Below are 72,089 nucleotides of genomic sequence, written 5' to 3'. Positions count from 1 at the left end.
ATGAGAATAATACTGACTCAGGATGATTTGGGAAACTTTCCATTAATATAACTAGTTCTGTTATAGCCCTACCAGTTGTGAGAGGAGTGGCAAGGATGAAAGACACAAATTTATTTTATCAAAAAAATTACATAGTAAATTTAACTTTTAAAAAATAACCCTGAAATTTTGATCTTGATCTTTTTAGCACAAATACAAGCTAACAATCCCTAAGTCATGACCTTCCAGCATAATGATTGCCATGCAAAGGATTTTCTGCTATTACTGAAAGCAAATCTCCAGATATTGAAGAAACTTGTTGAAAAACACAGGAGAGACTAGGAACCTTTGTATTTGAAACTAAGATATTTTAGACTTCAAGAACATGTTTTATATTGTGCTATTTCTGTAGTGGGAATTTTTCATTTGTTCCATTCAGATTTACTTTCTATGGAGGAACCTGATCTATATGTACTCCACTGACATGCTTTCTTGCTGTCTTATGTGTGGTTAACTTTAGCCAAATTAATACCAGCAAGAGATCTGACATCTACTATTTGGAAGCTGCATCAGTCATCATTCATTCAAATCTCTCATCCTGTCTGTACATGTAAATTTTATTTCCTCGGATGAAGTGATGAGATGAGAGCTCTACCCAAACTGTGTGATTACATGGCTTGGGCTTAGCCCGTAGTGTTTCCTTTTCTGTTCTAGCTATCCTTAGGTGTAGGCCTGGAAGCTTTTAGCCTCTGGACAATTTAATCTTTCAAGATGCTCTATTCAGTTCAGCTTCTCTTGTCTTCTGCCTGAAATTCTCTGCCTGACCTTATGTTAACTTTGCCAGTATATTCTAATGTTCTGGCTCCTTCTCATTCTTTTAATAGTCACTTGTGACTTGTGTCTAGCTTGTTTTCTCTGCCAGCTGTATTTGCAAAACTATCCCACTAAAACTAACTCTCTCTGTCTCTCTCTCTCTCTCTCTCTCTCTCTCTCATGCGTGTGCGAGTGCACACACACACACACACACACACACACACACACACATACACACACACACTTTTTCCCTGACCTACTTTAAAATATTTTTTCCTTCCAGGGAGGTTCTTATGAGAGTTGGGTGTTTCCCTATCTCTGACTCATGCTGTAAATTCTTTCTGATTCATATATTTGTCTGCCCCTCAATTAGATGGCACCTTGAAACATGGCTGTTTCTTTCTACAAACTAATTTTACCTTAAATGTATGTACTAAGGGTATGTCTGTATTCTAGCCAGAGGGATTAAAAGTGTGTGGCATGTCTACATTCTAGCCAGATCACACAGACTTTGGATGTGATTCCTTGCCAGAGCAGCCATGCTACTGGAATAAATTCCTCTACACCTGTCTGTATTTTCCCCTCTTGTTATCTGAGTTAAATCTCACTCTCTTTGTTCATTTACCACTTGATGACAAGTTCTCCATATGTACTTTCCTGGTAACTACTAACTATGCCAATGCCAAGAAAGTAGAAACATCTCATTAATCATTGCACTTAACCATTTATGAAAGCTCCAATTCCTGTGACACCAATAATTCCTACTAGACTCCACCTTCTGCAATTGTTACACCAAATGCTAAGGTTCTAGCCCATAAACTTCTTGGACATACACAAAATCATACCACTTCCTCTAGTGGTTTAAATGAGAAATGTCTCCAATAGACTTATGTATTTGAACATTTGGTCCACAGCTGGTGGTGTTATTTTGAGAGATTTACTTTCATTTTGAGAGATTTACTTTCATTTAGGAAGTACAGCCTCACTAGAGGAATTATGTCTGTAGGCCTGGGTTTTGAGGGTATAAAGCCCCACTATACTTCATGTTATTCTTTCTCTCTCTCTCTCTCTCTCTCTCTCTCTCTCTCTCTCTCTCTCTCTCTTTCTCTCCCTTCCCCCCTCTCTCCCTCTTCCTCTCCCCCTCCCCCCTCCCTTTTGGTTGGATAAAATATGACTCTTTGCTTTTGACTTCTGTTGCCATAACTTCCTCACTATAGTGTTAGTTGGAGGAGGAGATGAGGGATGAATATATTTCATCTTATAAATATCTGAAATTTGTAAAAATAAAGAAAAATTTAAAATGAAAGAAGCAGGAAGAGAAAGGGCTAAGGAAATAAGTGCATGCTTAGAAAAAATGGCAAGCAGCTGAAAGAACAAGAAGATGGGAAGTTCGAAGGAAAAGCAGGAGGGAAGAAGAGTAAAGCTCATGAGACATTAAAGAAATTGAAGACCCAAAAGTATCTATGAAAAAGAGAAATTTCTTTGTATGGGATCTGCAACCCTATAGGTGGAACAACAATATGAACTACCCAGTACACCCTGGAGCTCATGTCTCTAGCTGCATATGAATCAAAAGTTGGCCTAGTCGGCCATCACTGGAAAGAGAGGCCCATTGGTCATGCAAACGTTATCTGCCTCAGTACAGGGGAAAGCCAGGGCCAAGAAGTGAGAGTGGGTGGGTGGGGGAGTGGGTGGGGGAGTGGGTGGAGGACTTTTGGGATAGCATTGGAAATGTAAATGAAATAAATACCTAATAAAAAATTTTTTAAAAAAGATAATCTTTTTTAAAACTGTAGTTCAGATATCTTATTAAATTATAACATTCTAGAAAAATTCTTCTTATGGTTTGGTTTTATTTTTGCAGACAGGATTTCTCTGTGTAGTTCTTGTTGTCCTGCAACTTGCTCTGTGCTCCAGGCTGACCTTTAACTCACAGAGACCCACATGCCTCTACATCCTCACTGTTGGGCTTAAAGGTGTGTGCCACCACACCCTAGCACTAGAAGAATTCTTTACTATAAAGAAGTTAAGGAATGTTGAACATTTCTTTAAGTGCTTCTCAGCCATTTGAGATTCCTCTGCTGAGAATTCTCAACATCCTTAAAAATGCAAATCAAAATAACTTTGATATTTCATCTTATACATTTCAGAATGGATATGATCAAAAGCTCAAGTGACAGCACATGCTGGCAAAGATGTGGAGCAAGGGAAGCACTCCTCTTTTGCTGGTGGGAATGCAAACTCTTAAAACTACTTTGGAATTTGGTTTGGAATTTCTCCAAAAATTGAGAATAGTTTTACCCCAGGACCCAGCTATACCACTCTTGGGTTTATATCCAAAAAGATTCCCTACAATATCACAGGGACACTTGCTCAACTATGTTCATAGCAGCTTTATTTGTAATAGCCCAAAACTGGAAACAACCTAGATGTCAACTGAAGAATGGTTAGAAAAAAATGTGGTACATCTACACAATGGCATATTATTCAGCTATTAGAAATAAAGATATAGACATCATGAATTATGCAGGAAAATGGATAGAACTTGAGAATATTATCCTAATTGAGATAACCCAGACCTAGAAAGACACATATATTATGCACTCACTTTTAAGTGGCCATAAAGTGCTGGATAACCATGCTACAGTCCACAGATCCAAAGAAACTTGGCAATAAGGAGCTCCCAGGGAGGATGTGTGAATCTTACTCAGAAGGAGAAACAAAATAGGCACCTTAACTGAACAAAGAGAGGGAACTGGGTAGGAGATTGGTTGAGGAGGGGAACAGGGTGGTGATCAGGAGAGGGTTGAAAGTGAGAATCTAAATCAGTAGGGAGTGGGGTGTCTCTGGGACAAGCTGGAGCCCTAGGACAGAAGAAGGTACTGGGAGTCTATAAGGGTGACTCTATCTGAGATTCCTACCAGAGGGGGATATAGAGACTGAAGGTGCCACCTCCTATAGCCAGGTAGGACTCCCAGAGGGTGGAGGGGTCATCAATCTACTCACAAAACCTTCAACCCAAAATGTGTCTTGCCTACAAGATGAGCAGGGAAAAAGGTGGAGCAGAGATTGGGGGAACAGCCAACCAATGACTGCCCAACTTGAGACCCATCCCATGTGAAAGAGCTAGCCCCTGACACTATAAAAGATACTCTGCTATGCTTGCAGATAACAACTTAGCATGACTGTCTTCTGAGAGGCTTCATCCAGGAGTGCATGGAGGCATTTTCATAGAGCCAAAACCAAACATCAGGCAGAGCCCTGGAGTCTTATGGAAGAGTTGGGGATTTGGGCCTGAGGGTGTTTGATGCCCCAGTGTAGGGGAATGCCAGAGCAGGAAGATGGGAGTTGGGGGGGGGAGCACCCTCATAGAGGCAGGAGGAGGAGGGGACCGGATAGGGAGTTTCTGGAGGGGAGACCTGGAAAGAGGAAAACATTTGAAATGTAAATAAAAATATCCAATAAAAAGAAAGAAAGAAGAAAAAGAAAGTAGAAGGGGTCAAGGACAGAGTCAACTAACCTGGGACCACAGGGCCTCACACAGCCTGAGTGAACTAGCATGGCTGTCCTCTGAGAGGCTCTACCAGCATCTGACTGAGAAACATGTAAATACTTACAGCCAGCCAACGATAAGACTGAAGTCAGGGACTCCTATGGAAGAGTTTGGGGAAGGATTGAAGCAGCTGAAGGGGATGGCAACCCCATAGGAAGACCAACAGTCTTAACTAACCCAGACCCCTGGTAGCTCCCAGAGACTAAGCCACCAACCAAAGCGCATACACCGGCTGGTCTGAGGCTCCTGGCACATATGTAGCAGAGGACTGACTGCCTTGTCTGGCCTCAGTGGGAGAGGATGTGCCTAATCCTGTAAAAACTTGATCCCCCAGAGAAGGAGGATGGTCAAGGGGGCACCCTCTCAGAGGAGAAGGGGAGGGGAGTTGGGTCAGGAACTCTGGGACAAGGGCACTAAAAGGGGGGATAACATTTGGGATGTAAGTAAAAAAAAAAAAAATTAAAAAAACCTATCACACCATGTAACCAAAATGTCAGTTTTGGATGCTAAATTCACCAGGTAGGAAGATACTCATTCATAGATTCATTCTTTTTGTTTTCACTTATGGGATGATTCACATATACAATGATAGTTCAATGATTTTTGAAGAATTTGAAATTAATTTTGGAAGATATAATATGCTAAGTGTTAATAACTAAGGAGGAGACATGACAGAATGAACCACTGAATGGGGGTGGGTGGGTGTTTCAGGAAGAGTTCACAGAGCAAGCCCACTGCCACATGTTCTATACAACTGAAGATGAGAATATAAAAAAGGGTGACACGAGTCTCTAGGAGATGTTCGGAAAAAAAACCTCCAGTCTGTATCCAGCCACAATTGCCTTCATAGGATCTCTGTCAACCAGAGTGATCTCCACCCTAGTGCCTGCTCCCATCAGGCAACAAGGTGCTTTGTGATGTTAAAACAGGTCCTCAGCCATTATTAGCTGAGAAGGACCTTGCTAACCAATCAGGATTCAGGGGTGTGGCCTCACATTGTTCAGGGTGGGTTCATAAGACGGTGCCTCTGAGAGCTCTGGACTAGAAGACCACAAGACATCAGGATGATGAAAGTGACTAAGAAGATGCACAATCTGTTACAGATGTTGAGCCATCAACCACAACATCCAAACCCAAGAGAGGGACGATCTGCCTCATACCCAGATGCTGTGCCATCACCTTCAACTGCTGAACCCAAGACAGTGAAGAATTGCCTCACACCAGATCTTGAGCCATCAACCTCAACTGCTGAACCAAAGACAGTGATTTGCTGTCATAAGTCCCGGTCCAAATGTAGCAAGAAGTTAAGAAGGCCCAAGGTAAGCATATCCCTTTCTCAGGTGATTTCCTCTTCCCCAGCATTCCTAACCCTTTCTTGGCCTGACATTTACTCCTTTCTCAACCCATAGCCCTTCTCCTACAATCCCCTTCATGTATTCCAGCTTTTCGAAGACTCATATGCCCTTATCATCTTATTCTATTGAACTTCAAGGTGCCTACCAAGAACAACAAGAAAACTCTGGGAAGGATGCTGAAAAAAAAATACATCTAAGAACAATACAGCACCTAAAAAAGGCGCTGTGAAACGTGATTGAGAATGCCAGTAGACTCAGCATGCCAACCAAATAAGTTCTGGCAGCTGGCAAATGGCAAACTGTGTAGAGACTAAATATATAGTTACTACACAGTGCTTTGACTCTGAAAATAAAATTAATCTGATATGAAAACTGTCTCTGAGAATCTCTGATGGAGCAAAGAAGGAAGGAATGGGAGGCAAAAGGGGATGGGAAAGAAGGAGGGAGTGGGAGGGAAGAAGGAAGAAACACCGGTATACAAGAAACAGGAAGTATTGGCTCCTACAGGGGTGGAATCCAGACAAGAAAATCTAATGTCCAGCAGACAATGAGGGATTATGATGGAGCTAGCATGGAGTTGCCTTGGTCCTGGTGTCTGTTCACAGCAGTAAAACCCTAATTAAGACAATGTTTTTATGGGAATCCTGAGTGTGTGAATGAGTGTGTCTCTGATTCATGTGTGTTCTCTTGAGTCTCTTTTCCTTTTGGTTTATCCTGTCCAAATTTAATGTGAGGGTTTTTGTTTTCTTATTATATTCTGGTTTTTTAAATGTTTTTTGTTATCTCTTAAAAGTCTTTTCTTGTCTAATGTGATACAAAAAACGGGAGTGGATCTGGATTCAGATGGGAGGAGAAGATGGGGGAGGGGGAAACAGAAACTTAGAGAGGGGGAAATATATTTAGGATATACTAGTGGGAAAAAATCTATTTTCAATAAAAGAGAGGGGAAAGAAAATTAAAGGATGAGAAAAATACCTAATCATGTATAAGGAAGTCACATTTTATTATCAGGAGTAACTTTTCAGTTGATGAAATGAAAACTTCATAGGGTTAAAGAAAAGAAATAGTTAACCAAGGATATAATATCCAGAAAAGGAGGTCTCCAAAAACGAGATCCTTTTATTTCTCATAAAATAGAGGAGGGTTATCACAGTTAGACATACATTACAAAATCAATGTTAAAAGATGTCCTCATTTGAAACAAAGTGATAACTGAAAGCAACAGAAAAACAAAACAAAATTGGAATAATATTTTAATGCTGAAAAGGTGGTGCTTCAATCACTTTTAATTCATGTTTCATTCCAGAATGCCTTAAACAAAAGTATAAAATAATTATAACTATAAAATATGTCAGGCTGGAGAGATGGCTCAGCAGTTAAGAGCACTGACTGTTCTTCCAGAGGTCCTGAGTTCAATTCCCAGCAACCACATGATGGCTCACAACCATCTGTAATGAAATCTGATGCCCTCTTCTGGTGTGTCTGAAGACAGCTACAGTGTACTCATATACATAAAATAAATAAATAAATCTTAAAACCATGCCATTACAAACATAATATAAAGTATATAATTTGTATTACCAATAATATATAAATTATTAGAAATCAAAGTATAGAGAATTTGTATACATCCGAAAATAAGTTAATGTAACCTTAAAATATACTTCTATAATTACAAGATGTTTTATGGAAGCCCTATACAAACCAAAAAATTATATATGTATGTATTTAAGCATTTATGTATATATATGAAAGGCACACCAAAGAAAATGAAAAAGAAATCAAAATACCTCTGCCAAAAATGAATGAAATATGAAAGAAAATAATAAGAGACTGTCTATAAGACAGAATGAAAACAACCAAATAGTAATACTTTGTCCTACCTTTCAATAATTTCATTAAATGAAAACGGATTAAGATTCTTAATCAAAATGTATACAAAGACTGAATGAATAACCAAATCACAAAATAAGGTTGAACAATATATTAAATAAGACATACCCACCAAATGGTTATCAAAGATGAATAGGAGTGATCACACTTCATATAAAATAATCTTTAAGGTCAAAAAAGTCAGAAGAGAAAAGAACATTCTAGACTAACAAAAACTAGGTCAGTTCTAAAGGAATAAATAATAATTATAAATATATATGCACCTAAGAATGGAGTATAAAATATATAAAGCAAATGAAAGAATTAAAGGGAAAATACACTATAATATCAGAAAGGGAAATTCACAACCACTCTTCAAAGGGATTATATAAACTAATGGTAAACTAAAAAGAGAAGAGAGGGTTTGAATAGCACTTTGAACTAACGGAAACTAAAAGAAGTACACATATAACGCCTGTAGTAAGATATTTATTCTCGTAAGGAACAAACACAGACAGAGTCCTTGAGTAATAGCATAAACCATTTGAAATTAATAAATATGTATACAATATTCCACCCAAAATCAGAGTACACATTCTTCTAAAATATACTTAGAACAGCCTCTAGATAAATCTTACTGAATCATAAGGGTATTAATAAAGAAGAAGAAAATGTAAAGAGAATAAAATCATATCAACTTATCTTTCCAAGTATAATACTTTAGAGAGTTTTTATTGTTGTTCATTTGTTTATTTTGTTTTTGCTTTGTTTTGAGACAAAATCTTGCTATGTGTCTCATGCTGGTTTCAAATTCACGGCATAGCCCAGGCTAGCCTCAAGTTCTTGTGTCATTCTCCAGATTGCAGATTTATAGGTATGCACCACCACATCTAGCTTCCAACAGCAACACAGTAACATTAGAAATCCCCTGAAGAAAAATTAGAAAATTCAAAATATGTGAATTATACAATATATTTTTGTTTTGTTTTAAACAGGGTCTAATTCTATAGCCCAAGCAAATATCACGTTCACAGTAATCATTCTTCCGGCTTCCTGAGTGATGGGAGTACAGAGCTGCACAACATGCTTTTGAACAAACAAAAAGTCAAAGAATAAATCAAACAAAAAATAAAAATATCTTGGGGATAGCAAAATACATCATGCCAAAATTAGGGGTTTCAGAAAAATGAGAATCAAGCGGGAAGTTTGTAGTGATAAATAGCTAATTATTTTTTAAAACAAAAGAATATTCTTAACAACCTAATTTTAAACCCTCTGGGAACTAGATAAAAGAAGAATTGAAAGTAGCAAAAGGGAAACAAAATAAAAGATTAGACACCATCAACAAAACATAGAGTTGGTTTCTTGAAAGATTGACAAGAAATACTGAAAAGGATTTGGAGAAAGGGAACCATCAGTTACTTGACAGTGGAACTGCAGACTGCTGCAGGCACTCTGGAAATGAGCATGGAGAATCCTCAAACAGTTAATAAATGTACCATATGACCCAGCTATGCCACTTCAGCACATAGCCAAAAGAACAGACATCCTACTTCCACAGATCCTTGCTCAGCCATGTTCACTAATCACAAGTTCTCCAGTCACAAGAGCTAAGAAGTGGAAAGAATTTCAATGTTGTTCAGTTGACTAACATATAATGACAATGCAGACCACAAACAGTATAGAATACTATTCATCTGTAAAGAAAACAAATTCATGAAATTTCCTGGTAAAGAGGTGGAACAACAATAACAAAAGAGCATACTGAGTGAGGTAATCCAGAATTAGAAAGAAACATGTCAAATGTTCACTCTCATCTGCAGTTATTAGTTCCGTGTCTTCAGATATGTGTGTATACAAGCTGGAGTAACTGCAGAAAGCAAAAGAGTAAAAACGAGGGTCCACTTCAAAGCAGGGAGCAACAAAATGGAAAATACCAGGGTACAAGTGATCTTTAAGGGAGAAGTTGGAAAATGGGAGGGAGATAAATACTGAAGAAGGGAGTAAAATAAGAGTAACTACCTAAATAAACCTATAACACTATATATATATATAAAACTATATATATACACACATATATATAGTTATATGTGATATATTAAATATATATTTAAGAGCTGGGCTGCATTTGTATATTTTTGGCTTGTTTTTAAGTTTCAGCTTCTTTTATTATAAAATATATACTGGATACCTCACTTTATTCCTGAGCACAGCCTCATAGTTTATTAACAATATATCCCATGTCCTCATCCCAGCCTTAAGAGCCCAACAGAAATATAAAGAATTCATCATGTGCAATTTCAACTTTTAGAATTTCTTGATTTTATTTGTTTGCCCATTAATATGTTGGTACACAGCATATAATATATCCTATAATTTTATTTATTTTAACAAAAGACATTAAAGAATTCAAAGGTATGAAACACTCTTAAAGATGGTGTAGGTAATTGACTATATTTAACAGAAACCCTTGTCTGGTAGTTTCACAAATAACAGATCTAAAGAAATCAAAATGGCCAAATCCTGGACCCTAGTTTTAGTTTGTAGGCCAGAGGTAAAGACTAGGTTGGCTATGATTTGGTCCACACATTCAACTACTTTAACAATGAAAGCATTTTATCAAATTATTTTCACAACAGCTGAATTTCACAGAAGATTAAGCATCTGGCAGGAAATTTATTAGATTTAGCATCTAGTGCATGGCTTTTAAATATTGTGCACAATTTGTCTATAGTAAATACAGGTTTAAAAACAATGTACTATACTTCAAGGTTGACAGGTTAAAATCATGTCGAAATGTACTAGTAAATGTAGAAAGATGGTGAATTTGATCTAACAGCAAGGTGCTATAGTCTCTCTCTCTCTCTCTCTCTCTCTCTCTCTCTCTCTTTTCAAATTCTGAACATATATACTTTAAATTAAAGTGTTTTTTTTCTATTTTGAATTAAAAGAAAGAACTCCAGTATAGCAGCCAGGGATATGTATTGATTGCTAATACCCTTCTTCTGAATCTTTGGAGAAAATATAACAGATAACAAATCCTTGTACAGGTAAATGCTAAGATCAAGAACATACCATTGCATAACTATAGTCCAATTAAATTGGGAACAATTTTACTACATTCTAGTTTTAATGTGGAATCTGTTCCTGAATTTTGCCATGTGCCCCTATTACTCTCCACTGTGTTTAAGAAACGAATTTTAGATTCTGAATCTTTTCTGGGCAAGCTTTTAGACAAACAGGCAGATACTTATAATTTGTTTTTAATGTTTCCTATATCCATGCTTACTTTGACCTTTGTTTTTACATTACAACAGATGCTAGAAACCACATATTAATAGTTCACAAACATGGATGTTTTATTTTCCCCATATCACTACAACTTTAAAACAAGTACTGAGAGAGAAAGAACAAACAAATTGCTTTGTCTAAGTTCAACAATTTAATATAGCTTTTTTTTTTTTAAGTAGCACAATGGACTAGTGAAGTGTGTGAGTTCACCAAGTATGCACTATCTAACTGTGCCAATCCTAAAAGAACTAAGTATAAACTGTGGAAATTATTGTATTTGAGAATTTTTTAAACAACCAGGAGAAACAAGTTTATATTTGTTGAATTTAACAATGAAAATATTTGGATTGTATTTCTCTGTGTTATTTCACTTTCCCTCTCTTATCTCTTTTTCCTTATTTTTGTGTTTTATATCCTTATTATTTAAAATTTGAGATTATAATATAATTATATCACTTCTCCATTTTTTCCTTCCTCCATGCCCCCATGCACTCTCTTGCTGTCTTTCTAATATGACACTTTTTAAAAAAATTGTTGTTACATACATATATATTCCTAAATAATTAAATATATCCTTCTCATTCCATAGAGTATGCATATATTTATTTGTTTGTGTATATGTTTTCAGCACTCACCATTTGCTCTGGGATAACCAATTAGTGTACTCTTTTCAAAATGTTATATCTACAGTGGCTACAAAATTTCAAAATGTGTGTGTGTGTGTGTGTGTGTGTGTGTATGTATGTATGTGTGTTTGCTACTGTTCATAAGAAGCACCACTGAATTTTTTCAAGTTCAAAATTATAATCATGAGTAGTCTTAGTATAAAGTAACAAAATAACTGACTTGGGACAAAGCATAAATGGTAAAAATGTTAGCATTTAACTCAACTTAATAAACACTTGCTATATATTTTCTGCCTACAAAACAAAGTATGCAGGGGCTGAAAATATGACTCAGTATTTAACAGTATTGGCTGCTTATCCCAGTGGACCTGTGTTTGTTTCCCAGTACCCACCTCATGGTTAACAACCATCTATAACTCAAATTCTAAGGGATTTCACACCCTCTCTGGCCTCCGGGGGCATTGTGTACACATGTTGCACAGACATGCATGCACACAAAACACCCATATAGATAAATTAAAATCTTAAAAAAGACATGATAAAAAAGTTTAAGGTGGGACATGAGGCCTAGAGTGCTTCCTCCATGGTTTAGAGCACTGGCTGCTAGGTTTGACTCTTACCCATACATTACTTCATAGTTGTCTGTAACGCTAGTCCCAGGAGATCTGGTGCCCTCTTTGGAATCCATTGGCACCAGACATATACATGCATCCAGATATACATGCAGGTAAAATATTTATATACATTTTATGTTGGTTTTTAAAGGGGAAGTAGGAAAAGGCAGTGAAAAGGCTATGGGTTCTCTACTCTGAAAGGGAGTTACATGTTTGAATTTCAGCAATACCATTCATTCTATTACCTGAGAGGTCACATTTTGAGGTGTTCATTTTCTTGAATACATCAAGAAAAATATGATTCAGTTTTGAGTTTTAAAGATTATAACTTTAATATTAGTATTAATATTAGTAGTTCCACATATTACTGTTAACACAGTTTTCATGTTTTGTCTAATTAAATGTCTTTAGAAAAGATAGATTCTACTTAGTGTAGGCAATCAGTTTTCACTAAAGTATATCCTACTCACAAAACATATTATTTTTAAGGTCTAGTTGTAAAACATATATTAATGCCTAAGCATTAAGGGGTTTAGCTTCAGTAAGTGTCAAATGAAAGACTGAATCTAAATATGCATTAAAGACATTGTATCAAGTAGGTAATTACTTTTCAGACAAATGAAGTGATTATATGTGTCTAAAGATCTATTTTAAGAGTGACCTGAAGACTTTTTAATCAGATCTTGTAAGTTATCTAGAGATAAAGAATATATTGTAGTAGCAGAAAAAGGACACCCTAGAAGAAAAGTCACTCTGGAAATTCTTATTACAGTTTCTCAATCTGCCCATTTTTTAAAATGTAAACATAATGCCTTCCTTTTCTTGCCTCTTCAAAAAGTGCTTTTCTGGCACCAAAACTGATTTTAAGATTGAGTTTCCATTTAAAACGCCTAAATTGGAAGCTAACACTGAAGCAAAGCACAAATAGAAACAAAGACTTGAAAGCAGCCTGGGAACCCTGTTGAACAGCTACTGCAGCAAGGTTGGCGAGGCAATTTGGTATGCTGCTCTTTTCCAGCAGTGTTTCATTGCTCTGGCTGCTGTGTTCAGCACTTCTATGTTGATGTCTAGTCCACAGTCAGTTTTTGTTTGCTTTCAAAAGCTAATTTAAGGATTTTATTTTTGATAGCAATCTACTTGTATAGTCTCCAAATCCCACCTATAGATGTATCAAAGAATCAGAGTGGGACAAAAATGAAAATTCTTGCCTTTGTTCTGAAGCATACTACTGGCCTGACTGTTCTCCATGACGAATATTGACAGAAGACAGTAGTGTGTGTGTGTGTGTGTGTGTGTGTGTGCGCGCGTGCGTGCGCGCGCGCACGCTGATAAAGGAGGGAGGGAGAGGAGGGAGAGAAGGAGAGAGGAGAGACAATGAGCTGTGAAATAGTTTGATGAGATAGACAAGCTGTTAATTCAAGGACTTGGGAAAATTTTAGAAAATGAAATATTGTTGAAAGGAAAACATATCTCTCAAAATAGACTATTACAGTGATGGCCCATAATTTGCTTACATGTGCTTTTCTTTCAGTTTGATGGGACATCATTTAATACATGTATTTCTAACAGTTTGGGGGATTACATTTAAGTAAGAAGATCATTTTAATTCAGAAAAAAATGATTTTTTTATTTTGAATGATTTAACTCAGTTGTTTAAAAATTCTTTGAGATGAGATTCAAGCCAAAGATAGATGCCACTGAATTCCCTCTATCTGTGATCTCTGTTTCAGGCAGGCCCAGGTTTGAGTGAGGAACTACTTTCTGGCAAGTACACTGCCTTACAAGAGAGTTACACCCCCTAAAAGTCCCTGGTAATTTTTCTACCCATTCCAAAATGGGTAGAAATTCCAAATTCCATTTGTTTCTTTTACTCTGTAAATATGTTGGATTTAAGTATGCTGGTTAGGTAACTTTTCTTTATTTTTTAAATAGATTCTTTTCCCATACAATACATCCCAAACAGAGCTTTACTCCTATCCATTCCTCCTAACTTCCCCCATCTCCCCTCTCGCCCTGATCCAATCCTCCTTTGTTTCTTCTTCAGAAAATAGCAAGCCTCAAAGATAAGGCAGCAAGATGTCACAAAACAAGATACAATAGGACAAAACAAAAGCCCTCCTATCAAGACTGGACAAGGCCATACAATAAGAGGAAAAGAGTCCCAAGAGCAGGCTAAAGAGTCAGAGATGTACCCACACCCACTTTAGGAGTCCCACAAAAACATCAAGCTAAGAGCCATAACATATACAAGTTAAACCAAACATTGATTGGTCCTTCACACAAATTCTGTACCACAATTGCCCCAGCATATCTTGCAGGCAGGACAGCTTGTAGGTTTTGGTGATGTTGGTACCCAGGTTTCTCTTTCTACCTATAGATTATTTTCCTGCACCAATGAGACTAGAACAGAGGAATGAAGACTCCATGTAGACAGCAGTCTTACCTATGTTCAATGATCTGTGTTGATGATGTTTTCCTCAACAACAAGGTCCCACTGTCAGTTTTTAGAGAATGATCTTCTATCCTAGCATCAGCTTGGGTTTAGGGAATCTCTACAGGACCCCCCTCAGCTATCAACTCAACAAGTGTAACCCTCAACAAGTCTCAACATTAGTAGCCTTCCCTGGCTACAAAAGATGGCCAGTTCAGACTCAGTATACTCCATTACTAGGAGTCCTCCCTAGGGTCACCACAGATTCCAGGAAGTTTCCAACTGCACTAGGTTTCTATACCCCTCTCCAATCCCTCTCAATCCTTATCTCTGGGAAGTCTTCTCCTTTATCCACTCAAAACTTGTTTTGGTGCTTGTGAGATTTTAAAACACTCAGGATTTAAGACTCCCTTCTTTTAGAAACTTCTATCACATGAAATAGCCCAGAATAGTTGACTAAAGCCCACTTATCTTCTATCATTGTAGTTGACAACCTGTAAACCCTAAACACAGGGCCAATTTGTTACCCAGCATCTTAATAATGATGTAATGAAGTAAACAAAGCTAAGAAACACACATATACCTCAAAAAAAGAACAAAACAAAAACAAAAACAAAAACCAACTAATCCTTGCCCGAATTGCCAAGCTACAGAATCTTGAATCTTTTTTATTTTTTGGAGGGGGATTCAAGATGGTGTTTCTCTGTGTAGCTGTAGATGTCCTGAAACTAACTCTGTAGACCAGGCTGGCCTTGAACTCAGACATCCACCTACTTCTGCCTCACAAGTGCTGGTATTAAAGGTGTGTAACACCATTGCCCAGCTCAGAAATTTGAGTCCTAAGCCACTTAATTTGAGGATGGTTTGTAATATAGAAAAGGTAACTTATACAAACACATTGAAATTTTGTTGGTTAAAATGTTATAAATACAAGTGATAATATTCTTCTCAAGTTTCAAATTTTAGTATTATTAACTATAGTAGCTGTGCTAAAAAGAAAACACTTCCCTGTATATATCAAGTAAAAGTTATTGCCACCTATTTTATTTCTGTGAAGATTTTAATAGCTTACTATCTTAAAGGTTGGGAGTGTTGAATATATAATTTTATCCTGAGATGACTCATGAAAAATACTTAGCATACAGCCTACAAGACGTTAAAATCTTAGATTAAAAGAAAAACATGAACAATGACAGTAAAATAAATGGGCTACTCAAAAATTAACTATCAAAATAACTCTAGGAGAAAACTTTCAAATATAAAATTTCATATTGAAGAAAATGTACTGATTTCAATCAAAATGTCTAGCCTTCAGTCATATGCAGCATACAAGGGAGATACTAAAGGAAAAAAAATGGTTGTTGATATATAGAGAGTTGGCTATTGAGCCTAGGTTCTCTCAACTCCTGCAATCTTGCTAGGCAAGCACTCTACCCCTGAACCATATCCCCCAGCTTAAAAAACCTGATGTAAAGAACCAATAGGAAAAGTCTTGGAAAGGAATATCAAGAAACCAAGAGGCCCTTGACTCACTCCTTACCTAGCAACAGATCTTCCTGTAAGCATTTTAATCATATTCAGTACAAGATTTTTGTGTACACACAAACATGCAATTTGTATTTTTGTTAGATATGACTTCCTGAAAGTGAAGTATGATTAAGTAAACTAATGAAATAACATTTCTTTTTTTTTTATTGTACCCTATTGTTTTTCTTTTTTCTTTTTCCTTTTTTATTAGGTATTTTCTTTTTTTTTTTAAGATTTATTTATTATATGTGAGTACACTGTAGCTGTCTTCAGACACTCCAGAAGAGGTAGTCAGATCTCATTACAGATGGTTGTGAGCCACCATGTGGTTGCTGGGATTTGAACTCTGGACCTTTGGAAGAGCAGTCGGGTGCTCTTACCCACTGAGCCATCTCACCAGCCCAGGTATTTTCTTCATTTACATTTCCAATGCTATCCCAAAAGTCCCCCAAGCCCTCCCCCCCACTCTCCTCCCCTGGCTGCATTCTTTCTGTGGGCTATGTTGGCCTGTACACCCATTTGCTTGAAATTACAAACTGGTTAAACAGAGGAGAAAAGAACATGTTTTGATATCCCACAAAGCTAAAAAGCATTATTTTTGAGTGATGCTGGCCTGTTTCCTATGAATTATTTAGTTTAGTGGTGGATAAGATTGATTATGTTATGATTTTGTGGTATCATGAGCATATTTTAACCTTTGTGACAGACTTTTTCATATGCTATCAATTAATAATTGTGGTTACTGTACATTTTCAAAACACTTGAGAGTATTAGTGTTCTCACCATGAAGAATGATAAATGTCAGGTAATATGGATTTTGAACAATGCATATTCAAAAACATTATGCTATATAAAACATATTCATAATTTGAATTAAATTAATTAATTGTAATTCATTATTGACTAAACTTTTCTTTTGGACATCTAGCAAAATTATGTTCAAATTCTGTGATCTCTTAGCATTTCTATTGTTGCCAAATTTGAGGGCCACAGTTTGTGCTCTGACAAGCCATCCTCAATAAGCCAATGATCACCAATGCTTCAATCACATTTTCAAGCAGCAATATATATAATGTAATATGAGTGGAGGAGGCATTCTGGTGGCTTGACTATGCTTGGCCCACAAGAAATGGCACTACTAGTAGGTGGGGACTTATTAGAGAAGGTATGGCCTTATTAGAGGAAGCATGTCATTGTTGAGGCAGGGTTTTGAAGTCTCATATGTATGCTCAAGTCTGGGCAGTGGAATCAGAGTCTTCCCCCGGCTGCTTGTAGATCAAGATGTAGAACTCTTAGCTCCTCCAGCACCATGTCTGACTTCATGCTGCCATGCTTACCACCAAGATAATAATGGAATGAACCTTTGAAATTATAAGCCAGCCCCAATTAGATGTCCTTATAAGAGATGCCTTAGTTATGGTGTCTGTTCACAGCAGTAAAACTCTGCCTAAGGCAGGCATCTAGGAAGGTTCTACTTTACAGTTTAGGATTTCACTATGTACATCAGTTTCCCTTTGTGTCTCAGAAATAGCACAAAGGACATCAGAAGAAATAAAAAGATTACTAGTATAACAGTTTTAATGTTATTTGCAAGATAGTATAATATTGATGCAAAGCAGACTATGAAAAATGTGTAATTGAAAATAAATACTACTTGACATAGGTCATGTCTGAGGAAGAAACTAAATAGTTATAGCATAAAATACACATAGAGGAAACACAATTTAAAGGCATATGTTCAAATTGTTTAAATGAAAATAGAATGAGTAGACAATACAAGACTAAGACCATATGGGAAAGATAGATGCATAAAAAAGGGGCATAAACTTGATAATTCTACAATCAGGTTTCAAAAAAATGATCTAATTATTCCAATCAAAAGACACAGATTATCAGAATAGATTAAAATGCAACCATCAGTGCTGCACTTTCTATAAAAATCAACTTTTAAACACAGATATTTAAGTGAAAATTTTTTTAAATGTCATACAAGTATAGGTAGAGAGATACCCAGAAAATGTAAGCATAATCCTTCCAAAGATTTGTAAGTACATAAAAGCTTTATTCATTTTTTCAATGCATTCTTTCTAAAGATATATTTCTTCATGTTTCCCCTCTATCAACTCACTCCACATTCTCCCCACAGCCTTACCCATCCAACTTTGTTTTCCTTGTCTCTGTGTGTGTTTGTGTCTCTCTCAAAACAACAAAACACAAAAAATCAAAACAAACAAAAGAGCAACAACACAAAACCCACCAAAACCACACAAGACAAAGCAAAAAGTCCACACCCACACCCACCCACAACAGATAAGCAAGCAAAAACAAAACAAGCAAACAAATAAAAATCCTTTATTTGTGTTGTGTTGGCCAACTACTGCTGGACGTAGGACTACCGTGGAGTGTAGTTGTGTATCCAGTGATACTCCATTGGAGATAAATGAGTTTCGCTTTGTCAGCAGATGTTAATTGCAAATTAGAAGCTTCATTCATTTTCCCCATTTTTATTGGTTATTTTATTTATTTACATTTCAAATCTTATCCCCTTTCCCAATTTCCCCCTGCAAACCCCCTATCCCCTCCCCCTGCCTCTATGAGAATGTTGCCCTACCTGCCCACCCACTTCTGCCTCAGCACCCTAGCGTTTCCCTACTCTGGGTCATTGAGCCTCCACAGGACCAAGGGTACTCCCCTCCCAGTGATGCCCAATAAGGCCATCCTTCATTTATAATGATCAAAACTATGATAATGGGTATTTTATCAACAATTGAATGTAGAGCTTGTAATATGTCTACATGATGGAGTCTACTAACAAAGTGAACTATGGATACATGATTGTCATTCATTACACTGAGGAAAGAATTTAAACAATGAAGAGTACCCACCATATGACTAAAGTGACACAAGATGCTACGAAGGTGTCTTTAAGTTTTCATTTATAGACTTGATTTCACAGCTCCAAATGGATCACTGATTATTACACTTGCCCCACAAGGCTTATAGATCATCATGAAAGAGGGGCTAAAAGTTTGTAAGACCCAGAGTTAATGAAGGACTTCTGCATAGTAGTGTTTCCTGGACATGACATGCCCATTATATGCATGCGATTAGAGTGGCTTGACTGCATACACAAGACTTGTGCAAAATTCATACTGGACAAAATCTCAGCATGGAATGAGGAAGGGCTCATGAAGTCCCACCCCCTAAGTGAAAGCTATTGGTAATTAATGACTGCGAAGAAGAATTAGTTTTCTTCAGGGATTTAGCCCATCTGTGGCTACTACCTGTAGATGGCTACTGCAGTAGATGGCTCTACACCCATGCACATACTGGGAGCACTAAATGAACTCAGTGGGTTTTAAAAAAAGAATATACAAAGTTGGGGGAGAAAAGTGGTGGGCATAGATATGGAAAGAATTACGTGAGAGGCAGTACAGGGTAGATTTGGTCAAAACACATTATATTATATATGAAATTCCCAAGTAATAAATTAAGAGTAAATACTTCCTAAGCTTCATGTCATTATAAAACTTTGTCTCTCTATTCCCATTCATTTATTTCTGACTCTAACTTTCCTAAACTCCTAGTAACAGCCAAAAATAAAAAGTTCTTTGATTTGCAGAAGTCTACCCTGAAATGTCCTTTCCTCTTGGTGTACTTGAAAACTCAGAACTTTGCTCAAGTGAAATACAATCATTTTATTGAAAAATATTGAGATAGAGACAATTATTCAGCTGTATTTTTCATTCTGTCACATAGAAAAAAATTAACTGATGATCTTTAATCTAAAATCTGCATTGTAATCTTAGTGTATAAATTCCTCCTTTACATGAAAATTTAAAGGACCAAACCAAGTAAGATACATAACAAGTACTTAAGACACATGGGGCACATTATAAAGGTTCATTTTCATGCCTTATCCCAGCATTCATTACAACCTAATATAATTACTTCCAATATTTACCAGAGTGTTGGATAAATACAAATATAGGTGGCTATATTGAAATGAATGGACACTGGTATTCAAGAAGGCTTGATGGCTAGATTTTAATTAAAATTTGCTTACAGTTTTCACTTCTTTCCTTATTTTTAGGAAGTCCTGAATTCCCTTCATTCAATTTATGGCCTCAAATTATTTAGCAGAAAAAATATTTGGGAAAGTTTATTAATATATTACATACAAATATGTATAACTGATATTTATATCAGATATCTTCATATAATTGTATGACTTTATAACATGTTGCTAGTATAATAAAATGAGTATAATATTTTTTAGTTCAAAATAACACCGAGGATAGTATTTATTGTCTTTCCTTTAGGTCTAAAGTGTGATATTTTATATGGATAAACCACTCTTCTTTTACAGATGTTGGCCAGATCTCTTATCTTTCTACAACATAAAATATTCAGATTTCTTTAGCTTCTGAAGAATGACTAAAACCATTAGACTTTTTTCCCCAGCACCTCAATGCTAATGTCAACAACCTTTTCTTTTCATTCCCCCATCTTCTTTAAAAGCAGCCTATTTTGATTGTGATAAAACACCAAATCGCTGTATTCAAAGCTGACACCCTAAAATGGTGGCAAAAACATCTGGTGGGTGTGGAATGGCGTCGTCATTCTGTGTGGGACGATGGCAGTTGTAAGGGAGAGGCAAAACGACAGCTGTGAGGAGGTTCTGAGCAGTTCCTATTTTCAGGATGTGCTGAACTCATAATTCAGGCCTAATGAATGTGTCTTTGAAATGTAACAGCCTGTTTAGATTCCTTCTTCCGCTATGGAAAAAGAACTGAATACAAAAATGGTAATGATTTCATGTAAAATTCATAAATAAAATGCAAAGACAAGGGAAATGGTTTGTCCCAGTGCTACACAATGAACTGTCATGCAATGTGAAGGATACATAAATGGAGCTGTTATTAAAGTCTTAACTGCAGTTCATTATATTTCAGATAGAATACAAGTAGAGCCAAAATATTTGTTAGACCCTCTGACTCTATGCTGCACAATAAACAGATATGCCCTATTCTTCCTACAAAATAACTGGAGTGATGTAATCATCTGTGTGAGAACCAGAGGCCAGTAATCAATGTTCCTGTTGTAGGGCAGGATGGAGACAGCACTACTAAAATGTTTACTTGGGCAAAACTTTTTGGGCTTGGATCATCAACAAACATATGCACATCACAAGTCAGATGCCTAAATTGTTTTTCTGATACCTGCTAGTGCTTTATTTTAAGAATTATTAGTACTTTAGATTTTGGAGGGGGAATATTTTGGTCTTGATTTCACTATGTAGCTGAGCATGACCTTGATTTCTGTTCCTCTTGCCTCCCATTTCCCAAGTACTATGATGGTTTTGAACTCTGCCTCCTCCTACCTCCTGCCTTGCAAGTGCTAAGATTACAGGAAATGCAGAAGCAGACCCAGCTTACTCCAAGATGTTGGCTGATAAGTTTGAGCAAGCAAAAACAAAGAAAACATATTTAAAAATTCTGCTAGTTCTTACAAGTTGAACCATCTAACTTGATAGAAATAGATAGTGATTTAAAGGTACAAATATAGACATAATATAGACATAAAGAGAGTCAAATACATAGAATCCTCATATATATTTTTTGTTTATTCTAATATTTCATGCAAATAAGATGAAGAAAAAGTAGGTGAAGAACATAGTGACAACAAGAAAGTTGATCATTTGAATTTTAAATCACAAAATGAAGCAATCTTTGACCTTTCTCATTTCTTGAAAATGAAAATTAGACAGACCAAGGCAATATACAGCACCTCTCTGGATATTGTCATAGAATTGCTGTATTATATACTATTTTTTATATTACAGCAGGCACTATCAATGAGAAAAAGTCATTTTCAGATGCAAATAACAGAATAAACACATTTATGCAAAGTAGAACATAACTTTATTCAAGGTAATGAAATCAAGATAGCTAACAAGCTCCATACAAAATTTGTCACTTTAAAATCCACACATTCAGAATGTTGCCTAGTTTAATAAAAATTTATACACCCACAGCAAAATTAATCCTAAACTACGTCTTTTTTCCTCCAATTTTGAGTGAGCAAATATGACAGGAAAGTCAATGGTGAAAGGGAAATAGGTGACCTGACATAAAGCAAACGTTGATATATGGTTAAAAGTAGTCCTCCTTAGAAAAATATCAGTAATTCAGTCCTAATGGCAGGGTCACAGATATTTACACTGTAGTGAATTGTTGCCGCAAAGAAATCCTTCAGTAAATTAGTTTCCTCCTGAATGCTCCAATCCCTTCCAAACACATACAAACTAATAAATTGCTACAGGAATTCAGGAAAGTCATTTTTAGGACTTGGAGTTAATACACTTATAGAGCCAGTCTTTTATATTGACAATTTACCATAGGTGCTGAGAAAACTAATTATAAAATTTTCCATGAAGGCTTTAAACAGCTTTAGGACTCAAGAGCTAAACAATGACAATAGTCAAGATGTGTGTATTTTAACATGGTTCCCAAAATGTGGCTTCTAAATGTTGCTTTTGATTTAAAAGTTCTAGGGAGTCCTTGGAGTAATGGCTGTGCCAAACAGCAAGGAAGCTAGCTATTATGCAACAGTCAATAATGGAAAAAGTTTTACACTGAGGTATTAAAGGGGTGAAATGATGCAAATGCTGAAACTTAAAGTAGCAAAGAAAAGGAGGGAATATATAAAAAGTAGACAACAAGTAGGACCTGGTTAAGCCATAGACTGGATTTTTATTACATTATTTTCTCTCCTTTTGAGAAGGCTTTAAAAATTCTACAACAAATATTTTTTAAAAACTATTCTTTAAAATTATTATGATATTTACTTATATATCTACAATAAAATAATAATAAAACAAGCAAACAACAAGCCAAATATAATCTTATCCAAGTAGATCAAATGAAAATAATAAAATATCTTAAGTACCTAAAAGACTCATTTAAAAATTTGTCTTCTGTTTCATTATATGTTCACTAATCTTAATGAGTTCTTATCTGCTTTATATAGAGAGAAGGTTAATTATTTTATATTATAGAAAGGTATCATAGTTTCTATAATATAAAATTATAGTTCACTGAGTCTACTTCTTCTGTAATAGTTTAGCTACATTAATATAAAAAAAACAATATTTTTAGCTAGCTCTCCAAATCTCCATTATGTTAAACTTAGTCTTAAAGAAGAAGGAAGAGGCTAGTCAGTAGTGGTAGATATCTTTAATCCCAGCACAGAAGAGAAAGAAGCAGGCAGATCTCTGAATTTGAGGACAGCTTGTTCTACAGAGCAAGTCCAGGATAGCCAGGGCTATTAAGAGAAACCCTTTAAATTATTTAATTTTTTCGTAAAAAGAAGGAGGAGGAGGAAGTGAAAAAGAAGGAAAGGAGAAGGAGAAAAAGAAAAAAGGAAAGAAAGAAAGAGAAAGAAAGAAAGAAAGAAAGAAAGAAAGAAAGAAAGAAAGAAAGAAAGAAAGAAAGAAAGAAAACAGCAGAGAAAACAGCAGAAATATACCTCTTTGAGTTTAAGATCAGTTTGTACTACAGGACATCTAGGCCTACATAGTGAAATCCTGTCTCAAAGGTGGAGGAAGAAAAAAAAGGAGAAAAAGGAGGAAGAGGAGGAAATGAAAATTAAAGGCTCTTCCTTTATTTCCCCTATTAATATTGTCCGCTTGATGGGCATGGTAGTACAAGTAATTCTAGCACACCTGAGGCTGTGAGGCAGGGGCACTGTAAGCTCAAGGCTATCCTTAAACAGAGAGACTCTCTCAAAGAAAGGTCAGAAAAAGAAAGAATTTGCACAAATAATCACATATGATATGTATCTATTAAGTTACATAAGCCCAAGTGCTTCTCAGTATGAATGGTACTTATAGCTTAACATAATCATGAAGAGATAACAATAATCAAGAGCTGTTTCTCACCTGTGGAGTCTGAAATTGAATGAGCATAAACAAAACAGCACAAATGCAAAAAAAAACCCACACTAATGATAGAGAATGGGGAATAGTTAAGTTCATTTTCTTTTGTTTCTAAATGGATGTAGGATAGACTATAAATTGAGCGTGAGAGGAAACTTGAAATAACTTACATAAGCATAATTACAGAAATATAGGGTGCTCTAGGCCATAGAATTGGTTAACACATAATTTCCTAGTTAAAATTAGAACTTCATTGCAACACTAGTCCCAATGGCCAAGATATAGAATCAACTTAACGTAGGTGTGTCCATTAACAGAGGAATAAGTGTGTGTGTGTGTGTGTGTGTGTGTATAATATTATATAACACATTCAAAGTATTATATGTTATACTTTGTTTGTGTTATGTAACATACACACACACACACACACACACACACACACACACACATTAACCATAATGAAGAGCGACATTTTATCATTTACTGGGAAATAAAATACATCTGGAGATTACCACATTAAGTTAAATAAAGCAGGTCCAGAAAGTCATATTTCCTCCCATGTGCAGATTCTGGATTTCATGTTGAGCTATAAAACCACTTTTATATACATGACATGAATATAGAAAAAAATGGGAAAAGGAAAAGACATTACAATGTAGAAGAAGATGGAAGGAGGATAAAGAGAGGATATATGAAGTGAAACTGTTCAAAGTACTTAGTTGATTTTGAAAGATATTATTCTTAAGAAAACTATATATATATATATATATATATACACATGCATGTGTATATACATATGTGCATATACATATGTGTATATACATATGCATATAATGAATATATTCCAATAAGTAATACAAACTTTAAAGTTTAATTTTCCTGATAATAAATGCAACATTTAATGTAAAAATTAGTTCAGAATGTGTTCAATGACATCTGAAAGGTAAGAAAAATAAGGTTCATTGAAAGTTCAATAAATGAGCTCACCCAGTTTTCACCTACTGTCCTTATCATTCTTACTGAACTGCACCAATTTTTGTGCCTAACTCAAAGAAATTAGTATGACAGTGAGATGCTTCAGTTAAAGCAGAATATTAGAAATTCAACATATTTATGTGGAAGTAATTTTTGGCCTCATACAAACAATTTGTTCTCTCTCCCTCTCCCTCTCTCCCTTGTTCTTGCTTTTGCTCTCTCACTCTTAAAGGAGAATAAGAAGTCAGAAAATACGATTATGATGTGAGGTAACTATCTCCTGTCTATGGCCTAGGACCATATTTCTGAAATTAAAACATTTTTATGGACACAGAGGTGTCCTTGAACTCAACTAAATTTTTGGAAGTTTTTATGAATGTATTTTTTCATTAAAGAAAATCAACTTTCATTAGATTGTCAAAGAAAAAGTTGGTGTGAAATTTAAAATAAGTGAAAAATCGCTGATTCAAATACAATTGTGTACTCAGTAGCAGGGAGTGTTAGAAATCTTAAATATAATTTTGCCATCTATGCTCTTTAAAGGAACAATTCCTCAAAAACCAATTGCATAGGAAGACTGTACAAATACAAAGATGTAAGAAATAGTGATTTATCAATTATATTATAAGCTTATGGTTAATAAAGTCCAAATAATGACAAACATTTGAATATGAAATGGATTTAATGAAGTGATCATGAATAAGGGTTAAAGTATTAAAGATGGCTTACTGTGTAAAGAAAAGAAGAAAGGATTGGTATGGTGAAACTGAACTACCTTTAGAACTGTATAGTGTACCAATTTAATCACAGCATTCATATATGTTCCTTCATGTGTTGTAATATTTACTATTCAGTTGCTGTGATGGAACACCATGACCATGGCAACTTGTAAAAGAAAACGTTGAACTCATCTTATGGTTCCAGAGAGTTAGAATCCATGATAGAAAAGCAAAGGCATGGCAGCAGAAAGAGCTGAGAGTTCACATCTCAACTATAAGCAGGGAGCAGAGAGCACAATGAGAGGGGCATGAGGCTTTTGAAACCTCCAAGTCCAGTCACAGTGACACACCTCTTCCAACAAGACCACAACTTCTAATCACTCCCAAACAGTTCAATACATTAGGAACCAAGTATTCAAATAAAATGAGCCTATGGAGGCTGTTCTAATTCAAACTACCACAGATATCCACAAATATTTTAATCTAAGGGAACATTTGAAAAAAAATGAATTGTACTGTGCATATCTAAAAGCTTACAACATGATTCTATGAACCACAAACATACAAGTAAAACAGTTACTGACTTTATTTGTGGCAGGAATATCTATAATCTATGCATATAGGTGAAATCCCCAAAGCAGCATCATTTTATGAATTCCTGAGGTATCTTTTGGCATACATGTCCTCATTTTCTCCCCTACTCCCCTACCTTTGGCAACCACTATTTTAAAACCTACCTGTATTCATTTGAAGTTTTTAGATTGGCAACAAATATTAACAATATGTACAAAATGGAATATCAGTTACATTTTTGTTGAACCACTGCAGTGAACATTATAAAAGTTCCCCTCAAAAAATTGAAATCCAGAACTACCAAATGGCCTTGCAATCAGTATTAATCAGGTAAATAATTAAAAAGAAATGAAGCTCTGTCCTATAAACACATCTGCACTCCCATATCCTTTGTAGTAAGTACTATTCACAACAGCCAAATATGAAAAACAACTATTAAGGGTCAAATTAATAAATATCCAGAATGGGATATTCTTCAGCCACAACATGGCTGAATTGTGCAACTGGGACATTTTTGAGAAATAAAACAAGCCATAATCCAGGATATACCAGCAACTCAATGTTGTTGAATACATTTAAGATATTAACTTCAGATTTTGTTATTGCTGTGCTAGCTATCCCTGCTTCATCTACCTTCCAAACATATATAAACCAAATATATACCATACATAGGCATATATATATATATATATATATATGACTTGTACAACGCTGAAAATGTAATATCCATAACATTGTTTTTATTTAAAAGTAGCCATTTGCCAATGCTATTTTCTCTTGAACAAAATAATCTAACCAATATAATATAATTACCCCCCAAAATACAGGATCTGATATACCAGATACGCTAAACTTTCTTACAAACCTATCTATAGCAGAAATATACACCTTTAAACTATGAACCCTCTAGACCTTGATATGATATGTTTATAAGACAAATAAATACATTTTAAAAGTATAACATTTGATAATTCTTCTTGCCAATAGTTTTATCCAGCCCAAAGAACAATGACTTTATTCCAAGTAAAGTCTATGTTTTGTCTCTTAAGTTTAACAAGATCTTGGAAACTGTTTAGAACCTAAACTCTCATCGCAGATTTTCTGTCTCCCATTGGAAATCCTTGGGAAGACTCATTCTTTTTTTTTTTTTTTTTTTTTTTTTTTTTAAATAACTGCATCCTTTAATGGCAGTAATACAATTACTGGATTAAGAGACCACATGAGAGAGAAGGCAGGTGAGGTTTCTGGAAGACAGATACTGAGTACAAAAGGGGGCGGGAGAGCCATGCGACGATCATTGTAAAAATACAGTACGTTATATACATATTTGCACCATCGACTTTCAACTCAGAAATACTATTTACACATTTGTTACAATCCTGGTTAGAGAACAATTTTTCTTTAAAAGTGTGGCCTGATGGTGAGTGGGGAGTCAAGAGGATGTCCTTGCCCATGAGGGTCTTCGGTTAACTGTTCCAAGAGGAAAGCTCCAGACTCCATCTTACCCACAGATTTCAGCCTTAAAAATTCATTTAATTTTTCTTTAGTAAAAGGACAGTTTTCTTTTTCTAATATAGACCAGACTGGTTTTGAACCTGTAATCCTCCTGACCCTGCCTCCTGAGTGCTGGGATGACAGGTGCCCACTACCAAGCCTGGCTTTTACAAAAAGGGGGTTTTCAAAGGGGTGTAGGGACCCAAACACTGCCACACTGTACTCATCCTACCTATCCTACGCTCACCATGGCCCCAGCCTTGGCCTCAGGGCCTCGTGGCCAAGGCTGGGGCCCAAAGACAAATCTCATTGATGATTGTTTAAGAAAATAAAACAAAATAAAAAACACAAGACAAACAAACCAACTTGATCTTGGTGCACTGACCCCAAGGGTTGTGAGGCTGTGGGGCACAAGCCCCTCCCACCCTGGCTACAGGCCCCAAACTGTTTTGAAGGGATTTCTCTTTGGGGTGTGGAGGGTGGGATGGGATGTGGGAGCCTGTCCCCTCCCGAGGTGGAGGGGAATCCACTGGCTGTGTGTGTCAGGTCTCCTTATTAACAAGAAGGAAGCAGTTGGGCCAAGAGACCCAATATAAAAGAGGCAGCCTGCAAGAAAGCGGACTTGTAGGGCCTGGTGAGTGACTCAGAGAGAAATGGTCTGCAGGTCTTACCCAGTTCCCTGATCCAATCTTAGGGAGAGGGTCACAGGAGAGTCTCTGCCCCTTGCCCCTCCCACCCCCATTCTTTGGACAAGGCCAGCCCTAAAGAAGCTAGTGGTGGCTGCTGCGGAAACGCCTCCGCTATGTGAGATCTGGCAGGTAACTCTGGGCCTCCCCACTTGAAGGGGCTTGGTCCCTTTCCTAGAAAAGGCCCAACACATCAGCTGGACATCTGCTATTTCCTCAGGCCCCATTAATCCAACACAACAGATCACTGACGCCCAGCTTCTGTCCGCTTGGGAGGAAAAGGCAAACACTATCCGGTACTCTACAGATAACATGGCTAAGGGTGTGGAAGCAGCTAGCAGACACACTTTGCCAGGGCCACTCTTGGCCTCTCTCCTTGGGGGTCTGGCAGGTGGCCACACCACGGATCCTTGAGCTGTCTCGAGGGGCAGGCCAGTGGCACAGGGTAGGTAATACTGAGGGAGAATGCTTCAAGGGGCTGTCCCACTCCTGCCAGGCCTGCTGCCCACAGGTCTGTCTACCAAGAGTTTCCCGCTGAGCCAGAGGGTGTCACTTTCAGGACAAACCCTGGACGGACAGACGGACGGAGGATGTGGGATGCACAGGCTCAAGCAGGTTAGGGCCTGAGGGTTGCCGGGCCCTTTCTCTCCTGTTGACATTTTCTCTTTTTTTTTTTTTTTTTTTTTTTTTTTTTTTTTTTTTTTTTTTTTTTTTGGTTTTTTCGAGACAGGGTTTCTCTGTATAGCCCTGGCTGTCCTGGAACTCACTTTGTAGACCAGGCTGGCCTCGAACTCAGAAATCCGCCTGCCTCTGCCTCCCCAGTGCATTTTCTCACTTCACTGTTGCTTTGTCCTGAAGCAAGCTGTCACAGGCTGCATGCTAGAGAGAGGACAGTTGACCCTGGGGCTCTAGGAACTCCTGCACCAGCTTCTCCACGATGTGATGTGGTTCTGTCAAACTTCCAGCAGCACAGGGTGAGTGGCCTTCAGTGCTTTCCCAGACAGCTATGCTTCCCTCAGTTCCAGGGAAGTCCCAGGCTGGGTACTTGCCACTATCCAGTGCAGGGTATAAGTTGCTCACTGGGCAGAGGGGAGCCCAGGAGCCTGCAGCACTGACCAGAACCCAAGATGGTTAGATACAATTTATGACTCAAAGAAAGTACTATTTTAAAAAGGGGAAAAAAGGGAAGAAAAATGTGAAGAAAGAACACCCTGCCCACCTGCCCCACCTCCCGCCTGTAACTCTGGTTGCTGCCCTTAAATGTCACCCTGGGAGGGTGGTGGAGTGGAGGGAGCACTGGCCCCCCCAGTGACACTACTGGCAGAAGGGGGAGGCTGTGGGGTCAAAGCCTTTAAAAACGTCCTTCAGGGACCCTGCATCCTGCTCACCCTCACGGGCAGGGCTGTTGCCAGCAAATGGGCTCCCTGTGCCTGTTTTGGGGGCCGGCTTTACAGTCCCAAAGAGAGTGGGCACTGGCAGGTTGTGTACCCCAGGCTGGGGTGTGGCCCCCTCAGGGGGCGGGGTGGATGAGGCAGCAGTGGGGGCTGCTGTGGCCTTGGGCCTGGGCCGGTTGTAGCTATTGTATCTGTCCGTGGCTGTGGCCCCATCTGTGCTGGCCTTCCCTGTCTCTGGCTGCTCCAGGGCAGACTTTCAGACAAACAGAGGCTCTTTTGCCTTGGAGGCTGAGCCCTTGCCATTACCCTCAGGACCCTTGGGCTGAGCACTTGTGTCAGAAGCTGGCTCTGCAGTTTTGCCACCTGCATTGGGAGTCCTTGGGTCATATAGGCTGATACCACTCAGCACACTGCTCTGCCCGCTGCTGCTGCCCTGGCCCAAGCCACCAGCAGCCAGCACTCGGGGGTCATAGGGAGCCGTGGCCGGTGGGGATGAATCCCCACTTGGGCTGGCAGCAGGAGGCGATGCTTCGGTGGGACAGGGCTTGGCTGCACGGGAGGCTGCTACAGGATCTGCTGGCTTCTGTAATCCGGGGTCAGTAGGGGTCTTCCGCACCCTAGGATCACCGGGTTTTTCACTCTGACCAGGGGTATTGACATTGACAGTCTTGAGGATTCGAGAGAGGAGTTCAAAGTCAGGTAGGTTAGAGCCAGAGGTGCTGGGATCTGTGGAGCCTGGACGCTGCTGGGTGTTTGGAGGCCCAGAGGGTGTGGAACGGTGTAGCCTAGGATCTAGAGCAGGTAGGGACTGCAGGGCAGCGGGCACTGGGGGCACGTCCTGCTTGGGGATGGGCAGGGGGATCAGGTCTTCAGGGTTCCAGAGCACTGTTCGAGCAAAGCTCGGCTTGCTCAGGGTTACATCCTTCTTGATGTGGCTGAACTGTTGCAGCTGAGAGCGAGGGTCCTGTAGTGGGTGTCCAGGCAGAGGGTCCAGGGGAATGTTCACCGCCTTTTCACGCAAGGCTCTCTCCCCTTCCTCCTCTTCTGCAGGGGGCTGACCTTTTGAACTGCTAGGGCCTGCAGGGCTGGAATGAAGGCTGCCTTCAGCCTTGGAGGTGGGCAGAGCACGAGCCAACCGAGGGTCAGAAGGCCCCAAGTCCCCTGGGCTAGACCCTCCTGAAGTCTCTGCATGGCGGCTGAGTCTGGGGTCCCGGCTGAGGCGAGGGTCAGACAGCCGGCTTCCTGTGGGGTGTCCCTTCTGGAGACGGGGATCCCCCAGCCCACTGCTGCTCGGTTCCCCGACTGAAGCCTGGGGTCGGCTTGACGTCTGTTGCCTCAAGGTCTTGAGGATGGATGTGACACTGCTTCCCCCTTCATCCTTGTCACTCGAGTACCAGTTTCCAGTGTCACCTGCATCTCCAACAAGACCCGGCTCCATTTCCATGCCCTCTTGCTGCGGGTAGAAGTTCTCATAGAAGTTCTGGGCTGGCGGGATAGGAGGCATCATTCCAGAATGTGGGGAGTCTCCAGGACCATAGGGCATCATTGGGGGGCCACTAGGACCCATGGGAGGGCCAGGGTTCATGCCAGGACCCATTGGCATGTCAGGATGCATGTCAGGGTGCATGTCGGGGTGCATGTCGGGGTGCATGTCCGGGTGCATGTCAGGGTGCATGTCAGGGTGCATGTCAGGATGCATGGGTCCCCCCATTGGCCCTGGGGGTCCCATGTTGGGGCCAGGACCCATTGGCCCCGAGGGTCCACCAGGTCCAGGGAGCCTCACGCCCAGCTTCTCAGCTAGCTGCCCTGTGGGCCGCACCACAATCTCAAACAAAGAGGGGATCTTCTTGTTGTACATGTCCTGCTGTAGCTGTTGTGGAGACAGTGGCTCATGTGTTGGCAGGGACATCTGAGGAGGTCCAGGAGGTGGTGGAGGAGGTGGTGGTGGTGGAGGAGGGCCACCTTGCATGGGCCTGCCATTAGGAGAGGTGGGGGCTGGAGGACCAGGGGGCCGTGGAGGAGTAGGCAGGAGCCCTACACCAGGAGGTGGCTTGGGCAAAGGGTTGATGCCCTGCTTCTTCAGCTCCTCTACCTCCTTCTCATCCTCAGCGCCTGCTTCTGCATCATCAGCCAACATCTTATCTAGGAGCTCTCGTGTCTCTTCCATCAGCGGGTCATGGGAGAACATGCAGTCGTCACCATTGATGCAGTTCCCAGTGGTGTGGTATAACTTACATGGAAAGTCACCATGCATGTAGGGGCAGTTCTCAGCACGAGCACAGAACCCCGTGATGTAAAATTTGCACAACTCTCGCTTCTTCGGTAGCTCAATGTCGTGACTAAAATTGCAGTGGTCTCCCCAAGTGCATCGTCCCTCCACAAAGTATTTGCAGATGACTTTGCCTTTCTTGTCAGACTGCTGGTGGGGCTTGTCATGATCACTCTGCCGGTAGCTTCCCCCACCACCGTCACCCATGTCATCATCTTAGAAGTCCTCGTCATCATTCATCCCGCCCTTGCTCATTCCACCTCTGCCGCCTCGACCTCTGCCCCGGCCCATCCCCTTCCCTCGGCCTCCTCGGGAACCACAGCCTCGGCCTCGACTTAACCCTCGACCTCGGCTGTCCTTGGACCTGCGGTACTGGTTCAGCTCCTTGGAATAGTCATCGTAATCATCGTCTCCCATGGGCTCCTCACTTTCTCCATACTCTATCTCCTCTTCATACAAGTCCTCTTCGTCCTCTGGGTGCTCTCCCATGGAGCCTCTGCCTCGGCCTCTGCTGCCTCTGCCCATGCCTCGGCCTCGAGATCCTCCTCGACTCCCACGGCCCCTGTAGCCCCTGCCTCGGCCTCGGCTACCTCTGCCCCGGCTGCCACCCTCCTTGGCACGCCGGTACTGGTTCAGTTCTTTGGTGAAGTCGTCATAGTCTTCCTTACCCATGTCCTCCTCTTCATCCCCCTCATACTCCCCATACTGCTCATTCTCGTAGTCCTCGTACATGCTGTAGCCCTTGCTATCCATCTTGGAGTAGGGCTTCTTGGGCAGGGGTGGGTTGTGTGACGAGGAGTACTGCTTGTGGGATGGTGCATATGGGGGACTATAGTCCCGGTACTTGCGGTGACTCTTCTCACTGGGGCTGAAATCTGAGTCATCTGAGAAGTCCGAGAAGTCATCGCTGGAGGAAGCATGGCGTTTGTGCTTAGATTTCCGCCTTTTCTTCGACCGCCTCTTTTCCTTCTCCCGCTCCTTCTTCCACTTCCGCTTCAGCCTCCTGTGAGACTTCTCCTCGTCAGAGTCGCTGTGGTGCTTCTCCCTCTTCTCTTTCCGACTCCTCTCTTGCCCTGCAGGGTGATCCTGGACCTCCTCAGCCCCGTCGTCTTCCAGTTCACCTTCTTCCAACTCACCATCTTCTCTAAAGGACCAAGGGTGGTCGTGGGGGTGGGGCTAGGGAAGGCCCGGAGAGCCGGAAATAGCCGAAGCGCTTCGGGATGGGAGAACCCCCCCCCCCCGAGCGGGGGAGGCGAGAGCGAAGACTCATTCTTGCTGATATATAATCAGTCTACTCTTTGTGAATTTATTGAGAAGTCATGATAAAGAAAAATCATGGTAGATAATATACTATTCTAAATATAAACATTTAGTGAAAAAGCCATGGAGCTTTTGATTGACCTATGCATTTTATTAATATTGATATCTATATGTTCTTTCAATGTTATATAGTTAATATAAAATGCCTGATACTTTAGAAAAGTTTGCCATGTAAGAAGACATGGATAAGAAAAAAATCAGAGGTAGTGTTGGAAATGTATCAGCAGGGTCTCACTGTGTATCATTGGCTGGCCTGGAACTTGTTTTTAGATCAGGCTATCCTTGAACTCACAGAAGTCAATTTCCCTCTGCCTTCTAAGTGCTGGAATTACAGATGTGCACCACCTACCCATAATTATGTGTGTTTTTAAAAGGACATTACTGTTTACAGAAAATAGCTCTCTATATATGATGCTGAATCTCAGTTATCAACTTGATGAGACATAGAATCATTTGGAAGATGGACCTCTGTGCATGGCATGGGCTATTATTTTGACTGAGCTAATTGAGGGGGGATTCTGTACAATATAAAAATAAAGTTGGCTAAACACAAGCATTTATTGTTCTCTGATTATTGACTATGGGTGTAAGTGAGTAACTGCCTTGAGTTCTTGTTCCTCTAATATGGAAATATTTCAGAAAAAAATCACCTAGAAATAATGTGTGCAGTGATCAACTGTACTTTGAACTCTGAGACAAAATAAATCCCTTTTCCTTTCATTTTCTTTTGTCAGTGTATTTTATCACAGCAAAGGGGAAAGAAATGAAGACAATATCCTAAACGATTTCTTTAGAGAGCAACTGATACAAAATTACCCAGCTGTTTCTATTGTTTCATCATCTAAAGAGCCTACAAATTCAACCAATCACAGATTGAAAACATACAAGTAAAATGAGTCTACAGAGATGTCTCAGTTGGTAAAAGCATCCTTACTGCTCTTACATAGGACTGGGGTTTGGTTCTTCATGCCTACATGTCAGCTTATACCTGTAACTCTAGTTCCAGGAACTCTCATAACCTCTTCTGACCTCCACAAGTATCAGGCAAACACATCGTACACATACAAACATAAAGGCAAAACACTCATGCCTGTAAAATAAAAATTTTACTCATGTATATAAAATAAAAATATTCATTTTAATTTATTCTTATTTTATCTTACTTTTATTAATTACTTTATTTACATTTCACATGTTGTTCCCCTTCACAGTCTCCTCTCTGAAATAAAATATTCAAGAAAATCCTTAAAAATAGAGAATAACAAGTGGATGCTCACAGTCAGCTATTGGATGGATCACAAGGCCCCCAATGGAGGAGCTAGAGAAAGCACCCAAGGAGCTAAAGAGGTCTGCAACCCTATAGGTGGAACAACAATATGAATCAACCAGTACCCCCGGAGCTTGTGTCTCTAGCTGCATATATATCAGAAGATGGCCTAGTCGGCCATCAATGGAAAGAGAGGCCCATTGGTCTTGCAAACTTTACATGCCTCAGTACAGGGGAACGCCAGGGCCAAGAAGTAGGAGTGGGTGGGTAGGGGAGTGGGGGTGGAGGGTATGGGGGACTTGTGGGATAGCACTGGAAATGTAAATGAAGAAAATACCTAATAAAAAAACAAAAACAAAAAACAAAAAAATATAGAATAACAATTATTTACATAAGATGTATATTATGATTTGTGTCTTGAGTAATCTAGAGAAGAATTAACATTAATGGGAAGATTTTATAGATTATATGCAAAAGTTATGTTATTTTATATAGGGATATTCATCATATGAGAATGTTGGTAGTTATTAAAGACTTGAAAACAAAACCACATTGATGCCAAAGTATTACACATTCCAAAATTTCAGTGTCCATAATTACAGTTTTATTGGAATATAGCTATATTCATCCACTTGTAACTTGAATAGTTGAAACAGAGACCTTATTTGTGTCCAGCATATAGATAGAGACATATACATCTATATGCATTTACATAGTCATCTTTTGGCGGTTTTCCTCTGTTCTGTACATTAACAGTCTATAGAAACCTAAAGAGTTTAGAACTAAAATGGCGTTTTGTTCCCAGTGCTGCTTTAAACTGATTGATTCATGCTTTAAAATGATCTTCCTGAAAATACATGAAAACAGGAATTCTAAGGATAAACAAAACATATGGGTTGTATATGTCAGTTAGTTAATAATTATTTATTCAACAGGTTTTTTAAAAATTAGTACTATAAAAAGTGTTTTGTAAATGCCAAGAGGACAGCTACCCCCACCCCCTCACACACACACACACACACACACACACACACACACACAAAGTCAGGATGGCTTTCACTTAAAATCTTGCCTCCAGATAAAATATAGTTTTAGGAGAAAGTAAGAGAGAGAGTGGATGAGGAGTGAGAAGAAAGCAAAATAGCAAAGAGACAGAGAAGAAAAGGAGGGAGGGAGGGAGGGAGGAAGAGAAGGAGCAAGGGAGGGAGGGAGGGAGAGAGAGCCCAATCTCCATAAATAATTTACTGCTAGATTATAAACGATAGAGAAGCACAGTATGAAAGTCAAAGAGAGTCTTTAGATGCCATAAAGCCACTGAAAAGTGCACTTGCTGCAGCAAGTCTTACTGTGAGCTTTGATGTGCTGGGAAAGAACTACTAAGGTGAGGTTATCAGTTAACAGAAAACAATTTCCCTCATGTGGAGAAGTAGATTCACTGCTGTGCATCTTACACAGGTAAATGGCAATTTAAAAACAGAGTTACATAATGTGAGCTAGCTGAGAGAATGAATCGTGGATTCTCCTTCTGATGACTAGAGCTAAAGCAAAATGCATCATGGACAATTCAGCCCAGATAATTCTTGTGTAGAGTTGCCATATATAATTAAGAATGATTCGTGGCTAAAACTCACTGGGTCCCAGTAAGAATCCCTATGATGGCATACCTGCTAGGTCAATTAAAATATACTCAGGTATTGTCACATGTTCCTCAGGGAAGTAAAATCATGCTCTATTTAGAATTACTGGTTTAATGGAAAGATGACAGGCATGGTGAAATTATAGCACTCAAGAAGCTAAGGTAAGAAGATTGTGAGGTCAACACTAGCCCACATTATGTAGAAAGATCCATGGAAGCTTAATTACAAGGTGAGACCCTGCCTTGATTTAAAAATAAAATTAAATTAAATTAAAATGATGTCAAACATTACAAATCCATATGGTGGCATTATTTACACATCTAATTGTATGTTAGTACAATTTGCTTTCTTTGTAGATCCAAAAGTGAATCCTAAGGAACACCACTTGTTATCTCTCACAGGTTTTCTGAACAAATCCCCTACCACCAAGCAAAGTGAGCCAAGTAGGCCTGGATTCTATTTCTGATCACATAGAGTTCAGAAAATATGACATGAATGCAGCAAATAACAAGATGAATTACAGACAGGTGTCTAAACGCTTGTGATTATTTTTCCTGTTACGATTTTGACAAACATTGTATGCAAAATAGTTTTCTAGGATGAAATGGTAGAAAAACCTAATAAAGTCCAACTCTTTATTAATATTGAATCCAGGCAACTATTCAAATCACAAAGCCCTGCTGGGAAGAATATATACTCACACTCATAAACAATGCATAAATGAGGCAGATTTGAGAGGAACAAAATTTGAAATTCTGATTAAAATATGCTAGGAGCAAGCAAAACCACAGAAGAATGTAATTGAACACAAATGCTTCTACTCTGTCACGTCTCCCAAATGTGTTTGATGAAAGGCCTGTTATTTTAAAGTGCTAGTCTGTAGATCTTTATCTATTCTGTGGTTGTAGGGTTATATATAGAATATGTATGAATACAATTTGATTGTTAACATTTTAAACTGTGCTACAACCTTCTTCTCACCAAGGCCAGAACCTGCAAGTCAAATGAATGACAGAACTAATGCGCCTAACAAGATACTGTCTTGTATTGCTTCATAAAGCTTTCAACTAATAACTCATTAATGTCTGATATAAATTTATTGACCTATATTGAGATGCACAGCAGGTTGATTGTATTGACTGAATTCAAATGAGTCCATTGGAACATGTTGGTCAATAAATGTTGATCCAAATTATAAAGATCAGCAGGGTCGAGTGTAATGAAGCTTGTGATAAGCTATATGCTATGTCTTTTGTTAAGGAGCATTGCCAGTAAGAATAGAAATAAAGCTTTAATAGCATATTACTGTTGATATTTACTTGCAAAAAAACATTAAATGAATACATAGATGCAATCAAGGATATGCTGATATAGCACTTAGCAATAAGAGTATTAACTTATTTCAGAATGTTTTGAACTACCAAAATAATGAAACTGTATTGTATAGATCCTGTTGACAGCAACATCTAATCTGATTGGTGGATACTACCAACAATGAAGTTAATTCACTCCCAATTTGGAGAAAGAAAAAGACCTCTTTTTTTTTTTCAGTTTTTTTAAATTAGATATTTTCTTTATTTACATTTCAAATGTTATTCCCTTTCCTGTTTTCTTCTGGTTTCTAGATAGGGTTTTTTTTTGGATGAGAAAAAGACCTCTTAATTTACAGAGGTGAATAATTGTTTGACTATTTAAATTTCACAGCGAATGAGACAGTGAACAAGTAAAACATGAATTCCAATGATGGGAAATAATTATTATAATCATTGTTCGGCTTATTTAGTACAATTGTACGAGGTAAGGTTATTATTCCCATTTTATACATAGTAAAATTAAGGCATAACCATGTAATACCACCTTGTTAGTTAATAGTGAATATGGAATACAAAATCACACAAATCTGGATTCAAAATATAGAGTCTCAAGAAGTACACTATACTAAGAGTTCCAAGAAGGAATTAGACGTCTCAGGACTTGGAAGGTATTTCTAGTAAAGAGATAAGACATCATAAAAGCTAACAGAAGAAATATGATGCATTTGAGTAAGGAGAAGTAATCCCTGGTGGCAAGAGTCCAAACTTTTAATCCCAGCACACAGAAGTTAGAGGCCAGAAAATGACAAGTTTAAGGCCAATCTGAGCCACCTAGCAAATTCAAGGCTAGCCTGCCCCAAAATGAAGAAACAAAAATGAAGATAAAGAAAAAAAAAACAGAAAGTGAAAAAGAAAACAAAGGACATTTCAAAGACTTTTTAAAAACTGGTTTATAGGCCCTTGGTCCTGTGAAGTTTCTATGTCCCAGTGTAGGGAAATGCCAGGACAGGGAAGTGGGAGTGGATGGGTTGGTGAGCAGAGGGGAGGGGGATGGAATATGGGGTTTTTGGAGGGGAAACCAGGGAAGGGGATAACATTTGAAATGTAAATAAAGATATTAAAAAGTAAAGAAAAACTAGCTCATTATCATAGAATTTTATAGCTGTTTGTACTTCCAACACTATAAGGGCAAGTAATTTTTGTGGTATATCATCTCTATGCAATCAGAGAAAAGGAGGAAAACATCTCAACTTCTTTCAAAACCCAGCTTTTTGCAAAGCTTCCCAAGCTTTGCAAAAGTAATACATATAAAATCATACACTCATATATAATGTACCCCAATAAATCAGTATCAGTTGACTCAGTAAAAACTCCCTCAATCAGTTACCAAGTCAGGTCTAAACTAGCATCATATTAAAGCAAACATTGACTTTATAAGAAAGATCCTCCAAAACAATTCTAGGAATTAAAGAATTGTGCAATATGATTGTCCAGAAGAAACTATCTATATTTGCACATAAATACCAAAACAACAGTAAATATAGGTACCTATTTCTGATAGAAAAAAGACATAAGAACAAGAAAAGCAGCAAAAGAATTTCTATATATTAGATTTTTTTCAATATTACAATTATTTGCAAAAATATCTATTGGTAAAACTATTTACCTATAGATAGATATGTGTATACATGCATATATATGTGTAGAGAGATAGATATGTCAATGGACACTAGAAAGATGGTTTAGTGGTAGAAAGCATGTGTTACTCTTTTAGAAGGCCCAGGTACATTTTGCAGTACCCACAGTGTGGCTAACAACTGTTTGTAACTTCATTTCCAAGGGATCTCCTGCCCTTGTTTGGCCTCTGCAGGCACCAGTATGCACTTGGTACACATATAAACATACAGACAAAAATCTGTATGTGTAAAGTAGGAATAAGTAAATATATTTTTAGACAAGGTCTTTCCATGTGGCCCTGGGTATTCTGGAACTTCTTACATAGACCGGGGTAGCCTTGCACTCACATAGATTCACCTGTCTCTGGCTCCCAAGCACTATGATTAAAGGCATGTACCTCCATACTAAGCTAAATAAAGCTTTTAAAAGAAAATTATTTTCTAACCTCTACATGCTTAAAATTGTGTATACATGCATGTGTGCATATGCATATACACATGAAATTTTATGAAATTAAATATAAAATTGAGTAAGTTATCATTTTGTTATACTTTCCATGCAAACCAACAGTAAGCAGCTATGAAATATAATGGACAAAGTATCAACTTACAGTAGCAAAAAGAGCAAGTGTGTGTGTGTGTGTGTGTGCACATGAACTTATGTGTATTTATGCAAAACAGTATATGTTGAATAGGTATAATACTCAATACACATATTCGTATCTTTGTATCATACCTACAATGGTGATGCATCTAAATGTTCACATTAACTGATTTTATACTTGTGCAATGCTAAGTCATGCTCCCCATTACCTGTATACATTTAATATTTTCTTTTTATTCAAGACCCATATGAAATCTACTATATCCCCACATGTATTTCATTGTACTTACTTTATTTCTGGTAGCTAAAACTTCCCCTATATCAGTTAAGTCTACTTATATAACCCATGGAGAATGTAATGCTGGTTAATTGGGTGCTTCCTCTGGAAAACATGCCACCATGATTTGAGATTATCATTGTCCTAAAAGAGTAATTGTCATCACAGAAGTAGTCACTAAATCTATGCAGAGGATAAGAAAATTGACAGTCTTTCTGAGTTTGAGGCCAGCCTAGTCTACAGAGTGAGTTCCAGGACAGCCAGAACTACAAAGAGAAACCCTGTCTCAAAAAAACCCAAAAAAGAAAAAGAAAAACAAACAAACAAACAAACAAACCAAGAAAATTGACAGTCAAGGTTTTGCTAACTAAGAAGAGAAACGAAATGGCCCACAAAGGTTTTCATGCTTCCTAAGCCATTGTTTCATAAGATGCAACAGGCCTGAAACCCATCTTACAGTTAGCTGCTCCCTTCCACCACTGCACATCTGGGGAAAAGTTACACATTTACTAACGCAGTGCTAATGAGGCCCACAGAGATAATGGGAATGAAGATACCTTATCTGGTTCCCAGGAAAAATAAGGTACAATCCACCATGGTAGATACCGGTCTAGATTGCTGTCTGTTGCTATGATAAACTGTATGACCAAGAGCACTTGCGAAGGAAAGGGTTTATTTAGTTCAGGTTTCACTTCCAGGTAACAATACATCATTGAGGAAAGCCAGGGCAGGAGCTCACATCAGGAACCCAGAGGCAGAAAAAGAACAGGAGATCACAAAGGAATACTACTTCCTGGCTGGCTCACCTGGCTCATGCTCAACTAGCATTCTTATACATCCCAGGACCATCTGCCTGGGGATGGGGCCATGTGTGGTGGGCTTGGCCTTCCCCCATCAATTATCAAAAAAAAAAAAAAAAAAAAAAGACAATCCCTCACAGATATGGTCATAGGCCAATCTAATCTGGGAAATCCCCCAATTTAGACTTCTTCTGATAACTCTGTACTGTGTCAAATTGACAGCTGAAGCTAATTAGGACAGATACCAGTGTAGGTCCCATGATTGGTGACACCGAGTACCAACCTCCACCTCTTGTCATTGCCAAGTCACTACCCATCCCATCACCATCAAAACTATACAACTTATGGAATTGAAGGAGGAGTAAGTTCATCTTAATTAGATGTATTTAAATTTTAAATAACTATGTATCAAGCATTCACTACATATTTCTTTCCTATCACTGGAAAGATCTTTAAAGTGAAAAGGAAAAGCACTACCAGGAAAAATACAGTCAATGTTTTGTCTCCATAAAGACGGGACCTGAAAATATATCTGCTGAAGACAAGTCTCACTCTGTGCACAGAGAATGCATGTGATGGCTCAAAGGTGCTTCCAAGGAGTGCATTTTGGCTCAGATTTATAAAAGTTCACATGGAGTACTCCACAGGGAATAGCAGGGGAAAACACTTTACTGTCATTCTTGAGGAGATGGGAGAGACTGATCCCTTTTGTGATCTACCATTATGTGCAATATGTGACCATGCAATTATGAACCATGGCATTTCAAATCTGCTAGTCCCTAGGTCACCCACATCCACAGGTAGAGGAAATAGGAGAAGTTAGCAGCAGCAGTCTCAAATCAATAGCTGGACACTCAGAGCTAATAGTAATAGAAAACATGTATGCTGCAGGTGCCTGACAACCAGAGCATCCTGCTGAGGATGATGGCAAATCATTTTGACAAATTATAAGTCAGATATAAAAGTTTACTTCCAGCCTGATTAATTTTCTCTGATCTCTCTTAGGATATTAAAGCACAATTGTATTACATAAAATATGAATTCCCTTAAAGCCACTTATCAGTCTAAATACTGAACTGCATAGTCCCTCTAATTGTTTTCTAATGAATTGATTTATTTATTTTTCTTGATACAGGCCCTTGTGTAACCCCAGTTGGCCTCTAACTAGTTATATAGCTGAGGCTGGCCTTGATTTCCTGTTCCCACTGCCTCTCACCACCCATGTAGTGGGATAACAGGTGTGCATTACCATTCTAAGCTGTAATAAAGAGTATGAATGGACTTAGGATATCTTTATTTCCAGTCACTCACAGATGAATTTATCATAGATCTCTTCCAAAAAATAAGTAAACCTCAAATTCTAGGGCTAATGTCTTAACAAGTAGGTAAGAAAGTGAACACTTCCTCTAGATAAGGAGTTTTGAGACAAGGCTAGTGTGATTAACTTAAATGTGAATACTAATGCTGGCCCATATTCTACTTCTGAGGGTTACTCCTACAGAAGGCAGGTGGTTTATTACAACTTGTAGAGGATTCCTGGAAAGCTTACTTTTTCTCTGGGAATTTTAACTCAGAGACAAAAATTTTGGACAAAAGTTTCCTATTTATTCAACATGCACTGCCAGGTAAATTGGAAGCTTCATAGCTGGCTGAACATGGAAGTCAAACAGCTGTTACACTTGTTTCTATCTCCAAGCTGGTTCAATTCCAGTTCAATCTGTCAAGGTCTAGGGAAAAAAAAATGAGGTTTTTCCCAGACAACCAGATCCAGGCCTGATAGAAATTTACATCTGCAAGTGCATTCCTTCAGCCGACCCTGAAAGATGCACCTGATTAAGTTTCCAGAAACTACAGAATTATGGTGATTCCAGAAGCCTTATTGACTGAAACTGCTTAACTTCTACTCCCAAGATAATTCACTCGGTCCCAAAGCAGTAAAAATGAGTGTGTAACTCACTCTCCCTTCCTAGAAGAATACTGCTCCACTGGGAAATCTTCCAGTATCCAAAGCAGCAGAAAGACAGTACAAATATTTAACAGCTCAATTTTAGTAAAACCCTTGGTTGTCTTTGCCAGTCACATGACAGTGTTGTACACACAACATTGAAATGCTGCCTAGGAACCCACTCCCCCACTGACTTGGATCCTACAGACTCTACATTCAGAGCAGAAGATAATCCATTCATATGCACCCAACCATCATGAAAAGAAAGTTCCTCTTTTCCAGCATAATCTTGTGACAGGAAATGATGCCCATCAAAGAGCAATTTCTGATATCGTGGTTGACTGATCACTCCACAATAAGAAATGTAGCCTCTTTGCAACCCCTTATGGAGTATCTTGTTTTGATTTGTTTTGTTTTATTTTTTAATACTAAAGATGCTTTGTTGAAATGCTAAGGTACTGGTTGTCAACATAGAACCTACCTGATAAGACAATTGAAAAAATCTGGTAAATGACTGGTACAACATATTGCTCTACTGCAATGCAACCAGTTTTTCACATAGGTGCACAATAAAATCTTTGGCTTTGAAGCAACTCTATCATTGGTTAACAGCCAGGCCTAAAACCTAGCATACACCCACTTTTGTTGTCTGATTCTAAGTAGTTGCTTTGAGAATCATATATCTAATCAAGTTATATTTCATTTGTGACAAACATTTTAAACATTCTTTTCATTGATATGACCTCAATTTGTAGATTGTTTGAAATATCCTTGTATAGTATAAACAACCTAGAACTACTCTTGGTTCCCTGAGAATTAGAGATTATACAGTATTAATTAGTATTAGAGACAATACAAAAGATATATTGTAAAAATCTCTCTCATGGGGAAGTACCTATACTGCTATCACCAAGGTAAATAATATATTTGAGACAATGTTACAGGCCACCAGACAGACCCAGCTTCCATCCTAGGAGATTCCACACAACCTGTATCCATCTCTACATGACATGTATTTGATCATCAATTGAAGGCACATACCATGACTACACAGATCTATTGTCCCTCAGTATGATTTTTCGTTATGTTTTTTTGCTTGTTCCCAGGCCAGGATAGTATCTACTTACAAGTTGTCTCAGTTATTTCCTTCTGCTGGACCAGTCACTTCCACAGATGCCTTTTCACTGCCACAGCAAAAGCAAACAGCACAACACCTGGAAAAGAAGACCTAAGCATCAACCAATTTCTCAAGTATAGAAAATTTATTATTTTTATAATGATGCCATACAAATATTACAAATAGAGTGACTAAAACACAAAAATTCCATTGTCTCAGTGTTTTGCAGACTAAAAGAAATAGATTATAGACCTAAATTCATGTAGACATTTAATTTAAAACAATGTAGAACTGGTGCCAATATCAAAACTTTACCCCTATGTTATAGTTTCCTTCAGGTAGGAAGATGCTCTGCAGTCTACCAAAAGAGAACTGTGGACACCAACCCAGTTACAGACCCTTTGACCTACAATCTGTCCTCTCTGCAAGATGTACTGGGGCAATGGTGGCACAGAACTTGTGGGAGTATCCAATCAATGTCTGATTTGACTTATGGCCCACTAGGTGATGTGGAACCCATATCCAACACTTCTTGGGTGACGAAGAACAAGAGACTAGATAGTACAGGGACCTAGTATAAAACCCTATACTACTGGTCTTTTTTTTTTTTAAGCAGGATTAAAATTACTCCTAATGATATTCTGCTATATTAGATCAGTGCCTTATTTAGCCATTCAACCATCATCAGAAAAGCTTCTTCCATAAGCAGATGGGAACAAATACAGATACCCACAGACAGATATTATACAGAGAGACAGGGGACTTGAAACACACAGCTATAAATAAGATATCTCCATCAAATCCCTGGCCTTAGGATTCTGGTAACCCTACAAGAGGAGGAAGGAAGCATACAAATCCAGAGTGGACCCCCAGAAGAATAAGGCATCAACTAAGCAAGGCACATATGAGCTCACAGAGATGGAAGCGGCATAGGCCCTACATGGGTCAGCAGTAGGTCCTCTACATATATATTATAGATTTCAACTTTCTATGTTTATGGATTCCTGACAAGTGAGTTTCTAACTTTTGTGCCTGATCTTGGGACTCTTTTTCTCCTATGGGTTGCCATGTCCAACTTTGATATAAACTTCTTCATCCTATTGTGTTTTATTTTGTCCTGTTTTGTTGTTATCCATTAGAAACCTTTTTTGTTATTTTATACTAAAAGACAGAGTGAATATGAAGGGATTCAGAGGAAGAGGAACTGAGAGGAGTAGAGGTAGGGGAACTATAATCAGGATATATTATATGAGAAAAGAACCTATTTTAAGTAAAAGGGAGAAAGGGGAGAAGTTACATGCCAGTATCTCTGATGGAACAAAGATGCAAAAATTCTCAATAAAACATAAACAAACAACAAAAAGAAGGTAGCCATTTCAAGAGAAAAAATAAAGGCACTTTAAATAGGCTCTGTTTATAGAACATATTTACTTAATAACCAACAAACTGTATCCCTAAAATACTAGTTATCTTTCAATTTTTAAATAAGGTTTAGGCATGTTTAAACCATAGCCCATGGGCTACATGCTTCTGAGGATAGCTATGAATGTGACTAACAAATATAAAATCATAGACTTGCTAAAAGCATTGAGACATGTGGGGTGTTTTGTAACGCAGTTACATGGTTATTGAGTATGAACTTTATAGATAAAAATGTTATTCCATGACATTGAAATATTAGATACACATGGTGTATAGAATTATTATATTTTATAAATAAATGTCAAAATATATAAGTAGTTTTCTAAGTAATGCTATAAAATCTTGTATTCCAAAGCCATTTCAAACTGAGCACAGTTGCTGGGGTATAAGAGTTAAAAGCTGAGGGCTCAATGGCAGGCAATATATCTTTACTTTCTGATATGTTCCTCCCATAAATATTACTTGGACTTTAAGTTCTGGAAACATTGTCTCCATTCTTAAATTATTGGCAACTATTTGATATTTGGTTGTCCTTTTTTCTCCCCAGCTATTACCCTAAGTTCTGCCCTCTTTGGAGTCATATCGTCTTAGTTTAGATCCCTACTCTAACACAGAAGACTCAACTCTGGGTAAATCATTTTCTCTCTTTGAACCTCAGTGGCTATCACTCTTGATTAATACCCTCACTTCCATCCTAAATGTTGGACTTAACTAGATAGCCTAGAGTCTATATTTTTAAAGGATTTTTCAAAGATTTATTTCCAAGAAGAAATGATGAGCGTTCATCTTTTGTCACTATTTGGCAACTGCCCTCTTCTAGCCATGAAATATATTCTCATGTGAAATAATATTTTTTTTTGCACAGGAGTAATAATGAAACCACTATCTTTTATGTACCATCAATTCAAGAATACTGTATACCAGAATCTAGATTTTATTTAGGTCTCTGGTTACTAAGAAGCACAATGAAGTTGAGAGTATAAGTATTTTTTAAAGCTTCACTAACGTCCTTGAAGAAACATATCAGGATTGGGGCTTCCAGCCACCTTCTCCAATTCTACACATAAATTTGTTTTTCAGCCTCCTTGGATGTCAGAGTGGAATTCATGCTCTCTAGCCACTCAGTCCCTATTTACTACCTAGCTCTGCTTTCCTGATTATTTCAGTTTTATGTTCATCTTGAACTGAGGATTTTGACAATTACACCACCCAACTGGATATGATTTTTGAACATTAATCAAGTTTATGCTTCCAAAATATTCCAAGTGTAATGTTTTCATAAATTTTGAGAACAATTCCATTGTTTCAGCTAAACAACACATACATAGTTCTAAAATTAAAAATATTGAAGAAAATGTTTATTTTTAGCCTGAAATGCTTTTAATTTTAGATATTATTAATATTTACATTATTCATATAAGAATAAACACTGTCTGTGGTTCCCCAAAACAATCATCTGTAATCCAAATAACTTAAATATCTATTAAGGCCAAACAAACTTCCACTTATATATTTTTGATTACATATCTCATAATGATTTTCAGAGCATATGCATATGACAATGTAGTTTTTTGGAAGGTTAGCTATAAAAGTTTAATTCAAATGAACCCTTATTCAAAGGAACTTTCTAATAAAGATTTATTTTATGTATACTTATCAGAGTGCAAATTAGATTATTTTCCATACTCTTTCCATTCTTGCAATGTGTACTTATTGGATAAATGGCAAGACATTAGATGAGATTATTTATATTCATTTTAATAAAGTAGAATAAAGACAAAGCTAGTAATGTTTCTCAGGCAGCAGAATCTCATTGTGAAAGGTCACCCAAAACTCAATGACAAATTCATATACATTCTACCTCAATGACATGGAAATATAATGCTTGTGGAAATGTTAGGATGGTTATGTGCATTTCTTTATCTGTGTTTATGTATCTGTATCACTACCTTGACCTTCCATGTAGAGTTAGAGGAGAAAAATATAGTGAAAAAAAGCATTGTATGTTCTATATTCCAATATAAAATTACCCACACTGACATGCCAATGTCACACTAACAGTTTTTCAAATGAAATGAGTGAATGACCAATTATATGGAGAAAATTATATTCTTTTTTCTGTCTCATACAGATGAATAAGGAGAATGGAGAGAAATAATGAGTTGGGAGAACAAAGCTTATTGTCCTACCCTATATAATCCTAGCATTGGTGAAGTTGGGCTCTGAGCATTTGGAAAGTGGGAGAGATGGGAAGTAGACAAGAGAAGCTTCCGTTTTCTGAGAATTACTCTACTTAAGGAGTAAATATGCACACCCATAAGCTCCATATGATATCTCACTTGTTAATTTAAACTACACAAACAATTTTTGGAAGCCTACATTTGCAAACTCAAGTGTTCAGAATCAATGTGTTAAAAATAAAAGAGAATTTCATCATTCTGAACCTCAGGTACTTATGTGCTTAAAGAAGTCTTACTCCGGTTGTTCATGGAGATTTTCTTTTAACCCATTTATAGTGGTCTTGTAGGAAGAAGGTATTTATGTTACTTTTGGGTCTGACACTTCATACTAGCAACTGACTCTAATCTTTGTAGGGAAGTACAGTTCCTGTTTTTGTTTGTTTGATTATCTGGTTTGGTTTGAGACACCCTCTTGGCCTGGTATCACAGATTATCCTGGTAATCATTATGTAGCTTAGACTGGTCTCCAATTCAGTGATCCTCCTGCCTCAGACTTCAAGTGCTAGAGTTTTGGGCGTGAGCCATCTCACCTGGCTGGAGGTTTTTCCTTTTGTTTACTTTCTTTTGCTGCACCTAGATATTTTTTGAGCCTCATTATAACATCTCTATGTATTTTACCACTATCTCTACATACTCTTTGCACTTCATACCTTGTCTTCTAAGTCCTCCAAACATTCAAAGTATTTTAATAACTAATAATTTCTAAAATTCTTTCCTTGTTCTACCTAAAGAATTAATTGTAAAATGGTTTTAAACTCAAAATTCTATTGAAAACAAACGCTTTAATTGACATTTCTAACAATTCTATTTAACTCAAATGTATATTGAGATTATGCTGTGCACCATGCATCTGGTTTATAAAGCTCAATAAAACATGACTTCACCTTGAAATGGTTTATCATTTTCCTGGTGAATTTAAAAGACAATTATCAGGATAGAAAAAATATGTGGAATTCAAAGCTTTGAAACGAACCCTATAAACTACTAGTTATTCTTAAGGTACTGTCACCATTACCTAAGAGAATCAGCTTAAAGAGATGAACTTTTCTCAATTTTAGGGAGCTTCATTTATGGTTGTTTGGTCCTATTGGCTTGGCAAAGCATCATGGCAGCCAGAGTATGTGGCAGAAGAGAGCTGTTCACTGTATGGCTAACCAGACAGCAGAGAAAAAAGAATGCCAAGGCCCAAAGCTTACTTTCTCCTTTATCCCCCCCCCCTTTTTTTTTAGCAGACTTAATTCTTTTATTTTTCTTGTACAAAATCCTTATGTAGTAGCCACAGATGGAGCCTGGGTCCTCTGAACAGAGACTCTGGTGTGGGTTTTCACAAGATGATCAGTGAATTCCTGATAAGGAGACTTGGTGAAGACAGTCTCTTTCCAGAGGTAGGGGGTCAGGTAGCTGTAAGTCTTGGAGATGGCATCAAAGGTGGCCTTAGCAAAGTTGCCCAGGGTGGCAGTGCAGCCTCTGGCTGAAGTGTAGCACCTAGACCTTAACATGGTGCTTCCTGTTGATGCCTGTCCCCTCGCATAGTTGTAGCCATTTTGATCCATGCCAGCCAGCTATTTAATATTGTTGCTGTAATAAGCCTTCCAGTCATTGACACAGAAAAATAACTTAACTCAGAGCAGGGTCATGCTAGCTACATACCCTGTATGCTGATATGCTCTGTATGCTCTGAGGTTTGTTAATCATAAGAAATTCCACAAAGCTTTACTTTGGACCCATCAAATTAAAGGTCCATATGAACTGTTATGTCTAAAATGGCTTGAGTCAGTTCCAACAACCAGACAGCACTTCCAGCAACTGCATTTGAACTCATTGTGACTTTTGCAATTTTAGCCTTTTATAGACTATCCCTGAGAAATGTCTAATGCACAGCTTTTGGCTCTTAAGCCTGAGCTGTTGCTCTGATCAATCTGTCTTGGAGTTTGTATTCAAAAAACCATCTGTTTAATTGATATTGGTGTTAATGTGGTTTGTGGGATTACTACTGGACCCCAACAATTCCCACATAAAGGATGGGACTTCCCCTCTACGTTGATATTCCAGAAATGCCATCACAGATACATCCAGAATTCTACAAAGATCTTTTTTGTTTGGTTGGGGTTTTTTTGGTTGGTTGGTTGATTGGTTTTGGTATTTATTTGTTTGGTTTTTTTGTTTTTGTTTGTTTTGTTTTTAATACATGGTTTCTCTGTGTAATCATTGTCTTGGAACTCACTCTTTAGACTCTTTAGACCAGAATAGCTTCAAACTCAGAGATATGCCTGTCTCTGCCTCCAAGTGATAAGATACGAAAGGTATGTTTCACCACTGCCCAACTAAAAGAAGTATTATTTTTTACATTTATTTTTTGGTTTTTTGAGACAGGGTTTCTCTGTATGACAGCCCTAGATGTCTTGGAGCTTGCTTTGCAGACCAGGTTTACTTGGAACTCACAAAACCCCACCTCCCTCGGCAGGAATTAAAGACATGTGCCACCACACCCAAATTGTAGGCAGTTCTTAAATCAATCAAATTTAAGCATTATGTAAGTAAAGAAATTACAAACCTAAACTACTAATCAATGTATATTATAAAACTAATCATTAAATAATATTCCTGTATTACATGTCTTGTTAGATCCTAACAGGCAAAGTAATAACTATATGTTTTCTTTTCTTTTCTTTTTTTATTAATTTTTAATTTTTTTATTACGTATTTTCCTCAATTACATTTCCAATGCTATTCCAAAAGTCCCCCATACCCTCCCCTCCCCATTTCCCTACCCACCCATTCCCTTTTTTTTTTTTTTTGCCCTGGCGTTCCCCTGAACTGGGGCATATAAAGTTTGCGTGTCCAATGGGCCTCTTTTCCCAGTGATGGCCGACTAGGCCATCTTTTGATACATATGCAGCTAGAGTCAAGAGCTCCGGGGTACTGGTTAGTTCATAATGTTGTTCCACCTGTAGGGTTGTAGATCCCTTTAGCTCCTTGGGTACTTTCTCTAGCTCCTCCATTGGGAGCCCTGTGATCCATCCAATAGCTGACTGTGAGCATCCACTTCTGTGTTTATTAGGCCCTGGCATAGTCTCACAAGAGACAGTAATAACTATATGTTATATTATCTTCCTTTATCATGTAGAATCTGACAACTCAACTGCACAAACTCAACTGCATTCAACTGACAGTACAGAACTCAACTAAAGTCAACTGTATTCAGTTGAACTGCACCAAACTCAACTGAACTCAAACCCCTCCCCTCCTTGTACTGCTCTTAAGTAGCCTCTTTTTCATTCTTGTGACTCATTCTGTCAAAACTTCTTCTGACTCCTCACTTCATCTACCCTCAATTAGATGCCACCATTGGGATTAAAGGTGTATACTAAAAGCATGTCTGTATTCCCCCCAGTTAACAAAGGCCTAGTCTTTGGATGTTATTCCTTGCCAGAGTAGTCATGTTGCTGGATTAAAATTCCTCTACAGCTGGATATGGTTTAAAGTGAGTATTTCTGATACAAACTCACCATTAGCAAGACTTGTACTTTGTAATAAATGTTGTGGGTGAATCACAAGCAGGATACTACTCTGGCATAGAGCTCTAATACATATGACCTGAACATGGGAACAGAACTCTCTTTTCAATAAGGGCAAAGGGAAAACATGGCAGAGGGGAAACTCTCCCCTTCCTCCAGAGCTTTCCCTTAGATTGACCCAGGACAACTTCCATTTGGGACTTCTCAGAAGCACTGAATTTTTTAAAATCTAATAGTATAAAACTTCCTAGTTTTTCTTTCTTGGCTGTCTCTATTGCCAATGCCCACTAGTTTGAAAGAATTAAACCCAAAGTACATTTCCTCTCAGGTTTGTCACTAACTGTAGAAGGTAATGTTATAAGCAGAGACACTATTTCTCACAAATGGCTCTCTAAATCAAGGGTGACCTATATCTGCCACCTGATGTGCTCTCTGTAAATAATGTTTTATCTGAACACAGGAGTATACTGTTTATGGCTGCTATCAGAACACAATGACACAATGACAGAATTGAGTGATTGAGACAGAGACCATATGGACCACAAAGCTGGAAATATTTACAACCAGGCCCTTTACAGAAAATGTTTGTTGACCTTGCTGTAGATAGTAAAAATGTCATGATGCTGTTATGTCTTTCACTGGGCACACCACACGAAAAAAAGACTTTCATACAACTTTGTGAAAGAAGACATACAACAGCCAACGAGTATGTCTCATGTGGAAAATATATTCATTATTGTATGTGGGAGAGATGAAAATTAAAATCACAATAAAGTCTGTTAGCATGTGCCTGTCATCTTAGTGCATTAGAGGCCAAAGTAAAAGGAGAATGAGGTTGGTACTAGCCTATGATAGATAGTCTCTACTTAGTGACATCCTGTCTCAAAAACAAAAAAATGCATCTTCACAACAAGAGAACCAAAATGACAACCAGCCATGGTTGTGAGCATCTGTAATCCCAGAGTTTAGGAGGCTGAGGGGCAGGGGAGTTGCAATTTCTAGGCCAGCAACAACTATGAAACAACACCCTGTTGCAAAAAAATTTAAAAACTAAAGAATACCAAATGTAGCTCATAGAAACTCTTAGGCTTCATACTGAGGCCTAGAAAGAAACAGAATAATTATGACCTTGACTGGGGTTTAGAACAGTTATCACACTGAAGAGAGAAAATAATTTCTCACATTTCCTCACACCATCACATTTCCATGAATCTTCAAATTCTCCTAATTTTTCATAGTACTTCCTAAATGCTACCAGAAAATAGGTGTTCCCTAACTCTGGGTGGTTAAATAATGCCCAAAGTACCACATAAAGTGAAGAATAATGACCAAAGCTAATTTTGACCTGGGTATTGTTAACAACAAATGGACCCTGGGAAACAAACAAAGGGGAAACACAAAATAGCCTTTGATCCTCCACTAAGCCAGTCCTTTAAAAGGATTGAAAGAATATAATCAATGCATTTTCAGAGTGTAAAATTATTATTCAGATGAGGGACAGAGAATTCCAATCTGCCTCCTGTTTTTCTCTCTCCTCACATAAATGAGCTCACCCCAGGATCTCACCAGGTTGTACAGCTCTTAGAATTCTGCCTTTGCTTGCAACTGATAGGATTTTTCCCCCAGTTTAACAAGAAAAAAAAAACCATGAAGATTTCATTCTTCATGTTTTTTCCAAACAACATGAGCTCAGCAAACAGATTTAGTTTTTAAAGTTACTTATCAACACTGACAGTGTTCTCTTAGGAACAGCTGTTCCCTGGTAGGATACAGTGTTAACCTACCCCAACATTTAGAAACAATTCTCTTTGGAAAATATATTGCACATTTAGCACCCTCCTCTTAATTACCAAAGACATTTGCATGAGAGGCCCATTTTTATTGCCATTTCACCTCCTTCGTTTTTGATTTTTTTTCCCCTATGTTTTAAGTTTAAGACCTGAAAGGTGTCCTTCTATAATGAGTTACCTAGTAAGCGAGAACCATATCCTCATCATAGCCTTTTTTATTAAAGTTTGGAATTGCTTTCTTTTCTTTTATGGCAATGACTGTCAAACCCAGTTCTTCTGCAGTCCTAATTGTGAGCTACAAGGTCATTTGAGCCTTGCCTCTGACAGCAGAAAATGAATTTCTAAAGAAAGGAAGTGCTCCTCATTCTTTTAATGTCTGGTATACTAAGGAGAATTTGCATAATCTGTGGTTTGCAATTTTTGCAATTGACATTAGTCTTGAGGGTACTGAGTACATAAGCTTATTCATCATCATGTAAGTAGAGATAGGTTTGTGTGGGAGCACTAGGAAAATCAAATAGGAGAAAATATTGATGCAATAAACACTAAAATCCTCTTGTGTTCTTCCACAGTAATTGTTTATGATATAGAATGGTGTCTGTGAACTATTTGCCTCCTACGTATGTCTTGAAAGAAATTGTTCCACAGTAATTGTTTATGATATAGAATGGTGTCTGTGAACTATTTGCCTCCTACATATGTCTTGAAAGACATTGTTACTGATATTCTAAAGTTCACTATTTAACTGAGTTAAGTTAATATTCCCAAATGATTATTTCAAAGCTTCACAAGTTTTATAATGTCTTCTACTAGTGCTTAGTATGTGCATACAAGAACATTACCGTACAAGTAATGCTTTTAACCTTTTGGTTTATTGTGAAAACTTTTAGTAAATGAATATTTTTCTAAGGAGAATGGAACTAAATTATGGAAGTACAGTGAGACAGGCATAATGAAATTTTAGTTAGTAGAATATCAATGTATTTATGTCTTCCTAAAGAGGAAATTGGTGGGTTTTGTTTCGGAGGGGTGATACACTTTAGCAGAGAATATGAATAAAAGAAGGCCTGGATAAAGAAAAGTGAAGAATCTTGTAGTGCTGTTTATTTAGCATATAGTCAGTACTATATAGCAATATTTCTAAAGATACATTATTAGTAAGTAGCTAATATAGCAGAGGAAAAATATGTTTTTTCATATAAAATCTACTTATGTTTTTATTATCAACTAATTTAAATCAAAATAGCTTTCAGAATTAAAATTCAAGGGCTGAAGGAATAACTTAGTGGGTAACAGTGTTTTGTGTGAAAGCAAGAAGACCTGAATTCAAATGTATAGCACCCATGTCCACAAGTGCATTTAAATCCACTGTCCAGGGACAGAAAAAGATGAATCTAGGAGTTCACTGGCCATCCAGCCTAGCAAAAATAGTTAGCATTGAAGTGCAGTGAGAGACCTTGTTTCAAGGGAGGGGAAGAAGGAAATCAATTCATTGTGAACTAACAGTACACTGTTCTACATGGTTTCCCCTCTCTTCTCATGTGTGTGCATCATTTAAAAATTACAAAATGGATATTAAATTACCATAGATAGGCTAGTACATTGCTCTAGATATAACCTGCCAACAAAAAAAAAATTATGTCTCACTTAAGACTTATAGCTATCCCAGATCGAAAAAAAAAAAATCCCAGATCTGCTTATTGGTTACCCATTGGCTAGGCATAGTGGTATACACCTGTGATTCCATCACTCAGGAGGATCAAGGAATTGAAAAAGGTCACCTTAGTTTACTTAGTGAGACTCCATCTCATAAAAAAAAGAAAACCATTTAACCAAATAGTTCCATGACAATTCTAGCAGTGGAAAGGGAACACAAATACTACATTGAAGAGTGGAATTAATTACAAATTAAAAATATTTGAAAAATCTTTATTAATGAAGACAGAATTTGAGCATGATTCTGAATAATAAAACAGGAGTTTACACGTTTTTTAAGCTGGGAAGGAGGAAACATTGGCATTATATAGTCATCACTACAGTTGATGAAAAATACCAGGAATTAAAAGGGATACATGCTGACTGCTACCTGGAAATGTCACTGGAAAAGTAAGATAGGGCCAAAAGATTGTTATCTTTAAAAACTATAGGGAAGCTTTTGGAGTTTCTTTTGCAAGTTTCTCAATAAAGTAGAGTGATACAATGACAATGCCTTGATTAAATGATTCATATGGTTATTTGAAATCACATTTGTTAGGGTTTTGCAGAAGAGTACCTTGACAGGTCCTGGCCAAGGTATGGCACAGAGATCACACAAATCCTGGGATCACAGGCTTAAACTACCTTAACCCTAACCTATGGTATCCAGTACAGTTTGAATTTGGGGGGTAATTATTAAAGCATAAAGAACATCACTACCATGTGATTCATAGCTAGCTTGTTTGAAATTTTTGCATGTTAACTTTGCTTTCACTACCTTTTCATTAGCTGGAAAATCAGACAGTAGTTTAAGTTCATGGGTTGGTGACATATACCTATAATCCCACAACTCAGATGCCTGAGACAAAAGATCCAAGTTGGATGTCAGTCCTGCCTACAAACCAAGACCCTACAAAGGGAGGAGACATGGAGTGACAGGATGAAGAGGCTATATTAGGGCATAAAATGTTGTGTTTTCTGCGACAGGGTAGCTTCAAATTCTCTATTTTGCATCTTGGATACAGTCTTCTCAAATATCTATATATACTTTATATTACTTTCTTCACAGACAGTCAGTTTACTGACATAAGTCTATAAACACACAGTTAGAAACCAACATTTTTCAGCAGACTTTTTTGTTGCCTCAATTATATGAAATTTATGAGACCAATGCATTTTTCAATAGTACTCATACTTTCATTTCAAACTTTTTCTTCTCAATTTAAAATAGAAATTGTAATAGTGCAACAGAGAATAATGTTGAAATAATTGCTTTATAAATAAGAGATAAAGATGGTGTGATGAAAAATCCAGCCTGGCAAGCTGAGTTATCATTCAATAGATTGAAATGTTTTTCATCAATTCATGTATGAAAGTATGAATTTCATTACCAATACACAGTGAGGTAGTCAATATCTAATGTATAAAGTATACGTGGCCAAAAAGTCAAATATCTGGAAAGTGAGGTTCATCTTTACCTTGTGCATAAGACTTAAATTCACTGAAATATCTTCAACGAAGATTCTAAAGAAAGAAAATTTAAACATATTAAAATTCTAATTACTATGAAATTAACTAGCATTTACTTTTGGAAGTTTATTTTTAATCTCTTATTTCCTATACTTCACAATAATGGTATAGAGCCTCTCTGTTACATGAAGGGAACCAACTTTCAACTGGTTTTGGCAGAATTATCCATTTTAGAATAGATTGTTCTGAATCATCTTAGAGAGAATTCCACCCTTATTATCTGACTTTGGTTACATTCAAAAGAATTCTACTAGGTCAATTTAGCAAAGAATTACCCTACTTTCTTAATTGTTTCCTTTCATTGATTCCCCCATTGACTATACATCCCTGCCTTCTCTTATAATCAGAATTGAAACCAGTTCTATACTGAGGTACCTTTTCTCCTCATTGGACAATTTCTTATTGAGTCTTTTGTGACTTTAACTACTGTTGGGCTTTATATTTTGCTTTCATGCTATAAAAGCCTAGTTAGTGTTTAAAGGGATATGTTAGGGGAGTTACATAATAACAAAAATTAACAAATTGGAATGCACTACATTAAAAAGCAAAGGAAGCAACAGATGAAAGAAATGCATGTAGATGAAGAAAATCTTGTCAGATCTTCATTCAATGAAAGATTAATACCAAGATATATAAAGAACTAAAGAATCAAGCACCAACAGAATAAATAATCCAATCAATAAGCAAGAAAACAAGCTAGCAGATAGAGATACAAATTGCTATTAGATACATGAAAAGTGTTCAATAGTCATGGCCATCACAGAAATGAAAATAAAACTTCATTGATCTTCCATCTTATTCTAGACAGAATATAAATTGTGAAGAAAAACAAGTAAAAGAATATATCACACAATAAATTTTGGCAAGGTTGCATCAGGCAATGAATCCTTAACTCATTGTAGATGGAAATGTAAATTGACCCAACTACTATAGAAATCATTGTGAATATTTCTCAATAAATTAAATGTAGAATTATAGATTTATTTTATTATTATTCCTTAGATGCCTGTTTGTTTTCTAATGAGAAACAGAAACAGTGTGGATCCAGATGGGAGGGGAGGTGGGAAGGAACTAGAAGCAGCTGAGGAAGGGAATCCAAATATATTATATGAAAAAAAAACTATTCTCAACAAAACATAGAATTATGATATAATCTGCCTATATCACTTCACAGAATAAATTCAAAGGAATCAAAGCCAGTCAATTATTTCAAAAACACTTATATTTATCACAGTGATATTCACAGTTAACAAGTTTTGAAATCAGTCTAGTTGTTTGCTAAGAGATGACTGGGTACAAAAATTTAACACAACCAAGTTTTATTCGTTTTATAAAGAATTAAGTTGTGTAATTTATAGCCAAATGGAAATAAAGGGAGATCATAACATGAATAGAAACAAGCTAGTCTCACAATGACTCATACTGCAGGCTATCTTGAATATAAAGAATTTATGGAGGAAATAATGAAATGAACATAAGTGAGAGATAACTTGGGAATAAAAAGGGAGTATAATAAAGAGAAAGACAATGAATGAAAATGGTCAAACTCCATTATGGCTTGTAAAAGTATGAATAGATGCTCAGGAAATTTGGTATTGTTCAGTGGCAGAATGTCTACTTAACATATGTGAGGCCCTAGGTTTAATTCTGAACACAGAAAAGAAGAACAAAAGCTTTAATCACTTTCCGTGCAGTTTAACATGGCAGTATGCTTGTTTGTCACAATGCCAGATATTTAAATTTTTAATACACCCAGTGTTATCCAGCCAGCTTTGGGGAAGTAATTTCTGATTCTACCACTGAGTCTCATCTGTTTGAAAGGCAATTTTTAAATTTTAATTCAAGTCTCTTAAATGTGCATACTCATCCAGAAATATTTCCTTGATAGAGTATGCTAAGCAAATTCTTGGTAAGTGCAAATGACGAATGACCAGAGATGTTTTATCAATGGCTGTAAAACAGTGGAAAGTTTTGAATAACTGATCAGAGGTACAGAATAGGTAAACCATGAATACATAATGAGCATAAGGAACCATGAAAGTGATTGTATAGGTGTGCCTTCATTGGCATTAAATTAATATCAAAATAGGCAGTCAGGAGAAAAGGAAATGTAAAAGACATGTCTTATATGACTTTATTTTTTTAAAATGTAAGCTTGCTCATTTGTATGCGAGTTTTATGGCTAAAATCTAGGGAAAAGAACAATGATTTTTATTGTGGTTGTGATTTTATGTGATTTCTACATCATTTCTTCTTCATTCACTGGACTTTTAAAAATGAGTTTCTCTTTTACACAGTAAAGAATAAAATTTATTTTGAGAAACAATGTCTTCAGCTATTCAGAAATGCATGAAGAAATTACATAAATTTTTCTCTGTCATGAAGACCCTAAATTCTATTTTCAGCTATAGATATAAACAACACAAAGTGCCACTGAATTTTCCTCTACTGAAGAATCAGCAAAGAAATAATAGTGGGATATACTAGCTACCTATTTTCTATAGGAACTCACCCTTACACTTAATGGACAGAAACATCAAACATCTATTGTCTTACCATTCTGGGTGTCAGGAATCCAAAAAGCAACCCAGTTAGATGGTTTGAATTTGGTCTTTTACATTGTTGTAATCATAGAGCTTGCCAGAGCTATAGCCATCTCAAGACTCAATTGGGAAAGAAGCTACCTCAGGTTTTAGGTAAATTGGCAAGGCCTCGGCAGATCACCTTCTAAACTGACTCACAGAGACTTTTCTCTGGGATTACCTCACAATTTGAAAGCTGATTTCCTAAAGTTTGCAAGGCAAGGAAATGAGGGACAGTTCTCAGTCTCCCACATAGCAGTCCCACTGATTCTACTGTATGTATTACAGTCACTAGAACTAAGCACCCACCTTAGCTGACAGTGACACAGTGACAGTACTGCCAGGAAATGAAAATGCTCGCTCTCTCTCTCTCTCTCTCTCTCTCTCTCTCTCTCTCTCTCTCTCTCTCTCTCTGCATGTATATGGGGGATGGTGGTTGTGGTATGTATGTATGCATGTATACATGTTGAGGTTAGGGGCCAATCTCAACCCTGAGCCCTCACCTGTCACATTCACTTGGTTTGACACAGGGTGTCCTTGTTGTTTTCTGCTGAATATGTGAAGTTGAGTTGGGTTGAAAGTTTCTGAAGACTTTTGGTCTCTGCCACCCATATTCCTATAGGAACTCTGTGATTATAGGCATGCCTTATGACTTCTATGTGGGTTCTGGGGATTCAAACTCAGGTTCTAGCAATTCCACATCAAATGTATTTCCCGGGTCAGAAAAGCACCGGAGTAGCTAGGGAGCAGGGTCGGCTGACACCCGCCAGCTACCCACGACCCCCGCCACAGGATTTTGAGACTGCTGGTGAGTGGAACACAGCTTCTGCTCCAGTCCAATCACGGGGACCTGAGACTGCTTTGGTTGGGGAGGCAGAAATCCAGCCTACTAGGGCCACAAGCCTCTTCTGGTCAGAAAAGCACCAGGGTAGCTAGGGCGCAGGGTCGGCTGACACTCGCCAGCTACCCACAACACCCGCCACAGGATCTTAAGACTTCTGGAGAGTGGAACACAGCTTCTGCTCCAATCCAATTGCACGCGGGACCAGAGACTGCATTAGTTAGGGAAGCAGAAAACCGGCCTGAGTAGGACCACAGGCCTCTTCCGGCTGGACCAGCACCAGGGTACTGCCAGCTACCCACGACCCCCGCCACAGGATTTTGAGACTGCTGGTGAGTGGAACACAGCTTCTGCTCCAATCTTTAAACAGTGACAACGACAACAACTAACCCCAGAGATTACCAGATGGCGAAAGGTAAACGTAATAATCTTACTAACAGAAACCAAGACCACTCACCATCATCAGAACCCAGCACTCCCACTTCACCCAGTCCAGGGCACCCCAACACACTGGAAAAGCTAGACACGGATCTAAAAGCATATCTCCTGATGATGGTAGAGGACTTCAAGAAGGACTTTAATAACACACGTAAAGAAATACAAAGGAACACTGGTAAACAGGTAGAAGACAGTAAAGAGGAAGCACAAAAATCCCTTAAAGAATTGCAGGAGAACACTGCTAAAGAGTTACAAATCCTTAAAGAAAAACAGGATAACCTAATCAAACAGGTAGAAGTCCTTAATGAAAAACAGGAAAACACATCCAAACAGATGATGGAAATGAACAAAACCATACTAGACCTAAAAAGGGAAGTAGACACAATAAAGAAAACCCAAAATGAGGCAACACTGGAGATAGAAACCCTAGGAAAGAAATCTGGAACCATAGATACCAGCATCAGCAACAGAATACAAGAGATGGAAGAGAGAATCTCAGGTGCAGAAGATTCCATAGAGAACATCGGCACAACAATCAAGGAAAATGTAAAATGCAAAAAGATCCTAACTCAAAACATCCAAGAAATACAGGACACAATGAGAAGACCAAACCTACGGATAATAGGAGTGGATGAGAATGAAGATTTTCAACTCAAAGGACCAGCAAACATCTTCAACAAAATTATAGAAGAAAACTTCCCAAATCTAAAGAAAGAGATGCCCATGAACATACAAGAAGCCTACAGAACTCCAAATAGACTGGACCAGAAAAGAAATACCTCCCGACACATAATAATCAGAACAACAAATGCTCTAAATAAAGATAGAATACTAAAAGCAGTAAGAGAAAAAGGCCAGGTAACATATAAAGGCAAGCCTATCAGAATTACACCAGATTTTTCACCAGAGACTATGAAAGCCAGAAGATCCTGGACGGATGTTATACAGACACTAAAAGAACACAAATTCCAGCCCAGGCTACTATACCCAGCCAAACTCTCAATTAACATAGATGGAGAAACCAAAGTATTCCACGACAAAACCAAATTCACACATTATCTCTCCACGAATCCAGCCCTTCAAAGGATAATAACAGAAAAAAACCAATACAAGGACAGGAACCACGCCCTAGAAACAACAAGAAGGTAATCCCTCAACAAACCTAAAAGAAGACAGCCACAAGAACAGAATGCCAACTTTAACAACAAAAATAACAGGAAACAACAATTACTTTTCCTTAATATCTCTTAATATCAATGGACTCAACTCCCCGATAAAAAGACATATACTAACAAACTGGCTACACAAACAAGACCCAACATTTTGCTGCTTACAGGAAACTCATCTCAGAGAAAAAGATAGACACTACCTCAGAATGAAAGGCTGGAAAACAATTTTCCAAGCAAATGGTAGGAAGAAACAAGCTGGAGTAGCCATTCTAATATCTGATAAGATTGACTTCCAACCCAAAGTCATTAAAAAAGACAGGGAGGGACACTTCATACTCATCAAAAGTAAAATCCTCCAAGAGGAACTATCAATCCTGAATATCTATGCTCCAAATACAAAGGCAGCCACATTCATTAAAGAAACTTTAGTAAATCTCAAAGCACACATTGCACCTCATACAATAATAGTGGGAGACTTCAACACACCACTTTCACCAATGGACAGATCATGGAAACAGAAACTAAACAGGGACACAGAGAAACTAAGAGAAATTATGAATCAAATGGATCTGGCAGATATCTACAGAACATTCTATCCTAAAACAAAAGGATATACCTTCTTTTCAGCACCTCATGGTACCTTCTCCAAAATTGACCACATAATTGGTCACAAAACAGGCCTCAACAGATACAAAAATATTGAAATTGTCCCATGCATCCTATCAGATCACCATGGACTAAGGCTGATCTTCAATAACAAAATAAATAATAGAAAGCCAACCTTCACGTGGAAACTAAACAACACTCTTCTCAATGATACCTTGGTCAAGGAAGGAATAAAGAAAGAAATTAAGGACTTTTTAGAGTTCAATGAAAATGAAGCCACAACATACCCAAACTTATGGGACGCAATTAAAGCATTTCTAAGAGGAAAACTCATAGCTCTGAGTGCCTCCAAAAGGAAACTAGAGGGAGCACACATTAGCAGCTTGACAACATACCTAAAAGCACTAGAACAAAAGGAAGCAAATGCACCCAAGAGGAGTAGACAGCAGGAAATAATCAAACTCAGGGGAGAAATCAACCAAGTGGAAACAAGAAAAACTATTCAAAGAATCAACCAATCAAGGAGCTGGTTCTTTGAGAAAATCAACAAGATAGATAAACCCTTAGCCAGACTCACTAGAGGGCACAGGGAAAGCATCCTAATTAACAAAATCAGAAATGAAAAATGAGACATAACAATAGATCCTGAAGACATCCAAAACACCATCAGATCCTTCTACCAAAGGCTATACTCAACAAAACTGGAGAACCTGGATGAAATGGAGAAGTTCCTAGACAGATACCAGGTACCAAAGTTGAATCAAGATCAGGTTAATGATCTAAACAGCCCTATATCCCCCAAAGAAATAGAAGCAGTCATTAATAGTCTCCCAACTAAAAAAAGCCCAGGACCAGATGGGTTTAGTGCAGAGTTCTATCAGACCTTCAAAGAAGATCTAATCCCAGTTCTTCACAAACTATTCCACAAAATAGAAACAGAAGGTACTCTACCCAACTCATTCTATGAAGCCACAATTACTCTGATACCTAAACCACAAAAAGACCCAACAAAGATAGAAAACTTCAGACCAATATCCCTTATGAATATTGATGCAAAAATCCTCAATAAAGTTCTTGCTAACCGAATCCAAGAACACATCAAAACAATCATCCATCCTGACCAAGTAGGTTTCATCCCAGGGATGCAGGGATGGTTCAATATACGGAAATCCATCAACGTAATCCAGTATATAAACAAACTCAAAGACAAAAACCACATGGTCATCTCGTTAGATGCGGAAAAAGCATTTGACAAGATCCAACACCCATTCATGATAAAAGTCTTGGAAAGATCAGGAATTAAAGGCCCATACCTAAACATGATAAAAGCAATCTACAGCAAACCAGTAGCCAACATCAAAGTAAATGGTGAGAAGCTTGAAGCAATCCCTCTAAAATCAGGGACTAGAAAAGGCTGTCCACTTTCTCCATACCTATTCAACATAGTACTTGAAGTCCTAGCCAGAGCAATTCGACAACAAAAGGAGATCAAAGGGATACAAATTGGAAAAGATGAAGTCAAAATATCACTTTTTGCAGATGATATGATAGTATATATAAGTGACCCTAAAAATTCCACCAGAGAACTCCTAAGCCTGATAAACAGCTTCGGTGAAGTAGCTGGATATAAAATTAACTCAAACAAATCAATGGCCTTTCTCTACACAAAGAATAAACAGGCTGAGAAAGAAATTAGGGAAACAACACCCTTCTCAATAGTCACAAATAATATAAAATATCTTGGCGTGACTCTAAGTAAGGAAGTGAAAGATCTGTATAATAAAAACTTCAAGTCTCTGAAGAAAGAAATTATAGAATATCTCAGAAGATGGAAAGATCTCCCATGCTCATGGATTGGCAGGATCAACATTGTAACAATGGCTATCTTGCCAAAAGCAATCTACAGATTCAATGCAATCCCCATCAAAATTCCAAATCAATTCTTCAACGAATTAGAAAGTGCAATCTGCAAATTCATCTGGAATAACAAAAAACCTAGGATAGCAAAAACTCTTCTCAAGGATAAAAGAACCTCTGGTGGAATCACCATGCCGGACCTAAAGCTCTACTACAGAGCAATTGTGATAAAAACTGCATGGTACTGGTATAGTGACAGACAAATAGACAAGTGGAATAGAATTGAAGAACCAGAAATGAACCCACACACCTATGGTCACTTGATCTTCGACAAGGGAGTAAAAACATCCAGTGGAAGAAAGACAGCATTTTCAACAAATGGTGCTGGCACAACTGGTTGTTAACATGTAGAAGAAAGCGAATCGATCCATTCCTATCTCCTTGTACTAAGGTCAAGTCTAAGTGGATCAAGGAACTTCACATAAAACCAGAGACACTGAAACTTATAGAGGAGAAAGTGGGGAAAAGTCTTGAAGATATGGGCACAGGGGAAAAATTCCTGAATAGAACAGTAATGGCTTGTGCTGTAAGATCGAGAATTGACAAGTGGGACCTCATGAAACTACAAAGCTTCTGCAAGGCTAAAGACACCATCAATAAGACAAAAAAACCACCAACAGATTGGGAAAGGATCTTCACCTATCCTAAATCAGATAAGGGACTAATATCGAATATATATAAAGAACTCAAAAGGTGGACTCCAGAAAGTCAAATAACCCCATTAAAAATGGGGCTCAGAACTGAACAAAGAATTCTCACCTGAGGAATACCGAATGGCAGAGAAGCACCTGAAAAAATGTTCAACATCCTTAATCAGCAGGGAAATGCAAATCAAAACAACCCTGAGATTCCACCTCACACCAGTCAGAATGGCTAAGATCAAAAATTCAGGTGACAGCAGATGCTGGCGAGGATGTGGAGAAAGAGGAACACTCCTCCATTGTTGGTGGGATTGCAAGCTTGTACAACCACTCTGGAAATCAGTCTGGCGGTTCCTCAGAAAATTGGACATAGTACTACTGGAGGATCCAGCAATACCTCTCCTGGGCATATATCCAGAAGATGTCCCAACCAGTAAAAAGGACACATGCTCCATTATGTTCATAGCAGCCCTATTTATAATAGCCAGAAGCTGGAAAGAACCCAGATGTCCCTCAACAGAGGAATGTATACAGAAATTATGGTACATTTACACAATGGAGTACTACTCAGCTATTAAAAAGAATGAATTTATGAAATTCCTAGCCAAATGGATGGACCTGGAGGGCATCATCTTGAGTGAAGTAACACAATCACAAAAGAACTCACACAATATGTATTCACTGATAAGTGGATATTAGCCCAAAACTTAGGATACCCAAGATATAAGATACAATTTGCTAAACACATGAAACTCAAGAAGAATGAAGACCAAAGTGTGGACACTGTGCACCTTCTTAGAATTGGGAACAAAACACCCAGGGAAGGAGTTACAGAGACAAAGTTCATAGCTGTGATGAAAGGATGGACCATTTAGAGACTGCCGTATCCAGGGATCCATCCCATAAGCAGCTTCTAAATGCTGACACCATTGCATACACTAGCAAGATTTTGCTGAAAGGACCCAAATATAGCTGTCTCTTGTGAGACGATGCCAGGGCCTAGCAAATACAGGAGTGGATGTTCACAGTCAGCTATTGGATGTATCACAGGGCTCCCAATGGAGAAGCTAGAGAAAGTACCCAAGGAGCTAAAGGGATCTGCAACACTATTGTTGGAACTACATGATGTACTAACCAGAACCCCAGAGCTCTTGTCTCTAGCTGCATATGTATCGAAAGATGACCTAGTCGGCCATCAATGGAAAGAGAGGCCCATTGGACTTGCAAACTTTATATGCCCCAATATAGGGGAATGACAGGGCCAAAAGAATGGGAATGGGTGGGTAGGGAAGTGGGGGGCGCTATGGGGGACTTTTGGGATAGCATTGGAAATGTAATTGAGGAAAATATGTAATAAAAAATATTAAAAATTAAAAAAAAAATAAAAATAAAAATAAATGTATTTCCCGCTGAGAAGTGGCCTTTAAAGACCATTTTAGAGACTGTCTACCAACACTGACCAAAGCAAAGGGGAAATAATCAAACTAACACAAAAGTCATATTCATTCAGAGCAGCTTAATATGGAACATCCAAAACTAGAAACAGTCCAGCTATGACCAAGAGAATGATATATCCACACAGCAATGAACTACTCACAAACAAAAGGAAGAGTTTATTGACTGATGCATCAACATGATGAATCTTACAAATACTGAACCAAAAAGTTGCACTCAAAAGATCATACTGCTATTCCTTTACATATAATTTAAGTAGGAAGAAGTAATCAGGAAAATGAATTTTTCTTATGGTAAAAATTATCACAAAAACATGAGCAGGCTTTATGTGGTAATGAATATAGTTTATATCCTTGTTAAGATATCAAATTGTCAAACCTCAAAAAATGATAATACACATAGGGTCTCTTATATATGTCACCTTAGAATTTGAATGCATACTAAAACTCAAAAACAAAGAAAACTTTAGTATTAGGATGAGTATAAAAGTATGAAGAAATTATCACTTCTTTACCAACCTTCCAAACCTAGATGAAAAATCGAACACCTAAAGACAAAATGTTAGGACAATCTACTAGGAAACATGTGGATAAATAGCAAATTTTCAGCATGGTTGATGCTTAGGGCAAAGTCAAGGATCAAGAAATTTCTTAATATCCAGTGCCATTCTGAAAACAAGTCATACAGTGAAAGAAATTCTGGCATGGAAGATAAAAAGTAGAGATTTTCAAACAGAAAAAGGATGGCCACCAATTAAATTAAGGGACTAGAGTAAAGAGATGAGTTATATTTTCTCACATCACTAAAGATACCATAGCTGAGTCATAGCTTTTTATTTGATGTTGCTAAGCAGGTCCCAGTGCTTTGGGAATTTGCTTATCTTACCTACAAATACTGCTATAATTAAAGTATTGTATTCACTTGAAGCCTACAAAGGACATCTGGATTTTTATCTTTGCTTCTCACATTCTGAATCTAAACTCTTAATGATATGACTCCATCTGGTTTTGAAAGTTTCATCCCCAAACCAACTTTAATAAAGAAGGAAAAGATTTCTCTCTAAAGCTAGGGGGAAATTTTTAATTGAAACTACTCTCCAGAGTCAGCACAAAGTTGAAGCAATCAAGTCTAGCTTTTCTCCCTTGTAAAGAAATCTGTAGCATAGCGGCCTACCTGCTCCAATTCAGGCTGTGTATGCACTGAACATCATCTCCAAGCAAACAAAACCACTTGTTTTTCAGTGTCCTGTTTTTACTGCAATAATTTTATTATATTTTATCATATAAGGTAGCAATATCTTGTATATGACTCAGCTTCACTCCAAATGTTCCTAATGGAATCATTTAAAATTTCAAAGCCATATAAAATATAATCTTATACTAAGAGTCCAGGAGGAAGAAAACTACACTGCCACAAAATTTCTTCAAAAACAGAAACAATGATTTAATGGTCAGCCTCTCACCAAGTTTCAGAACAGTATTTTTTCATGTCAGAAAACAAATCTGGAAACCAAAGACTTTAGACATGCAATGAACACCTAAATGTGTGAGCATGCACATGCGCTTGCACATGTGTGCACACACAAACACACACACACACACATGCACACAATCTCTCTGTATTTTATTTTTTTTTAACTGAGAAACTGGAAAACATTTGGATTAGAAAGTAGTGGTACCGTGTACCTTATTGAATATTTCTTCATTACTGTATCAGAAAGGATGTTTATAACTGCGATGTATAAAATAAATGAGCCTGGAAAATCCCTCTTGTCCCTTGTAGGTGGTCCTTGGGGGACCTGGCCCATTGTGACACAGAGTGTGACATGAAGACATCTTAAGGCAGACAGTTCCATTAAAGACTACCTGCCTATTCTGTGTAGCTTTTCTTCTGAGTTTGCAGTACTACCATGTTTTTGCTATTTCATCTAAGTATCTTATTTATGTGGCTTTACAATACAGGTCCACATGCATTGCAGAGAGTTGAGAACTAATACATTTCCAAATACAATGAACTGGATAGGGAAGAACTGTTCAGTTGTGCTGTCCTTTGATCTTTTGATTCACTTTACCTTCTAGTTTTAATAATAGAGAAATAATTTTTAGAGAATATGCTATTTTAATGAAAACGGCCCCCATAGACTCATAAGGAGTGGCACTATTAGGAAGTATAGCCTTGTTGGAGGAGGTGTATCACTTTGAGGTATGAGCTTTGAGGTGTCAGATGTTCAAGCCAGGCCCAATGTCTCTTCCTGATGCCTGAAGATCCAGATGTAGAACTCTTGGTTCCTTCAGCACCATGTCGGCCTGCATGCCACCATGCTTCTTGCCATGATCATAATGATCTAAACCTCTGAACTGCAAGCTAGCCCCAATTAAATGTTGCTAAGATCATGTCTCTTCCTTTATACGAGTTGGTTTATACAACTTGCTGAGGTTATGGTGTCTCCTCACAGTAAAAGAAACGCTAAGGCAGAGGTGGAGCTTGGGTGTGGGCCTGTGTACTAGAGGCTTTCCACAGAGATTTCTGGCCTGGCCAAGTGTGAGGGTTCAGGTGAAGGGGAAAGAATGCGAGCAGGGAGGGGGAATTGCCTCCACTGCTGCAGCTGCCTCCACCTCCATCTTTGCCACTGCCACTTCAGTTGCTCCAAGATGCTGCACTGGTTGCTCTGCACTGAGCTGGACTGAGCTGGCAGGAGGTTGACCAGTCAACAAAGGGTGTAGAGGAGCTTCTGGCAGTGTTTTTCAGGAGAGCAGACCTCTTCCCCAAGTGGCAGTGTTACAGCTCTTATGACAGAAACTCTCAGACGATGGAATAACTCTCATACACTTCTGTTCCTTTAGGAAAGGATTCTTATATATAGTTTTGGGGTTGGTCAGGGTCTGAGAGCAGGTACTTCCTATTGGATTGGTCTGAGAGCTTGCAGATAACTTATCTAGAAGTGGGAGGGCTTGGGGTGGTGCTCCTATGTGACCGATGGCCACAGACCTCTCTACAGGGATGGGGTGTAGGGGACTGTAGCTACTTGACAGAGGCCTGGTGCCGGAGAACAGGCTAAATGTCTACCTTCCCTTCAAGGTTTCCAGGGTTTCAAGCCTTAGCTCAACTGGGAACCAGGCTACCTTTCACAGCCCAACACTCCACACTAGGGTAGGTGGGTTAGGACAAAGAATTGAAAAAGCCAGAGTGGTCAAGGATACCACAGGAAAACATATTTAATAAACTAACCTCGGTCCATAGGGGTTTACAGAGACTGAACCACAGAGAGCATGCACGAGACAGACCTAGGCCCTCTGTACATATACAACAGTTGTAGATCTTGGTCTTCATGTGGAACTCCTATGAGAAAGAGCAGGGGCTGTCTTTGATTACATTGCCTGCCTTTGGGTCCCTTTCTTCTAACTGGGCATGCCTAGTCCTACTGCAACTTGATATTCCAAAGCAAGTTAATATCCATCAGAGGTCTCCCATTTTCTGAGCCTTTTCTAAGGAGAAAGGGAGAATAGAAAGCTGGCAGGGGGCTAAGGTGAGAGGGAGGGACTGAAAGGGGAGGTGGGAGGGGAAGCTGTGATTGGAATATAAAATAAATACATTAATTAATAAAAATACACAAAAAGAAAAGTAATATCAGAAACAAATACTCACATGTATACATTTATACATTTAGGCATGTATATGCATAAATACATTATGCTAATAAAATAGGAATATGTGTCTTCTTTTGGGTTCTTTTCCCTCTATTTGTTTTATCTAATTCTGGTGTAGTCTTGTTCTATCTTATATTATTTTGTTTTATTTTATTATTATTCCTTATAAACCTGTTTGTCTTCTAATGAGAGACAGGAAAGGGGTGGATCTGTATGCAAAAGGAGGTGAGGAGGAATTGGGAGGAGTAGAGGAATGGAGGACAAACCATAATTAGGATATATTATATGAGAAAAAAATCTATTTTCGATAAAAGAGATAAAACTAGAAAACATAGATGGACATAATAAAAAGATTATCAATTTGATGAAAAAAATAATGCCATGCTATGGATTGAAGCACTCAACAAAAATGTTAATTCTCCCTTCAAAAAAATGTAACAAACACTCCGCAGTCTATCTTCTGTTAATTGGCCTTAGTATTATTATATTTCAAAAAGAGAAGAGAAGACTTTGAATTCTCACATACAATCAAGGGTACAATAATGAATATTTCAACAGGTACACATTTTGAAGTTTTAATTAAAATCAGTAGTGTTATTGATATTGTAATGTGTTACAGTAACACCAAGGCAAGTAATCACCTCTCTCCCAAGTGAATGGCAATATACATGCAATTAATTATAAAAGACTTTGCAGTGGAATCACCTTGGAATTACAAAGATTTAGAGCAGTGACTCAGGTATTTAACTTCAGAAGGCTGCTCTTCTGGCCCAGGCTCTCTCATCCACTGCAGCCATTTTTAATTGTTTGAGGTCATTCAGAGAGGTATTCATATTTTTGAAGGTCATTCTCTCACACTGTTATGAAGTTCTTACTCTGAAGACCCTTTGAAACTCCTAGCACCGTCCCCTCACACATTCTCCCTATGAAAAGATAGAAGAGGTAATAAGATAAAGCCAGTGCAGGACCATTACTGTTTAAGTTTTTGTAGAAATTTTATAATTCATATGGGCTACAAGAAAGCAGAGGGGAAGCAAGAAAGAAGGGAGGGGAGAAAACAGAGGAGGGTGTGAAGGACTAAAAGAGGGTGGGAGGGAGAGAAGGTGAGGGTGAGAGATTGAGATTTTAAAAAAATCACTTCAAGTATTCTGTCAGTCTGAAAAAAAAAACATGAACTTTTTGAGAAGCTTAGTGAACAATTGACTTCACCAATCAACATCCATATAAACTCTCATTACAAAGATCCATCTTTAGAATATCCTGTTTACCACATTTAGAGGATGATCAAAGCTCTAGGGCTTGAACTCATTGACCATGTTGCATCCTCTAAGGTTCACAGTGATATCTCAAATATGGAAAAAATGACAAGCTCTGGGATCATTATGGTGTTTGGAGGGTTCTTTTTTGTTTGTTTGTTTGCTTGCTTGCTTTTGAAAATTTTAAAGAAAGTTTACCATTATTGCATATTGCATTCATGTAAAGAAAGTTTACTTTTACTTCATTCAATCCAATTCCAAAGACAGGTAAAAGGTCATTAGCATGCACACACACACACACACACACACACACACACACACACATACACACACACACACCAATTAGATATAACAAAGATATTTATAATATGGATCTTGCTCAAGGTTCATAAGAATGTATGACCCAAAGAACTGAGACAAGGAAAGTATCTCATGAGGCAACTAATCGGTTCTAGCAGGCAGCATATTCAGAACATGTTCGCCCAGTGGTTTTCAACCTTCCTAATGCTGTGACCTTTTAATACAGTTCCTCATGTTGTGGTGAACTGAACCATAAAATTATTTGTGTTGGTACGTTGTAAATATAATTTTGCTAGTATTATGAATCATAATATAAATATTTTTGGAGATAGAGATTTGACAAAGGGGTCATGACCCACAGGCAGAGAACCACTGTGTTAGACAGGGGTTGTTTTATCCTATCAATAGTATCTTAAGGGACAATGAGGCATAAGCAAATTATACCTTTACAGATGAAGGTAAGAGTAGACCAAACCATGAAGAAAATATGTGAGTCTCTGTCACCTAAAGTGAAAGTTTAGGGTTTATTTAAAAAAAAAGAAAAGAAAAAAAGAGGAAAGAGTGGACAATTGAAGATGCTTAAATATTAACATGGCCATTGCATGCTAGGCATTGTGTCATTTATTCAATGGAAATTCCTGCGTGGATGATCATACAAAATAGGCATATATTCTCACAAGTGAGGAAATTGAATTTCAGAGAAGTCTCATAATCATGATTTGAACTGTAACTACATTCCAAACTTTTGTCTTCTGAAGCCTGTGCCATTTATTTCGCATTAACTTGGGATATGGAAGATGAATATCTGAATACCATGGCTGTATTTGGAGGCAGTCAGTAAAGGTGACTTGCATAGTTCTACTAAAGAGGCCAGAACAGGTGTGGCTATGCTTGTTAATATGTCAGAGAGGGAGTGTTACTGTGCAGGAAAGTGTATGTTGTCCATTTGATTCACTGTCACAGTTGGAGTCGTTCC

The 72,089-nt window shown here is 37.9% G+C and overlaps 1 pseudogene; it reads right to left on the bottom strand.

The window, feature by feature from the left end:
- Positions 1-29,283: 29,283 nt before the first annotated feature.
- On the bottom strand, positions 29,284-34,484 carry LOC147004641 (zinc finger CCCH domain-containing protein 4 pseudogene; annotated as a pseudogene).
- Between the last annotated feature and the right edge of the window lie 37,605 nt (positions 34,485-72,089).

Source organism: Mus caroli, unplaced genomic scaffold (assembly GCF_978045245.1).
Source record: "Mus caroli unplaced genomic scaffold, Mus_caroli_1 scaffold_5, whole genome shotgun sequence".
Taxonomy (NCBI): Eukaryota; Metazoa; Chordata; class Mammalia; order Rodentia; family Muridae; genus Mus; species Mus caroli.
This window is presented reverse-complemented; position numbering and strand designations above follow the sequence as displayed.